The sequence below is a fragment of the Falco peregrinus genome, chromosome 4, assembly GCF_023634155.1.
Source record: "Falco peregrinus isolate bFalPer1 chromosome 4, bFalPer1.pri, whole genome shotgun sequence".
In the NCBI taxonomy this organism is placed as follows: Eukaryota; Metazoa; Chordata; class Aves; order Falconiformes; family Falconidae; genus Falco; species Falco peregrinus.
The window spans coordinates 55799205-55871293 of NC_073724.1; the positions used below are offsets into that span (position 1 = coordinate 55799205).

Sequence of the window (72089 nt, forward strand, 5' to 3'; positions counted from 1 at the left end):
CCCGTCAGTCACGTTTCAACAGTCCTACACAGAAGGCATTTGGTTTTATCTTTACATCCTACAGAAGCACAGTATTTTTCTAAGGCAATACATTTGAAATCAAGAGGGAACACTTAACCAGTTTCACAAGGTAGTATCTCCCTCCCTGATCAAATGTGTGATTAATATACAGCAGGTGAGAAAGTGAGTCCCAAGAGGGTGATGGTGGAAGACTAATGCTACCTTTACATTGTGGTTAACCTGTAGCAAAAATCCATTTAAGCCTGGAGATTTGATGAGCCTTTTCAATTGTACATTTGTTCAGCTACAGATTGATTTTAAAATATGGTAGCTGGCTCTTTGGAGAATGAGTGGTGTTTCTAATCAGCTCCACCACAAAACTAGGTACTGTTTACATACTATAACTGCAGGCATCCTTGACTTCGTCAGATTTGCATTCCACAGATCTCAGTTGCTTTTTTCTTCTGGTACTCTTATGACATTATAGAAGCAGAAAACTTGTCTGCCATCATTACTGATCTTTTTTTCTTTTATTTTACTGTTGCTCTCTGCTTTGTGTATTCCTGACATGCACAAGTTTTGTTAGAAACATGCTCACTAATTGGTGTCACTGGTTTGCTCTGCTGCAGGGTGTACTGTAAGAATATACATTTTAGAGAGAAAAGCGGAATCAATCACTTTCTAGCTGTCTGTATAGTGTTTCCAAGTATCCTCTACCTTACATCCAATTCAATAGCCCAGAGCAGGCAAGAAACTGGGTGAAAAATCATTGGAAATACTGTTACTAACTGCAATACTACATGTTCATATATTATGTGCACATAATATGTATCTAGACAGAGTTTTATATGTGTATATACTTGGCTCCTCTTTCTTCCACGAAAATCCTAGCATGGTGGCTAACTCCTGCAGCTGGTTTTGCCACTGTTGTAGTGGGGCTTAGAGGAGCTCAAATCCCTAGTATGAGACAGCACATGCCCCAGGATGTCTAAAGGCAAAGGGCACAACTTGAGATAAAAAATCACAGAGGCAAAATGGTGTTCCATAGATTTTCAGACTGTGTCAACAGGCAAGGTCATGAGTCAGATCAGGTGGCATCTGCAAGTTCAAGGGGCCGTAGTGGTATTTTAGACAGTGTTTGAAAGGAGACAGAAAAGCAGCAACTTATTATCCATGTTTCAAATTTCAGATTCTAAGGGACAAGTTTCTGTTTTCAGTGACACTTTGGGTAATAAATACTGTGTCTCGTTTTTCCACGTCGCAGCATTGGGTAGCTCTGACTCACAAGAAAAAAAAATCCTCTTATTATGTAATGAACATCATGACCTGCAGCTCTCAGCACTTGCTAGTCACAAGGGAGGCACTTTCTAGTCACAAGGGAGAGGAGTCCTTAAAAGTTATGCTACTTATTTTAGCAACCAACTATTCTGCTGAATAGACAGGACAGGGTTTTTTTGGATGTTAATAGGTCTGAGCTGATTGCTTTTAGGTTGCTAACTAGGAAATCCGGAAACCTCTGATGCTAATCTACTAACCTCAAGAGAAAGCCATTGCAAGATAAGAAATTAGAGTATTCTAAGCCCCTTTGCAAGCAACTATGCCTGTTGTTGGGCATGCGTAAGCAAAGCAGTTAGGCCTGTGCTGCTGGTCTCTCTCTGCCGCACACAGGTACAAACACAGAAGCGCAGACAGAACCCTCCCCATCCCTTTTTCAGGAGCGCTTGCCTTAATTGTTTGTCCGGCAGGTGGAACCCTCCTACTTCTTGTTCTCCTGCAGTCACTGGAAAGCAGAAGGCAGCGGCCGCCGTCCCCGTGCCGGCTTGGCTCCGTCCTCGGGCAGCCCAGGCTCCCCCGGTGCCCGGCGCTCTCATCTCCGCCTCTACTGTCACTATCCCCAGGAGGTACAAAGGACCCTTCAAACAAAGGGAGATGAAGTTTCCTGTGGGCTGCGTTTCATTGCCCAACCACAAACGAAATTCTGAAACGAGCCGTTAAATTCGTGACCCGTGTGTGTGTTTTCCCTCTTGTCTGCCGGTAAGGAGATCATTACGAAGCTATATGTTATTAGTCAGAAAGGATTCATACTGAACACATCAGTGTTTTCCCGTCTTAGCTACATGTCTCTCAAGTATCTTCTTTTCCAACAAGCAAGACAGAACCTCCATAGAATGACAAAATAGTTGAATCATTTAGGTTGGAAAAGACCTCTGAGGTCATCAAGTCCAGCTGTTAACCCACCACTGCCAAGTGCATCACTAAACCATGCCTCTAAGCACCACATCTACACCTTTTTTTAAACACTTCCAGGGATGGTGATTCCACCACCTCCCTGGGCAGCCTCTTCCAATGCTTGTTAACATTTTTGCTGAAGAAATTTTTCCTAATATCCAATCTAAACCTCCCCTGGTGAAACTTGAGGCTGTTTCCTTTTATCCTGTTGCTGTTACCTGGGAGAAGAGACTGACCCCCACCTGCCCACAGTCTCCTCTTAGGCAGTTGTGGAGGGCAATCATGTTCCTGCTGAGTCTCTTCCTCTGCAGACTAAACCACCCCAGTTCCCTCAGCCACTTCTCATAAGATGACTTGTGCTCCAGACCCCTCACCAGCTTCATGGCCCTTCTCTGGACATGCTCCAGCTCTTCCACGTCCCCCTTGCAGTGAGGGGCCCAAACCTGAACACAGGATTCGAGGTGCGGCCTCACCAGTGCCCAGTACAGGGGGACAATCACTCCCCTAGTCCTGCTGGCCACACCGTTTGGGATACAAGCCAGGATGCTGTTGTTGGCCTTGGCCACCTGGGCACACTGGCGGCTCATGTTCAGCTGGCTGTCAACCAGCACCCCCAGGCCCTTTCCAGCCAGGCTCCTTAGGCCCCATGAGAGGGAATGCTTTGGCCTGTCAGATCGGGACATGCTGCAGGGGCCATAAATATAGGTGGAAAGTGGGAAGTGCCCTCCGAGCACACGCCCTCCCCCAGCATCACAGCCCCATCTTCAAGTGCAGAGCCTCCTGCCCTGCAAGACAAGACACTGCTTACAGCCAGAGGGTGAGACTGAGGGGGCATTTTTGAAACATAGGATTGCACATCAGGAGAGGGGTGACAGCTCTGTGCTCAAATGCTTACCTGTACATCCTCTTCGCTTTTAGCGTTCCTGCTCCAGAGGCTTTTCCTTCCCATTGCATGCATGTGTGTCAGCTTAATTTTTCTCCAGACAGATTAGCTTCATGTTTCCAAGTTCAGCATTACTCCTTCCCCAAGAGTGCTTGCAACTGCTCCCCAGACTCCTTTCTGTGAAGCTCTGTCACTCCTAAAGCCTTCACTCTTTCATGTTCCTACTCCTCTTTTTTCTGTTTAACCTTTCTTCTCTGAGACAGATCTGTCATTTCCTGGTTTGCCTTAAAAGAATAGATAATTTAAAGAAAGAGAAACACAAGTTTTAAGCTCTTTTGGAATTTTTGCTTCATTATTCATTGGTTTTCATGAGCTAACACTTTATTTTTAGGTATTAAAGTTCAGATTGCCTCCACAACTACACTTAACCACATGCCATATATTAGTATGCTTTATATATTCATATCAAAATTCTTGTTTTCTTTTTAAATGTTTAAATGTTAATGTTACTATGATTTTTTTTCTACTTCATTACTGCAAATCATTTTATGTTTCATTACAGGAGGTTATTATTTATACCTTTCTATACAGTATATATATTTTCTCATACAATAAGCAGGATATGCAGCACACTGAACTTCATATTTTCTGGTGTTCTTCATAGAAACACAGATTGGATTGGGCTGGAAGGGACCTTTAAAGGTCATCTAGTCCAACCCCCCTGCCATGGGCAGGGACACCTTCCACTCAGCCAGGTTGCTCAAAGCCCCATCCAGCCTGGCCTTGGACACTGCCAGGGATGGGGCATCCACAGCTTCTCCGGGCAGCCTGTGCCAGTGTCTCACTACCCTCGCAGTAAAGAATCTTCCCTTTTACATTTGCCAAGCTTCTTTTTTTAAAAACTTTAATATCTGAAGTAATAGTGCTATGAGTTCATCACTTGATGGGGAGGGGCTTACAGCTAAGATTTTTCACTTCCAGTCTCTGATGTTTTCTGACTGACCAATGGCTGGACCTAAATTCCCAATATATTCCAAGAGAGTGTCTTAAGAAACTCATGTTGCCAATCTCACTGAAGTGCAAAGGCATTTTTTGTGGAAAAATGCATGTTCACATTAGTATATTCTATGAAAAATTATGTGTATTCCAGGAAAAAAAAAGTGTATTCAAGACATACAAAAGTTGTATCATCATTCATCTGAAATTATTAGATTCTGGGGAGCTATAAAACACCCTCTGTCCTCTGTTCCAAATGACTACAGAAGTCTCTGAGCATGACTATAGCCAGGTCTCCTGCCTGCTTGGCTTCCAGCTGTCTGTTGAGGCAGCCAGCTCTGACTCTTTATTTTGTTTCTTTTGGAATTTCTGTGAGTTTTGAACTTTCAAACTCAGGTGTCTAACTGGCAGCATCAGAAATGGGACACCTGTATTTATCCACTTAGAAGTCTAGCACAAGTAACAGCACCAGCGCTGCTCTGATGCTGGCTTTGCCACAGAAAGAAGAGGTCCAGTGCCCCCCTTCTATGCCAACATACAAATCACCTCAACTCCAGACAGAGGTGCACCATGTAAACAAACAAAAAGCAGAGCCCACCGGCACGAAAGCTAAATGTATCTTTAAAATATGTTATTAAAGTAATGGTGTCTCTGCTGAAGCTGAAGTCACTTGCCAAGGAAAGTGTCAGGTGTGACAGATGGCAGGCACATAATTTTGGTTATGAATAAAATACTGCTGCATAAAGTAACATACTGATTTGTAACATGTCACGTCCATTGTGGTAACTGTTTACCTCAAGATAATTGAGAGGCAGCTTATCCCTAAACAAAACTGAGATAAAGCTGCCCCATGTTTACCAATGAGGTAAGATATGCCAATAAGCAATAGCAATGGAATAGCTAATAGTAAATCCACTCCGCCCTGAACGTGGTGTCCATGCCTGTCAAGACCTTCTGAGGTCTGTACAGAGTTCTTGATGATTAGGACATGTGAGAGTCTAACCTGAACTGGAAACAAATGCCTATCTTCAGTAACCAGTTCTGGACATAGTTTTATTCTGAGGTCAGTGAAGATTTGCCCTGAGAGCATCAGCTCAATCATAGCAGCCACACGATGTTTGCAGTGTGTTAATGCCTTCTGCCTACATTAGGTCTGAATTGTGAATTGGAAGCAAAACAATTTTCCCAGATTGTCCCTTGCTCCTTACTAGCTTATTTTGCTGTAAATAGATGTTTTCTGTGATGAGGATAAAGTAAAAGTAATGTTCTGCCCTTTTTGTCTTTCCACCTGTGGATATAGAATATATTTGGTGAGATCCAAACCCGTTATTCATGGAGTCAGTGAAAAGCTGGGTTTATGGTGAGTAAAGCTAGAGATCTCACTCAAGGCACTCGTGCACAGTAACCAAGAGGTCTGGGCACCTTTGTAATGCCCAGAGAAATACTAGCAGTATTGATGGCTTCTGCTCAGCCCTGGGAGGAAGCTGATCTACTTTCTGTGCTGTTTGCACACATATTAATGACTTCACCGCCAAAGACTTTGCTTCATGTGCTGCAGAGAAAGGTGCCTCAGAAACAGTGTTCATTCATATTGCGGTCATCCCAGTGAACACCCTCTCCCAGAAGGGGAGACCTAAGCAGGTCCGGACCTGCCAGCTGCTGGACCTAGCCACAGCGGATGCAAGACTGTTGGGAATAGCTGGGCTGCAGCTTCCTAAGACGTCAGTGTTTTCTGACCTGGAAGCACATTTAACACAATGAGGACTAGTGAGGGAAATACAGGTCTGAGGGAGACAGCAGCCTCCCTGGATTGTAAACTTCCAGGTGTTGTGCTTTTACAGTGCCGTTGCTGCCATGACCCTTGCCCAGTGACCAACACTGAATAAATAAAAGGGCTGGGCTTGTGACTTTGTGGGGTAACCTGTTGAAGTCACCAGACTGGTTGCACCTCTGTTATTTCTGTCCAGCCAGGTATATGTTTCTATCCTGTCCAATGCAGATTAATAGAGGGATGCTTGTAATCTAGTATAGATGGTTTTCCCTTCACTAGCTGGGTTGTGTGAACTACCCATAAAGCTAACCATGTTCTAAGCTTCATAACATTTTACAAAAAGGGGCCACCAATTTATTGCATGCTTTCCACTTAAAAATGACCATAACAAAAGTGCAACAAGAGCCGCCTATGAGAAAAACCCTACAATCTTTATATATCACAATTTTAATTCTTCCAATAGTCTCCTCTCTTTTTCCCACAAGAAAGATACGATAATGCACGTTTGTATGACTTTGTTATCCCGGTATCAGATGGGATAAAGGGTTTAAAAACCTGGTCCTATTTTTCATAGTGCTGCTTCTAAATAAAACACCTGAGGGAGGAGTGAAAACTATACCCCTCTACTCTTTGCTTTCCTTGACTAAGCCAAGGAATAAAAGCCATGCCAGGGTATCTCTGATCTCTGGTAAAAGAATTAAAGGGTGAACTTTCCAGCTGTGCCCCCTTGCACCCACTCAGGGAAAGGAAGCTGTTTCCACCAAATGCTGAGGAGAGGTGACAAGTGGTTTTTTTCCCCACCGGCTCTGTTCGAAGTGATCACTGTGTGACACTGCAGGAGCAGCTCCCCTTCCCTGAGCTGCGGGTGCTGCTTGGTGAGTAATTGCCTTCACTAATTCTGGGCTTTTCACACTCCAGTGGATATCATACGCTTGGCTGTAATCTTTACTAGTCTCAAGTGGCCCTTCTCACACAAAAGGTCTGGAATGGCAATACCTTCAAACTGCTTCTTTCTTGTCTACTCCTGGAGGAGTCCGAGTTGCAGGTGGATGCAGCAGTGCCTTGTGCTCCTCGGTAAGGGACCTACCGTCACCCCAGGCTCAACACTGTAGGTACGTAGCTGACCTCTGGCAGACATCATCCTGCAACAGCACTTCCAAATAATGTAGCATACAAAAGCTCCTCCAGTCTGTCAGACTTACAGAAATCTTTGGAGTCCAAAATGCAAACCAGTAGCAGGGTTAAAGGATCTGTGATAGCATCCTCAGTTTCATCTGCTTGCTTCCAGTGCCTCTAGGACCGCATTGCTGCATCGTGCAGGCCCTTCTTGCAAGTTTTTTGTGGCAAATCTAATGGAATTATCTCAGAAAATGTATGAAAATATAGTATTTCATAACCACAGTATAAGTCCCCAAAAGTATGCCTCAAACACAGAAATATTCTTAAATAAAATGGTCAGACATGAAAGTAATCACATCAGTACAACCCTTTTACCCCTCCTCTGTTTTAATTAAATTTTAGTACCTCAAAGCAAACATCAAATGATTCTTACTACTCAGCACTGTTACTGCAAGGAGACTGGCATTTCTAACAACATCTAATACTCAGTGATATCTCTTAGAAAACACTGCATCAGGATTCTTGGGCCAAAATTTGGCTCTGACATGAATAGAAGATAAAACAGACTGGACAACAGAGTATTTGTCCAGAACAGAACTTTTGTAAGAAACATGAACAAGTGAAACATTTTGCAAGGCTAAATACCATTGACTGATTAGATAGGCAAGATTTCATATTCTAAACCAGCTTTACCTTTCTGTGCCAAATAAAAGCTGAAGAAATCACCAGGTGGCTACAAAACACCTTAATTTTCCAGAAATTCTTGGAATTGTCAAAGCAGCTGAATTATCCCGGTGGTGTTTGGAAGGCACCTCCATTTACCCAGCTGGGAGCTAATCACAGCTCTCTTAGCAGCTTCCCACCTCCATCAATATAAAGCAGATATACAATCAGATACAGTGTCATGCACTCACCACTTAGGCTGCTCACCACCTCCAAGGTCTGAAACTCCATTAGGCAATCATTTTATGATACCAAGGCACTCGTTCTCACCTATGTTGAGCATTGCATGTCCCTGACAGAAAAGCAGCAAGGATTTTCAGGGGTACCTCGCTGATGAGATCACGCCTATTAACAGGCAGGCAGCTCTCTAATGGAGTATCAGTCAATTAAGTAACTCTGCAGCCTACTCAGGGAAGCAAGTGGTAGGAAAGGGATAGGGAGCTCTCCTGCTTGAGGCAAAGGTAGGTGAAATGAGGTAAAGGCATCTCTGCCTGGGGAGGTGGGAGCTGTGCCTAGGGCAGGGGGAAGATGTCCTGCCTGTGGCAGGAAATGAAAATAGGAAGCGTATGGCTGTGGGGGCACAGGGAAGGAGTGACAACACTAGAGCCACGGCAGAGGTAGAGATGGGCAGGGAAGCTGCCCTCCCACCGAGCTCTCATCTGCGTCTCCATCCCTCTGCTGCTGAGCAGAGCTTTCCCAGACAATTCCTATTACCACCTGGTGATTTATAGTCATCTCTCTCTGAGATGAACCAAAACACATGTCTCTTCTGATGGACTGTGTTCTGCAAAGCATGAGGTTTTATAATACAGCTGCTATGTGTTATCCCACACAGCAAAAGTGGAAATATTTCTGTTTTTTTTAATACAACAAATATATTTCCCCAGATGCTCTTGACTGAACATGTTGCTAATGGGAGTGTGTTCAGCCTTCCAGAATAAAATGCCTTTAGAAAAGAGAGAAAATATTAAAAAGCTCAAGAACCAAAGGTGATTTTTAAAAAGTAAAACAAGCTTTCAACTGCATCTGTGATGTTTTTTTTCTCACAACTGCTCTAAAATCTACATTACAATATCGCTCATGAGCTCCTTCTTCTTAAACATGGCATTACCCAGAGGAGATGGATCATATTAGCTGGGTAGGTTCAGCACAGCAGTGGAAAGCAAGCAATGCCATACCTCGTGAGCAGGCACCTGTACGCTAACAGTTAAATGTAAGACTTGCTAATGGGCTGGGTGCTGAGTCGAATATTAAACAATACAAGTTCTAATACTCAGGTGTTGGATGAAAACTTTGCTTTATTTATTTCAAAGGTTGTATGAGCATCCTCCTTAAATGTCCGTAAGGCCATTTCCATTTGCACAACTTGTTTACTGAGAAGTATTAATAGATGCCAGGAAATCAGACCATTTGTTGTGAAACGCATCTCCTTATAATGCTTTCTTAAATTGGAATTAAACAGATTACCACAATCAATTCCTAGATATATATCTTGATGCATGTTCCTATTGATTCTCAGTCTCACTGAAATGAAGGAAGCGTATTTCATTCTGAAGAACAAGATATCTCAAAGAATTTGAGAATCACTAAATATACCTGAACCACTTTAGAGCAAATGCTTTCTTGACAGTCCATTTTAGAAATGGGCTGCTTTCAGCTTTCTATGTGATGAAACGGTTATAACTCATCAATTTTTTTGTGATCCACAGCCACTTAAGCCTTCCTGTCACAACTTCCAGGTTAGTTTTCTTGACTGAGAAATGCTTATGATATTATGTGTTAAAGAGCTCTTTTCAACACAATTGGCAATTGCTATTATTATCACACCTTTACTGACCATCTTTAACAAGCTTACTTTTGCTGGTTGCCTTTTTTGTATTTTCTCATGTGTGTTATCAACATGCAGACAACTTCTCCTGCGATTCACAACTCTGATTTTATCACGGAATTGAACCTAAAGGACACACATTCCTCCTTTTGTGCTCAGCCCACTAAATCTCCCTCCATGATTATTTTTTCTAGTGAAATGAGACTACTCCCACTTCTTTTGAGATTCATAGTACTTTCAAATATACAGAAATCTAGAATAGCAATATCTAGCTAATAAATATAAATTAATAGCTTGCTTTGAAATGCATATATGTGCTCCTAAAAAAACATCACTCAACCATTCGGTAGAAAGTGCAGTAAATACATGTGCATGGTATTTTATATCTGCTCATGAATTTTAATTAGAAAGTTTGAAATTTCTCAAGTTTCAAGGTAATGTTTTTACAATTAACTCAGATATTAAGCTATATTGCAATAAATTCTAGGCTTCACTGAAAACAATAGCAAAATTGACACTGAATTCACTATGAAAAATGTATCAATCTTCAATTTTTATCTGTATATAATGAGATACAAAAAAATGTAAAAAAGGGGGGGGAAGTAATTATAATTATAAGCCAACTGCAAGTCATATACATATTCAATACAGCCGCAAAAGGAAAAGCACCATTCTGACAAATATTAAAACAAGATTGCAGACTCTGAGATAGTGAAGTAATCCTCCTGATAAGACTTATCCCTGTAATAGTAACTTTACTGGAGTACTGCCTTTGCTTTAGGCACAAAATTTTGAGGAAGGTAAGCAGAGAATGACCAAAGACTTTTTATCTATGTGGAAAACAAGCATAAATTAAAATAATTACAAAAGAAGAATGAGACGACCACATTACAGTACGTAAAAAGTTGTCTTAGGAAGGAAGAACCTCCTCCTCATTGGTGGGCAACAATGTGATTAAACAACAAAAATTAAGATTATGGTTAGACATTAGAAAACAGTTTCTAATAGTAGGGGCAAGCCCTGGAATAGATTGCCTGGAGACATCGTCAAATCACCAGCAGATCTTTGAGCAGACATTGCCCAAATATTTTTCATGGAAGATCTAGGTATAATTAGCCCTACCTTAGAGAAAGGCATGGAATTTTTTTTTAATTTTGACTACTTTTTTTCCTATGATTCTATGTTCTTAATTTTAAACACAATCTTAATACTTGCTAGCTTCAGTGGGTCTTTGGTTTCTACTAAAATGATTCCCTGAATTGAGACAAACCTTGAAAGAGTAAATTAATTTTGAAACCTATGGATGCCAGGTATTCAAAATCAAAGAGCATTTTTTAAGATTTCCTAATTAATACAATTTTCAGCTGGCACTAAAGGAATTAGGTGATCAGCTGCTACTAAATTTGACCAGATCTGTGTATTGAATATTCTCTGAACAAACCAGATCTGAGCAGTACTCAAACACTTTTGAAGATTTTTTTGTTAAGAGAAATTCCTGCCAATTCAGAAGCTAAAGGTTAAACCAGAATGGAAAACAGACTAAATGGCCTCTTTGAGTGCCTTCTTGTAAACATAACTTTACAAATAAGAATACATTATAATTTTTATATGCTTACTTCTTCTGCTGGCTGCTTGCCTCTGATATCTTCATGTGCTACAGGGAAGTTTGCATTTCCCAGGCTGTGTTCATATCTTGAACAGAAGTAGGGCTTCATCTCCAAACATTTTTTTGCTATCTTCACCATCACTAAACTGAGTACAAAGAACCCAGACTTCAGGTGATGTACATCAACAAAGTACCGTGAATGCCATGGAAGCCTGGTAATTCAGAGCAGTTGAAGATCTAGTCTAAAAACATAACTGAACAGGGAAAAAGGACTCTGCTCAGACTTACAAATCTTGCATAGAGGAATAAGGTTACCATTTTTGTTTAGTATTTTAGTGTTTTATAGGCATGGATAAAAGTCATTCTATAAGCAAACCTATTTGATAAGAATACTCTCTTCATTAATATCTCCCCTACAAATTTATTTGCATCTCAGATTTTAAGAATGGTGTGTACATAGTCATTTGTGTTACTGCCACAGCCTCTGTTTGCTCAATTGATTGCCTTGCTATTGTTTTTCTGTCTGCTCATCTATACAAGTGAAATTATCTTGCCCTTTTCTCTTTTCTGCCTGTTTTCTCAGATCATTTAACAATGAGCTACACTTTCTATGTATCCCTTTCAAAAGAGATGCAAAAGGGGAAAAGGGGGGGGGAGGGGGATGGGGGACACGGGGACAGAAAACTGAAAAGTCCGTGTCAGATCTGTATGAAATAAATTCCTTGCTGACAGTAATTTCATTCAGTCTTTCCAAAAATTGTTGTGTTCATGGTTACATGCATCTCATTGTTTCTATGGGGTCATACTTCAGTGATTCATTACTTCATTTGAGCTTTATTTCAGTATGGAAATGATGAAATTGTATTTTTTTTTTTTCAGAAAAAGATATAAATAAATAGAAAACAAAACAGTATTTATTGCAGTTACCATTAAAATGCATTTAAAATTACGAAAAGAAATTAAATTGTTCAACTCCCACTTCTTTTTAACAAATATTATTTACAATAAAATTGCCAACTTCTTCCTGAATAACCAAAAATGTGTGCAATAGACTGCAGTGAGGGCCTCCTTGATGTCTGCTGCTGGGTTTGTACTGGACTGTATCCCAGACCACATGCCGGCTCAGGGAGCACTCATGGTCTGGTACCACCTCCATTATACCACAGGTTGGGCTGCTGGGGCCAGTGGATGCTGATTATCCCTCCTAGTGACCAAGAAAATGGGTAAGGGATTGGCATGTACCTGATACCAACTATCTAGGCATTATTTCTGCTTTTAGTCTAGCCTGACAGCATATGGGGGCAAAGCCAGAGCCAAAGTGGAAGCATGCCTGTCTGAGGAAGGATTCCTTCCCTTCGCTGTATCCCACGATGGCACCCATGCACTGGCCCTGCCCCAGGTAGCCTGGATGCTCACAGTCTGACCCAAGTGAGGCATGAGTTCCACAGGCTTAAAAAAACAGTAAGTATTCAGTTCCCTGAGTGGTAACATAATAATCTGTAAATTATCTGTAATGCTAAATTGTAAATGATATCTGAACAGTATATTGTATTGTGGATAGTATTTAGGAAAAACATGAATGAACAGCTGACATTTTTTAATACATCTGTCACCTACATCATGCACTGGTATAGGGCAGTATAATACCATTTTTCTTCATCAAATCAGCTTCCAGTGTTGCAAGCCCTGACACATAAAATAAAAATATTTCTGCAGTCTGTGACTCTTCCTTCTGTGCAATGAACTAGGAAAAGAGTGAGGAACAAAGCAGGAAGGGGAATGGCCCTCAGCATAGGCTGGCTATTGAAGAGTAGGATGCACTCCAGACATAAGAAAAGATTGTCACAAACAATTTCCCCTGAAGCAGTATAGGAGCAGGGAACCAAAATGTGGTCATTGCTTTTTCTTGATCTGCTGTTAATACAGCCCAACTATGCCCTACTCTGAAATGGGAGGAAATACTGTCACTGGGAGGGGAATCGTATAAAGAGGAAAAGAGGAGAGGAGGGGAGAGAAAAGGAGAAGAGGAGAGGAGACAGGAGGAGATGAAACCTGCTCCATGATCCCTGATGTCCCCAGGTGTGTCTAAATTCTGTAGCAAGGATTGTGGAAGTGCTCTGGGTAACAGAATGGAAATGCCTTAGCAACTTTCTTATGGTAAAGAAATAATATTTTTCCAGTATTAAATGTAGATTTATTAATAAATCAAGTGAAGCAGTGGGCTTTTTCCATTTAAAATCCCTAAAATCAGTATTTCTTTTATTTACGTCATTATCAGACTTCCAGTTTTAAGCATACCATAGACATTGGTAAAATGACTGACACTCCAGCGTTATAAATGACTGTTCCTGACCATGGCAAACATGGCAAAAGTTTCTCATGGAAACACATGATTTCTACACCAATAAATTTGTTTGTATTGTGTTTACATGACATGGTTTTGTAGCGAGCGGGAAATCAAAATCTCATGGCATCAGAAAAACTGATGACTGCACCAGAGAAACTGCCCTCTTGCCAGAGGAAAAGCTGAAATTTACGACAATTGCATGGCCTTTCTCCTGGCATATAAGGCATTAGTCAACAGCTTTGAACAGTGGGATAAGCATCTCATCTTGATCTACTGAGATAAGCTTTCATTCACTAATTTGGATGGAGAGGGACAGAGACAAGGATGAAAACCAGTGCATACCATACAACTTCTGGCAGTGAATGGAAGTGTCTACAGAAAGAGCTTAATCATGTAAATTTCCCAAAAGAGTAAGGGAGACGGAGAGATCTCAGTAGATGCTTCAGTCCATCTATAGAGGAAGACATCTCTCTTCCTTGGTTGTATACATAGCCCAGAGAACACTCAGCTTTTGGCTCGAGTAGCTCTATCTGACGCCTCAAATCAGGTAGCATATTTTTGGCCTTCACCTCTAGTTGTTATCATTGATCCACTTCATTGGATGAGTTTAGAGCACCCTTCCTATTTCCTGAAGCAGAACTCTTGCTTCAGGATGTCTGCAAACTCAAGAGGACAATACTGCCTTGATTTATTCTGCATTTGATTTTCATTGAACTACAGGCTTCATTCAAAAAAGACCCTGAATCCAAAAGAGAGAGTTTTAAATAGTTTTCCTTTAATCACCCCTATCCTATAATGAAAATTTTATCATTTTTTCCACTCTCTTTTTCTGTATCAGTAGTAGATACCTAAAAACCCCCCAATAAACCAGAAGTAGTTGTATTGAGACAGATTTTTCAGCTTTCAATGTCTCTTGTTCAGGTTGAAATTTTCAGCAGAAGGAATGTTGAAAAATCAAATAAACTAGTGAAGCATAACCAGTGTCCAAGATAGTGACGATAATATGAAGCTAAATTACTTATGGTCTCATATATAATACTCTTGTCAGAGGCATTTATTTGATGTATAAAATGCATACAGAGGAAGTTTCATGTGTGGACTTTTGCCATTAGGTTGTATTTTAGTGTGAGTGGAAGTATTTGAACAAGTCAGGTATATCATCTGATGGCCCATCCTCCAGGCAACTGTGGGGTTTTGTGAGGATTCCCAGCAGCTTCCCCACCCCTAGATACTTAATCCTCCCAAAGACATCAGCACTTCTGGATGCTTGTGCAGTTGCTTGCATACTGTTTATTGTTCAAGGGGTCTGCCTGGAAAAACCCAGGCACCTACATTGGATGTGCCTACTTCTGAAGTAGTTACACCAGTGTCCCTTTTTAACCACTTGTCCTTAGCAGTTGTCTTCAAAGATTCAGATGACCTGCACCCTTCACTTCAGGTGAACACATACTTCAAGGACAGTAAAGGGAGTCTGGAGTGACTAGCTCACATGATGTTGGTGTCTGAAGTTGGGTAAAAGGGCTCTTTTTTTTGTTAAGATTGTCACAGATGAAGCACAGACACTATCCACTGCCACCACAGACCTGGTTTTGATACATCCTTTCAACTCACCTAATGGAAAGTCTAATTATTTCCCAAGTCATTCTTGGATTGGAATCATGAGATATTAATGCTATTGACAGGATTTTGGTTTTGCTTTTGGCTTTTGTTTTTGTTTTGTTGTGTGTTTGTGGGGGTTTTTTGTTGTTTTTTTTTTTTTTTTTTTAAATAAATACAGTGTCATATACCACGTATGCTTTCACATTTCTGTTGTATGGGAGTCTAGCCCACCTCGCAGTGAGACCGTCCACTGTTGTTCTTCATGGGAAGGGAGGAAGAGGACAAAACAGTCTGCTCATTTGACTGATGTTGTTGTCTGACGTTTCTCAGGAAACTTTGCAGTTCAGTTGACTAGTAGTTATCTAGTCCATAATAATTCAATGATTGTTACCTAACAAATAAAGGATGGTCATAACTAATATTACTTGCTCAGACTGTTATCTTCAAAGATGCCTCCCTATAATATTCCAAGAATATCTGATATACCAGAAATTGTCTAAAAAACAAATGAAAATGCAGTCCTTACTTCAAAGAGTTAACACCGTTAAAATAGTTTATTTAGCTAGTAAAGCATGGTCTATTTCATTTTCTGTTGCAGAATATACTCTGAGGTCTCGGAACTCATGAGACTGCACTGGCAGTAATCTTTCTCTCCTAGCTCCCAGCACATGGGTTATTTGGGTGACTGAAGCGGGTCTGTGATGGCAGTGAGAGGCTCTGGTGCAGGCTGGGGGGGTGTTTGGGGCCATCAGCCCCTTGGGAGGCTTTTTGCACTGGGGCGGTGGGTCGGTGTCTCGGGAGCCGCCCGGCGCCGCGGCCTCTGTCCGTGGTGCTGATCACCCCGGGCGCCTGGTTGCTGCTTCTGCGAGCCACGACAGGGAGAGGGGGAAATCATACCAGATTTATTGGAAAGTCAGTGCAATTATGGGGTTAAAAGTTGATAAATTAATTTAAATAATCTTGTTAATTGTTCTGTTCTAAATATAAGAATTAATAATTGCCATGATGCTTAATTATTAATATGGTAGCATAAATATTAGCATAATTCCTTCTGCCAGTTTATCATTCCTGAAATTACAGCACAAAATCCGTCTATAAATCACAAAAAGAAGTTAACAAAATCAGGAAAATTCACAGACAAAGATGAATATGTGCCTTTCCATACACTGATATTTTTGATTGCTCTAAGCCGAGAGGGAGAGATTGCATTTTAAATACATATATGCAAATACATTTAAAACCAGTATATAACCATAAACCACATATCTTGAAGCACTAAGTCAGATTCAGGAGGCAAGTGAGAAGGGCTAATGAGTTTCAGAAGAGCCTCTCATTTGTTGAGATAAGTTTCATGAGTTTTGTATGTAAAAGCCCTCTTTTTATATTGTTTGAAAGTTACTTCAGATTTACTATCTTCTGCTAAAGTACACAAGGTCTTTTTCTTGTTCTCATTACTTCTAACAGCTGCAGGATGGATAGCGTGTTTACCAGAGAGCATGTAATAAATAATGAATCACTTTGAAGCATTGCTTTCATGAAAAGTCACATACAAATATGATGTTTACTTGTAATTTGTTTAAGTTATAAAAACACTAGTTGAAAGGGTGACTTCCCAATAAATCTGCTAAAGTACTGGGTAATGGAGTATAGCTTCTTTTCTTTTCTTATATTTAAATTTTTCACCTCAGCTAATTTATGAGCCCTTCCCAAAATTACGCTCCAAAACACGTTTTTAGCAAATTCCCCAAGTGAAATGTCTATGGAATTGTCACCAGGTTCACTTTAATTTTTAATATCAGTTTTTCTCAGCTTTGAGTTCAATGAACAACAAATCATAGAAAAGTACCAGCTTTCATGCTATTTGCATTTGCTTCCCAAATGTATCAAAGCACTAATACCTTAAGGATTGGTTCACAGATGTGAGCTCAGTTATTTATATTTTTTCATAACTAAAGCAATAGAAGTAATTATTAGAATTTAAAATGGAATTAATCAAAACTGCCGAAGAAAGTTGTTCTGATAGTGTCAGTTGCACCACTGCTTTAGTAACAATCACATATTTTTAACTAGATACTTCAGCTTCTTACAGATCCACAAACAAGTTTAGAAAGGCTATGCAAGCTTCCTTCTTTCTTGATCTGCAATGACACAGGTCCACAGAACAATAGATCTTAAAAGGTCACCTGCTCTTTCCTTAAGTACATCAGGTTTAGCAACCAACAGCAATTATGACTATGAAGTGTGGGGTTTTGACACACAGAGAACCCAGGATGCAAACAGTACCAAGAGCCCAAGAAGACAAGAAATTGTAGGTACAAGGTTTTCTGGCCAACATTGGCAATTCCAATCCCAAAGTCTTCTTTCAAAATCCTTCTTGCTGTGATCAGATGGTCTTTTATCAAAAATCTCTGTCTTATAAACTGGAATATTTTTTGTCATTTCCCCTCTGCTTTGCAGACCAAGACTCCTGTAATAAATATATGTCATTTGGGGACTCCATTTTATTTCTCTAATTCACCATTTTTTTACATCCTGATCCAAATTTCACTGAATTCAGTTACAGTAATTCTACCAGGTACTTTAGCAGTCCCTTTGAAATGATATTACGCACTTACTGATACACAGACACATTATTCAGAATTTTATCAAAGTGAATTTGTGCGCCAAATGCTTTCTCACCACATTTAAAGTACAAACACCTAGATCACAGAAATACAGAAACAAAAAAGTGCTTTTTGGATGAAAGCATTCTTGCACAAAAGAGGAGCTAAGAAACTTTTGTTCACAGTCAAGAACTTTTCACTGAAACAATTTTTTATCTTTGACTTATGGGCTTCAAGATACCTGTACTGAGGTTCTGATTTAAAGCAGTTTGTAAAACTGTTAGTGGAACCACTGATATCCACAGGATTAGCCTGATTAGCAATTAGTTATCCATTGAAGGACCTGAACTACTGAAAGCAGAGCCCAGTCACTAAATAGTGGAAATGGACATCAAAACACAGAAATATTATCTGTTTTAAATAGATTTCATAATGTATGTGGTAAACAAGTTGTTTGCATGTAAGCAGTAGTGACTGGAACAAATGACAAAGTGATAAACACAAAATAAATAATTGTTCTGTGCCAAATACATCTGTGTACAAGGGCCTATGCAATGCTCAGGCAGCGTTTCCAGTTTTACTGAAGCCCTTGAACCAAGACAAATATTTTTATATTGTATCTTTAAAAATGCAGAGGCTATCATGTTAATGCAGTTGTCATCCCACCCTGTTATAAATCTTTTGAAATTACTGTATAATTTCAAAAGGAAGACCTTTTTCTTGAAGTTAGAGGTACTTTTTAAATCCCGTCAATTCCAACTAACTTGTTCTAAAACAAGCAGAAATACTCCAGTCATCTTTGACCAAGTGTTATGGTACTGTGTTAGACATTTATGAATGTGCATTAGTAAACAAAAAAAATACAAACCAATATAATTCTCCTATGATGTTCTAGGTCACTCAGCAGTCATAAAATAATAACTTGTGGCTAAAAAGGACTGTCCTAGTGAAACTGAAAAGCATTTCAGGCCAGAAGTATTGGCTTTGTGAACCTTGTCATGAAATGTGCAAGTTTTCAAATTTGACAATTTTGCATAAATTCAGGACATCTTTAATGGAATCTAACTACTGTAGCACTTGCAGTTAAACAGCGTATTTATAAATTCTTATGCACTCTGTCCAAGATTGTTACTAACCCCCCTAAAAAAGACCTCATTTCCTTCACATTCCTCCAAGGATATATCTATTATGATATAATTTTCTCACACTAATTGCAGCCTCCATTTACAAATTCCTAGTAGAAGTAGATGTGCTTATAAAATCATCTCCTATCAGTTGAAGTTGATGAGAAGAGTTGCTTCAAAGGGGATAAAATCAGAACCCTTTTACTGTTTGTTTTCATTTTGATTGCAAATACTATTTAAGTTCCCTGACTTAACAGTAGTGAAATTATATATTTTCTATTTTTATTTAGGCAGATAATGCAATTTGAAAAGACTAAATTTCATTTATCATAAATCACTTATAAATTAGATCACAGAATTCAGAAAACAGCTCTGAATTGTGCCTTGAGGACTGTACACAGCTCATTGGCTGCTGAGAAGCTGACATGTTTTGGGGATTTTTTAGTAAAAGTGGCTTTTACTCTAAGGATTACTACTTTGGTTCTCTGTTGGCCCATGCACCTTGTCTTGTGTGTGCTTTTTAAGACATCAGTAAGTAAGTAAGTACATACTTTAATTTTCCTGAAGGAATGGGGGACCAGTGGAGCAAGTGAACTGATATGGATGTTTGAAAAGATACTCGGTAACTTTAAAGGTGGAATAACTTTCAAACGTCTGCAGAAGACAGGTCTCATGTTTACTCAGCTTTAAAAGTGTGAACAAGCATGGAGATATCATGGGTTAAGGGGTTACTGCCTGCCAATGACATGCCACACTTCCATTGCCTCACTTTCATTATTCACTTCATGAATAATGAAATTCATCATCATTCACTTTCATGAAACAAAACATGCTAGCTTAAATCACATTTTACGTGGCAAACAGGTATACACTTTAATTAGATTTCTCAACTACTATACAGAAGGTCCATAAAATGTACTGGCAAGGGTTTTATGATACATGTTTTTTCTCCTTTAAAATTTTGACTTGGCTGACACTAGTTTCAACTCTTTTTCTATTACAGACCATGCACATAGATGAAATCATTGCCCAGACAGAGTCATCTAACTGTGTGTGCTCTGTGGGTATTTCAGCTATACTACTCAAAAGCTACTGCTGTTAAGAAAAACCAAACAACAAAACAACAAAAAAAAAGTTTGATTTATCTAATCCTAAAATCCTCACAGAATCCAATCAATATTTTCAGGTTTTTCTTCAGGAAATGTATTCTTCAGCCAAAATGTATGGACGTGAGTGAAAAGAAACTGTATCCAAACAGCACCAGTTTTTCATATATCAGTCCACCCAGTGCCACAGAGAAAATTATTTTATTATTTTATTATTATTAGGATCAGTTACTGGTAGTGATGCCTGGAAGACCGATTTTTGCCATTGCCTTCACTAGATATTTCCAATGAAATTGCCATAGTTAAATCTTAACGGGATTTTCTTCCAATTTTTTCAGTTCCTACTTGGTCAAAATTATGCATTGATATGCATTGAAAATCATCTGAGGGTTTATTTAAACATGTCTATAGTAAGAACATAAGCACCATAGTTATTAATAATAATAGCATTTAAAAGCAAAGTTTATAGAGTATCTTTGGATGTAGTTAACAAAATACAATTTCTGTATGGTTTCAGTTACTGCTTAACATTTTTATTATATTTTTTGCTCAGATCTATAAAAGGTATATTGCTCATGAAAAGTTTATAATGAGAAAGAACTGGTCATCTGAGGCTTTACCAAAACTTTTCACAGATTTCCTTTAAAAACTGAAGTCCTATTACAGCAAAGATTGAAACAGCATGAAGGTGGGTGGTTGGGGTTTCTTGGTGAATGTACAGAAGAACCTTTTTCTTGATTCCTCTAAAACTGCCTTCGTAAAGATTTCCTCCATGCTATCACCAAAAGAAAATCCTTCCTGAACTAAATTTGAAAACTTAATGTTCCTCAAATACTTTCTCAAGTCCTACTTTTTTTTTTTTACTTTTTTTCCAAGACAACAACAGGAAATTGGTTAGTAAATCATGGATTATTTGAATTCAGACAGACTAATGTAAAGCCCTCACAACTGGCACTGCAGGGCAAAGTAGCAGAGTGTAAACAACAGCTGAGAGTGGCTTAAACTCACCTGTTAGTATTTGCTTTTTCTTGCATCCCTTTCAGTTCAAAGCAAGATTAGGACTGCTTGCCATCTTCAGCATGGGTTAAGAATATTCATATAGTCAGTAACAGCTCCAAAAGCATCTCAGAAACTGCTCTCCCTCCTTTGCTTTCTCTCTTTGCACCAGGCTCTCTTTTTGCTGTGATATGGCACTTAACTGTCTTCAACGTTTGGAAACAGATCTGTGGCCCACTTCTGTATCAGTTTGTTCATGACTTTGTGACTTTATTTGCTGTGGTGAAGCTCTGGCACCCTCCATTCACCACACTCCTCTTTTCAGCTTTTGGTTATGTTTGGATTTCTGTTTCCCATGTGGATGTGAAGTACTAAAGTGCTTTCGAGATCATAATGCCCATGTAAGCATGCTTCTTGCCTTAGCAGGTATGTATTTGGTCACTGACACACTGTAAGTCGTCATACAACACAAATAATAAATGACAGAAATGCTAGCCTAGCTGAGGGTGTTCCTATGCCAACTGTCCACCAGTTCAAAGGCCTTCACTGTAAGCTTGATAAATGGTGAGTCTCCATTCAGACAGATTTATTGCTCGGGGATAGGTTTCCCCAGAAATCCAATAAGCATTGCAATCAGCTTGATCTTGTTTAGTCCAAGGCATGCCAAAAGAAGGTGGATCTTTGGCCTGCCTATTCCCCTTCATTGGTCCTAACTCACTATCTTTTTCAAAAAACAAAAGAATTACAAGCATTACTTCCTAATAGCTTCCCAAATAGCTCTTTTGCATTATGTCCCATTTTAAAAATCACTCATTAGCATTGTAATTTTCTTCTGTTACCGTTACTTTATTTTCTTACTCCTCAAGCTGTTCAGTGATGCTGATCAACGAAGCAGAAAAGCCTAAAAACAAGTATGTGGTTTCTGCATCAGGGTCTTCACTTTACAATACTTTTGTGTAGCACTTAACTGCAACAGAGCTTTGACGTGACTGACTTCTGACAACAACTGGCAATATCGATATTAAATAATGATAATAATACACAACTTCCTTGCTTGCTTCATTTTAATCATATGCTCCGTATAGTTCAAATATATGTAGTTCACCGTAAAGCAGTGTACATCTCCAATCTGATTCACTCTTATTTATACTAAAGTAAAACAGGAATAGTGCAATAAATCTGTGTCAGGGAATGAAAGAATTGAACGCATTGTATATTCTCTTTCAATCCCTTAATTTTAAATTTTTTATGGCAGCTTTCTTACAACAGGTGTTGAAAAGCTAGTTCAGTTCAGGTTGCCTGAAATTTCTTACAATAAAAGCCTTACTTTTACTTGCATACAACTTTACCAGGCATCAGGCTTCCAGCTGAAATTTTTCACAGCAGTTGTCTGACTTAGATTGAATATTGATTTTATTTTCTTCAGCATTTCAGCAAAAATATTATTAGTTGCTTCTAAGATTTGCGTAGACATTGAATAAAGCAGCAACAGAAATTGACTGGAGCTATATTTTAAATATATAAATCTGTTTTATAGCACAGAAGTGCCACCTACTCCCTTAGTGTGCTCCATAGAAAAAATTACCTGTATTTGTGAAGCACTAATACTCTGCACTGCAGAAACACCTGGAGAAAGCCACCAGCATTGTTTTTATTGTAAAGTTTGAACGAGGTGTAATGTGTAAGGCCACAGGATTAATGAGGAAGATAAATAGAAATACTGAAGATTTATTGAAAGAAAAAGGCACCTCAGGGAAAAAGTAGTGTGTGATCATGCGGTTGAACACTATCACAAGAAGTATGTGGACAAGAGGACTACATCAAGATTTCATACACAGTCTTAACTCTGCTTTTCTTATATGTTTAAGTACTACACTTTACAGTCTTCTCCTTTTACTGATTTTTTTAATGCTATAGACTCACAGAAACTATGGTGCACAGTATTAAACAACATGTCATGTGCAGCATTTGCCACAGTAGGAAAAAAAAGAGCTATGTCTTTGACATTTAATCCGGTTTACTATCAAAAGGGTCACATCAGTGCTCTACACTATCTGGAACCCCTGAAAGCTCAGAACTGTAGCTGTATCTGTATCTTCCCGTGAGGTAGCCAGGGACTCTTGGTACCTATCAAATATATCTTCCAAAAGAGGTCTTATCCAGGTGTTCTTTCTGAGCTGTTGAGCAAATGGATGGATAATTTCTTTGGGGACTCCATGGTTAATAAAGAAACTGCAGAAGGAGTCTAAGATGGATACTATCCCCAAAACCACAAACTGATCGAGACGCCCTGTTTTAGAATAATTCTGCCATAAACCTTTCTGCAGCATCTGTCTCAGGAAAGCTTTTATTACAGGGCTTAAACTAAGTGGTAGTAAAAGCTCTCTTATTAAGGGAATACTCATCAAAAACCCCCTTTTTTTTAAAGGAAGCTATAGTTTATTTAAGTAACTGTGTAATCCAACCTGATAAAATACATAATTGCACCATGCAAATTTTAAACATGGAAATCTATCAGAAAATAGAATTTTATCTTAAAGGTTTATTTAGCCAGATAGATATTTATTCCTTAGATGGTTTACATCATGGCTTACAACCTCTGGCTTCTTGAATACTGTGAATTACAGTTCTTAACATAGATGGTGACGGGGTTAGAATTCAGTCTCTGTCCCTCACATTTCCTATTGTTCAGACTCCTCTGAAATATCAAATAGCAGGAAGCACTGAGAAAAGAAAGTGGGTAGCAGTTTAGCCTAAGTGGCCCTAAACAAGTATTTATATTTTGATCAGCTCCATGAGTTGTGTCCAGGGTGACCTTTTTCTAAACAAAGTCTCCGTGATGGACATAGGTTTGGAATGCAAAACTGCTACCAAGAGGGAGTTCAAATAGCTATACATAGGCTCAAGAAATCTTTGGAAATATTGTAAGATCTTTGCCTAAAAAAATGACAGACATGCTACATGAAAGTTAACTTCTGTTGTTTCCACAAAACATTCCTCAACAGCTATGTAAAGAAATGGAAGAAAAAAGAGTACCAGATATAGCTCCATAGCAAGGACTGGTCATAAAATTAAAAGCTCAAGTTAAGCCATCTAATTTGGGGTGAATATCTGTGTTCTGAAACAAACTGAGTAGGGACCTGTACCTTTAGCCTTCTGCTGCTTGATAGGCATCCTGCCTCTGCAAAACTTCTCCACAAAAGTATTCAAAGGATGACTATCACTGAAATAAACATTCATTTTAGTATTTGAAAAATTGCCACGAAAGATGAAAGAGGACTTGATGCCCATTTCTGTTAGTGGAGTAAATCCCAAGAGCATTCAGTAATTTAGTGTGAATTTTTAAAGTAAAACCTGGTCCTTCGTCAGTGTTTCATAAAACCTTCAAGGTAAAATTGAGAACTGGATAGCCCAGTGTGGGGTGAGCCCTTGGAAGCCTGCAGCAGGCAGGAGTAAGGATGCAGGGTTATTTGCAAAACTTTATTTACCAGGGTACCAGTATTCATCAGATTACTCTAAGTACTGCTTCATGCTGATTGATCTAAAAACCTAAAAAAACAAAAGAGCCATAAGGGATCTTCTGTTGACCCACCCAACCTGTCAACTTTAGACTGTCCCACTATGAAGTTATCAATTCTACTACTGTCACTGTCCAGAGCAAGACTTCTACAAGGGGCAGAGGCATCCGATGGTGATGGGCAGCCACAAACCACCACCAAGGACAGAAACACTTGGAAATGATTCGAGGTGAGTAAATGCAGGCTTCTGCGACAATTTCTTAAACATGAAAACTAAGTTTAAAGATTTCTGGTTTGAATAGTGTGTTTTGAAACTGCTCTTTAAAAAAAGAAAATTATATTCAAATGAAGAATAATTGTTTTAGAAGTCAGAAACCGCCAATAGACTGCCTCTTTCCTGGAAAAGATGACCTCAGTTCTAAGTGTTTCGACAGCAGAAGTAATTCTCTTTGGAAATGAGGTCAGGTCTGGTATGGAATCTGCCTTGCAGTTGCAGTTAGTATCTCTGGCACCATCGTGCATCTTTTCCCAAGAGCCATAAAATTTACTGGTATTCATTTGTGCACACCCTCAGATAACATGATAAATGAGTTTTGTGTATGACTGCATTTGATAGATGCTGTTCGGGTGCAGCTGGCAGAATGCACACAGGGATCCAGTGTGGCAGGATCCTTTCCCAAAAGAAAACACCAGAAAATTATCTGAAATAGTAATAATGGATGAGCAAAGAAAGGATAGTAAATGATTAAATCAACTAACATTCACACCTTACTAAAATTATTTTTTCAGTCTTTCCCAGCTACATGCAGGAGAAGACAGTTTCAAAACCCAAAGCCAAACTCGTTCAAGGAACCTATAGCTTAAACTAATATCTCATCAGAGAATGTATGACTTGACTTATTTGTGGTTAAGTAACTACATGATAGATACACTCGTAAGGTAAAACATGGCTGGCACAGTTGGTTCATTGGATGGAAGGCTGCAAACTATTCCTGAGCATCAAGGAGACAAAAATTCTCAAATATAATTTTTAAAAAATTCATTTTAATGGATTTCAGTAAAATATAGTAAATTTAGAGTTAATTAATTTCTAGAAATGAAAAAATAGTTTCCCCGTTCCAGTGCCATGAACAGGTCTGTATCAGGCCCAGTAAGGACAACAGGAATTTGTTACAGTCTTCAGTGAAGACTGAAGTTGGGATTTAATCTAAGAAAAGACTATGGGATTTTTTATTGGTTAGCATTTTTTGAATTTGCCTAAGACAGACTTTGGCTAACACTTTTCCCCAGAATTTTCCATATTTTGTGTTGTCATGTCTTCTTCCACTGTATTAAGCTGGAGGAAAACTTCTAATTAAAACTTTCTGTGAATTTAATTTAGCATCCATTTTTACATTCAAGCATTTCCTATCACATTTTAATTCTCGAACCTGTTCATTTATTTCTAATTGAGACACCCCCAACATTGTTTCCAAGGTCTCTGACTTCTACTTATGATTTTTATTGTGTGTACTTACGACAGTATTTGACAGTATTTCTGTTTAGAAGGCAACTTGGTGCTCAACTGTGTCTAAAATGCATCTCTGTTGCCTTTTCCTGGGAGGAGGTTTTTATTGCAGACTCCCAAAGCAAACATCGCATCACTAGCGTCACTCGACAATCCATGAGATTGGCTGACAAAAATAGTAACATTCCTAACCTTTAATTCTTTGGCCACCCTTGTCGAGTCTTCTTCAGCTGAGCCCAGGGACTTGGAAGCAGTGTTATGCACACAATTTATGAGTATGCAATCATAATTTTTTGCACATAATATACGTCATAAATGGCTGGGGCTAACATGCTACTTGGTGTGACATGTTCAGCAGCCAGTGAGCAGCCAGCCAAAGCGGCTATGCCAGCCAGGCAGTTGGCAAATAGGCAGGGAAGTGCCAGCCCTTGGGTTGTTCCATGCAGCGGGCTGAGCTTTGCTGATCTGCCACCTTCCTCCTGTCTTTACATCTTCCCAGCGGGTAGTTTTCCTCTGAGTCTAGGATGATTTTATATTTTCTGCCTTAAATTAGTTCTTCTACTTGTCACTTCCATACTTCTGTGGGCTTTGTATTTCTACTTTTCTATCCTGCATGAGCCAGTGGCCCATGTTACCTGCCTCTTGAGAGCGGACAGTGACCGCTACAGCTCAGTATAACCTTTCCTTTATAAAAACTGGGGCAAGGGCACGCATGGGTCCTTTTTGCATCCTGAGCACTCATTGTCCAGCATAATCTGGAGACAGAAAGCAAGAGTGCTGTCGCAGGAAAGCTGGTATTACTGTAGCTCTGGAGGTGAGGTTTGTAAAAGGCATGGCAAAATAACGGAGACTCCCCAAGAACTAGCTGCTCAGCAGCTGGGAAGCGCAGCTGCACGTTCAGCCAGGTTGGGAAGGGGGCTGTGGGGAAAGGTGGCCCCGACCAGCCCCACACCGCTGTGCCTTGGCCCGATGCTGGCCCAAGAGTTAGGCCAGTGGCTTCCAGTTAGGAAGGGTGCCAGGGAGGGACCGGGAGCACAGAGCTCACCTTCCCTCTCCCTACCCCCGCCGCCTCCCCTTGCTCCGGCTCGCTTTCCAGCACCTCTTTTGATCAGCTTTCTTTTCTCCCTCTTGTCCGTGGGTCCGGCACGATCGCGTTCCTTCCTTTCTCCCCCTCATTCCCTTTTGTTTCCTCACCCCATTTCACTTTCTAACCCTGTTTCCCTGCCATGGCACGACAATCACTCTCCCTTGAGTCATCCTTACTTCCCCCCAACGTCCCCTAGCACTCTGACGTCTTTCCCCCTTCCTCCCCCCAGCTCTGACGGACACGGCCCTCTCACCCCACTCAACCCTCCCCCTTTATAAAGGGATTTTCTCTTTTTAATCCACGAGCCCCCCGCCGCAGCCTCAGCGCTCGCTGCGCCGCCGGCACCGCGGCGGGCAGAGCCGATCCTGCCTTTGCGCCTTCCCCCCCCGCCAGCGGGAGGACCCGGGCGGGGGCAAAGCCCCCCGGCGGCTCAGCCCCGACACCGCCCCGCGGCATGGGCGGCCGTGCCCCGCGGGCTGCGGGGCAGCGCGGCGGCGGAGCGCAGGTGGGCGGCGGGCGGGGGGCGCCGCTCCCCGACGGCGCGGGGCGGGGGGCGGGCGGGGGCCCCTCCGGCGGCGCGGCGCGGGGGTGCGCGGCCGCGCAGGGCGGCGCGGCGGTGGCGGAGCGCGGGTGCGGAGCGCCGCGGGAGGTAGGGCGGGCCCCGCGCAGGGCTCCGCGCAGGGCTCCCGCCGAGCCGTCGGGAGCGCGGCCGGGGCTTGCGGGGCGGCGGCGGCGGCGGAGCGGCGGGGCGAGGGCGGGGAGGGGGCTCCGGGAGAGGCTGGGTACGGGGCAGCCGCTGCGTGCGCTGCCAGGGAGTTTTGCCCCGCTGTAGCTCGTGTACCTCAAAATTCCTGCCGCTCGACAGCTTTTAAGCTCGCCGTTTCCTTCTCGAATTGCGAGCCAGGATGGATTGGCACTTCTAATGCGGGGCAATTAAATGTCGCAAAAAAAGAAAGCGCGGATTTTTAAACACAGGAGGTGATAGAAGGGGGGGAAGAGTCGGCGTTGAGACACAGACTCAAAAGACACGTTTTGCTGTTGTAGCTGGTACTTATCCATAGTTCTTAATGTAACTTAAAACACTTCCGTGGTTCGCGTCCTAACTGAGCAGAGACTTGTAACAGCCCACATGGCCGAGACCTGTCCTCTTCCAGGTACCAAACTATTTCGTGACTGAGGAGTTCCCATACACTGAGGACTTGCTGACACGAAAAGAATTCAGTGCTCAGCAACTGATTTCTACAAATGGTGTAGCTTTCAGCCAGAGCATTGATTTCCTTTTGTAAGCGCCAGTTACAAATGTTGGTTGTTGCTCCACAGGCATTTTAATTGGCATGTAAACTTAATTTCAATTACATCTGAAATACTCATTTCATACATTTAGCAGAATAGTCTTTTTTAAGAACCATCTCAGTTTTCTTTGTAGACCAATTCTAAAAAGCATCTTTCCAGGTTTGTTAAAAGCAGATCTGTTATTGCATTCTCTCCAGAGGTCTTAATGAAATAACAATCAAAGAAACAGTCGGGACTTCAACATGGCTTTCCATGCGGAGGGGCTGGTGGCCATAATTGTATTCTACCTGGCTATCCTGGCAGTTGGGATATGGGCTGCTTGGAAAACCAAGAACACCGGCAGCGAAGGAGATCGCAGCGAAGCTATTATAGTCGGTGGAAGAGACATCGGCTTGCTAGTTGGTGGATTTACAATGACTGGTATGTAAAAGCACCTTTTTTTTTTTTTTTTCCCCTACCAGCATATAACTTGTCAGTTTTCCATCTGAATGAGGAAGTGCAATGTGCATGTTGAATAATGCAAAATGGAGAATATATATATACTATTTTTCCAATTGCTGCTAACATTGTTTAGTGAATAGCCAAATGTAGCATCTATATAAAAACATGAAATATTTTAAAATCATACAGGAAGAATATATTATAATTCTTACTCATTGCTTTCATATTCATCTGTAGATCAGATATTTTTGGGACAGAAGTATGGAATGTATACAGATTAATAAGAAATCCAGTTTAAAAATAATTGTTATTGTTGTTAAAGCCATCCAAATTAGCAAGTCATTTTTGTTTCATCTGAGAAAAAGTTTATGTGCAAAAAGATGGGGGGGGGAGGGGGGGGCAGCATCAATTAAGAATAAGTTTCTAAAAGAAAATTGGCATAAATCCAAGCTTGTCATTCCACTGATTTCTGCAAACTTACTTTGTGGATTCTTTTAGCTTCTTCTGCAGCAATTTGACAAAGCAGTACATTACTGTCAATAGTAGTATCGGTGAAAAAAGCCTGGGTGAAGGAAGAGCTGATTTTGTAAGCAGTGCTATCTGACTCCCAGAGCCAGTAGAACCAGGTGTCTTAGCTGGATAAACAAGATATTCACGATATGGTCCAAAATCTCAGGTCCTACAGCTAACATATGGTATCGGAACAAAAATGCATTATAATAAGAGTGAATTGGCCCACCATTATTATTTAAGCTGTTTAATTTTTAAGCTTGCTTCTTTCTGTTTATTTATTTGATTTGTTCTAAATCCTGTTCAGGCGAAGCTCTTTCAATTGCCAAATTGAATTTATCAAGTCATATTTATGTTTTGCTTTTTTTCCCTGTTCGGGTTTCGCAGTTATCTCAGGCCAAAATTTTTGTGTTCTTTAATCAAGAGATATTCCCTTCTTATGCAGGGTCATCCTGCTCATTCAGAAAAATGAATATTTGCATATTGAGTAAAAAATATTTGTAAAAGTCAATAAAGTTTGAATACAGGCAGATGTTCTGCTTTTCGCACTTTGCTGTAATTTACTGTATCACATATCCATTGGCTACTGAAGCATCAGTCATGACAAGGTTCTGCTCATAGCACAAGCTGGTTTGACTGCTTTCTGCTGAATGAAATGTTTTCAAGGGCACTGAAACCAGAATATTTTGCAGAGATATTGCTTGCCACAAAACTGTAATCATTAGAGGAGGGGAGTGGAGACAAAACAAGACATTCTCTGCACAAGTGGTTATGAGTAACAGCTTTGCCTGTGGAAGAAGACACAAATTCTGGCCTCCTTAATCCTATTTTACAGGAATATTTTCCATAACAGCCAAAGCAGAGATGAGACTTGAACTGGGGCTTCCTATATTGAAGGCAATTTCTATAGCCACCACAATTCACACCCACACATGCTCATCCCGTTTCATGCAGGCTCTAGAGATGGCGTAGTATATCATCTCTGTGGTTGAATATCAAGACTGATCCTAAAGCCTTTGGGCAGCTAAAACATTCATGGATTTTATACTCTCAGGGTTTGCAGTTTCCTACCTATACCTTCTTTAACTATGGTAATTAAAGCTTGAGATGTCAAGGAAATTACACTTTCAGTTTCAGGGAACACCACCTGGCATACAAAGTTAAATGCGGGCACAAGACTAATGAATCAAGGATTAAAATGAATTTTGTTTTGGTGATGGTGTTTGGGACAATCCGTTTGTAAAGCCATAACAAAACAATTATGAAAGTATGCTGATCAAATTTTGCATTTTTTACTAAGTGGTCACATTATTCAAGTGCATATTTGTTTCTTTAAAAATGATAGATGCAGATTTTGCACCTCATAACCATGCCTCCGGAGATATATAGCTATTCCAACTTCATCTTTATATTTTACAGTTTTTGTTATCTAAATATGAATTAAAAAGCAAAGCCTACCCTGTAAAAGGAAAACAAGAAATTTTTAAACATCTCCAGAGAGGATATTGTTCATATGGACATGAAGTCCTTTGGGTTATGAGATAAGGCCTAATTCTGTCTTTCTTGCCTGAAGAAAACCCTACCGTGTTCTACAGATATTAGCTAGAAAATAGTAGAAGTTTCTAGGGCTACTTGGTGGGGAGGATGACAGAACTCAATTGATAAATTTAAAATAAAATTCAGAGCACAAGCGTCGTGACTTAATAAGGCCGGCCTCAAGATTCCTGAGTAATTATAGTTGATTTTCCAAACAGTATTGAAAAACCTTAAAACAAATGCACTACTTATGAATAATGGCTATGGACATATTTGGATATATGCTATGACCCTGAAGAAGCAGCTGTATCAACTAGTTACTGAAACACCTGAACACAAAGCCTGTTGAAGACTGCGTGTATTCATAATTTTTCAAAAACAAAGAATGAGAAGCTTGAATTTGGGTTGGTTCACAGTAGCTCATATTAAAATGAGCTAACATAGTACCAGAGTAGACATCCCTTTAATCTCTATTATATTTACATAATGTAACATTTTAACTATAATTAAGTGCTAGCATTCCTTAATTTGTGGGTGAAATTCCTAAGGGGCATTTGCGACAAACTTGAGTCTATTCTGATTTTGGTGATTGAGTATAAACCTCAAAGGAAATATTTGAGATGACATAATCAGATGCTTGCAAACATGACCAAAAAGGTAATATTCTAATGATTCAGTTTTTTTATTTTAGTTGGATGGAACTATGTATCCTTTCACAGGAAAAAAAAAAAAAATAAATACTACAAAATTCTCTTTTTTTGAAATCCTTAGGTCAGGATTTGCATTTTACAGAGCTTGATGGGTTGATTCAATAATTTGAGAGGTCAGACAATCTGACAAAGAAGTGTGAAAAAGTCTGATTTTCATATAAATATATATATTTAAAGAACTCTGAGACTGATTTCTATGTTATTTGTATGAACTAGAGGCAGAATTGCACTCCATATCCTCAGTGTTTGTCTGATCATTTTTTAGGGTGCATGTTTTAGATGGATGTTGCTATTTGCTTCATTTTTCGGCCCTTCAGATGGCAGGCAAAGAGAAGATTAAAATAGATTACCATGAGTGTTTCCATAGATTATTAAATTTTAAGTTCCTTTTGTCTGATTTAGAAAAAAAATAGGAAGATTTTAACCAAAAAAGGTATTAAGCTAACTTTAAATTGTGGCTTAGCAAACTGAGGATCAGAAAATTAATATCTAAGGTTGAAATCCCATCTTATCATATCCCGTTATTTCTCTTATAATGCATTTACTGATGTCAATGTATGCACTGACTACCCATTCACCCCCTCAGAAACACCCGTATAGCACCTTCTTAGAGCTCTGGGGTCTTTGGCCAGTGTTCCGGAACAGCCATGTGTATAGAAAAATTGATCAGCAGCTACCTTTCAAACCCTAATCCAGAAATCAAGAAATAAAATTGAAAATAAACGGTAAATCCTCCATGCCACCTTACCCAGCAATAGCTGTCCACAAGACATTGTTCCTGTCCCCAGCCACGGGGGCAATGGCCCCTGCAACATCAAACAGAAGGGAAGTGACATGATGGCCTCCAGAAGAAAATAAGGGAGCTAGGCATAGCGTCCAGGTACCCCTCGGAGAACGCCTGCCACCTCAGTAGCAACCCCAGGCAAATAGATGCCAAACCTTGAAGCCTCCTTGCAGCAATGCTGGACATCTGTATGGGATATTATTGCCCATCTGGAAATGCATATCATTCATGCAAAATTCATGCTTATGTTTTTTCCAGAGAAGGAGACAAATACAATTCCCTTTCTAAATATTTATTTTTGTTGCTGTATACAGGTGCTTACAACCTATTCCATTAAGTCTGTGCTGCTTGAGACACAATAGGCAACACGTATCCCAGCTGGTCGTGGACTCGGCAGTCAACGGCTCAATGTCCAGGTGGAGAACAGTGACAAGTGATGTCCCTTAGGGTTCCATACTGGGGACAGTATTATTTAACATCTTTTTTGGGGACACAGACAGTGGGATTGAGTGCACCCTCAGCAAGTTTGCCAGTGACACCAAGATTAGTGGTGAGGCTGATACTCTAGAGCGAAGGGATGCCATCCAGAGGAACCTTGACAGGGTAGAGAGGTGGACCCATGTGAACCTCATATAGTTCAACAAGGCCAAGTACAAGGTCCTGCACCTGGGTCAGGGCAATCCCAAACATGGATACAGGCTGTCCGATGAGTGGATTGAGAGCACCCCTGTGGAAAAGGACTTGAGGGTACTGGTGGAGGAAAAACTGAATATGAGCTGGCAATGTGTGCTTGCAGCCAGTTTGTAATGTGCCAATGTGCGAATGAAAGCCAAGTGCATCCTGGGCTGCATCAAAAAAAGCATAACCAGCAGGTTGAGGGAGGTGATTTTCCCCTTGTGTTTGGCTCTCATGAGATGCCACCTGGAGTATTGCATTCAGCTCTAGGGTTCCCTACATAAGAAGGACACAAGCCTGTCGGAGTGAGTCCAGAGGAGGGGCACAAAGATGGTCAGAGGGATGGAACACCTTTCCTATGGAGAGAGCCTGAGAGAGTTGGGGTTGTTCAGACTGGAGAAGAGAAAGCTCTGGGGAAACCTTATAACAGCCTGCCAGTACTTGAAGGAAGCCTACAGGAAAGATGGGGAGGGACTATTTATCAGGTTGTGTAGTTATAGGACAGTTTTAAACTGAAGGATAGTAGATTGAGATTAGATATAAGGAAGAAATTCATTACTGTGAGGGTGGTGGGACACTGGAACGGGTTCCCCAGAGAAGCTGTGGATGCCCCATCTCTGAAAGCGTTCAAGGCCAGGCTGGATGTGACTTTGAGCAACCTGGCTGAGTGGAAGGTGTCCCTGCCCATGGCAGGGGGGTTGGAACTAGATGATCTTTAATGTCCCTTCCAACACAAACCATTCTATGATTCTAGGACTCTGGTACACAAAGTATCACATTTCTGGCTACCTTAATTCACACTGTCAAGAGGCAAAAATCCCAAATGCCTGACAATTTTTTACATAGATTCTGTATCCTTGCTCTTCCCATCAAGGATCAATGTTCATACATCTTCTCTATGTGGTCCCACATGGGCATCGCTTACCTTTAGTCTTGTCTCTGTAGTGCACAATAGATCTCGATACCAAAAGTCTACCAATAACAGGGCTGCTTTGATCACTTCTTTTGTTACAGACTCTCTCTGCATGCATATCCTTCATACAAGCCCATTATACTATTTCCCACAACAGAATGGTACATTCCTGTACTTAAAAATGCTGAAATGGGGGCGATTGTACTGCTCTGGTTGCTGGAGATCTTTGTTTCTAAAGCCATGGTGTAATTTAGCATCATGTTAAAAAAAGTACCCTCTGGTAGTATTTGAGAGATATCACAACTGAGCAGAAAAGAGTGGGCATTTAGATTTTCACAAAAATTCATTACTAATTTTAATTAAAATTTAATTTGTAATTAATTAAGCAATTAAAAACTATTTTTTTTCATTTGTGTTTATCTCCAATTGTTTGTCTTAAATACAAAATCAAGTTTGCTTGTATGATGGTGGATGCTGGGAAAATCCTGAAGAATTCTTAAGAAAAATAAATTTCTTAGAACTGTGAATTTTTACACAGAAGGTCTGAGCTACTCTTATATGAGAAGGCAAAGGCTTCTGAGGCAAATCAAAATAGCATTACAAAAATCTAGTACTTGAATAATCTGCCTGCCCTCATCCAAACTACAGACACAGATTCATAAAGCTTACTCATTACACATTCGAGAAAATCAAGAACTTTTTGCATGGAATCTGCAAACAGGAAGAGATAAACTTTATTATGTAATTTCTTATGAATTATTTTTGCAGATGTAATCACGATACATTTCTGTGTTGGGGATTTTCTTTCATATATACTGTAGATCCCAAATTCTCAAATGTAGAAACTTCCTTTCAAGACAGAGAATCAATTCATTAAAGATCTGAGGATGGTATAATAAAGATACTGCTTTTTAGAGTGATAAAATCAGAAATATTATTGGTAGTACAATTCTCTTCTGAAATATGTCTTCAGGAAGCACAAAAATAAATGTCAGTTTAGAACTTAAATATCTACATAAAACCACCACAGCCCTATATGGAAATGTATCATTTATGGAAGTCAGTTTACCAAATGTGCTTCATGTAGACAATTTAAAATTTAGTGAGGTTTTAAGGCCAATTTTTTTCATGAGGGCCCTAGTAAACAATGCATTCATTAAACTCTTGTCTGATTGGAATGCTTTGAGTTTTCTCAGCTGGGATGACTTTATCACCATATGTTTATTGTTTTTCTTCAGATCCCCCCTTACATCTCTCCTTCACTTTGACTAACACAAAGCAAATAGTAATGGTTAATGAACTGATGTGCATCGTTTGTTGTAAACAAGTAGTGGGGGACTCAGCCTTCACATCTTCACTGACTATACAGAGGCTTAAACACCTTGATGATTGTCTCAGTTCAACTGACTTCTTTTTTTGTATGTCTAGGTTGTACATTTTTAGAATTAGAACGACCTTTTCTAGAAGGATGCCATGTCTGGCACTTGTATAGTACATGTAATAAAAAATAGCAATATCATACATGATGACAAATTCATTTCTTTGTGTGCATTAAAGGCTTTTCCACTTCTTCTTTTTCAGCCACATGGGTTGGAGGAGGTTACATCAATGGGACAGCAGAAGCTGTGTATGTCCCAGGCTATGGTCTAGCTTGGGCTCAGGCACCTATTGGATATTCCCTTAGTCTGGTTTTAGGTAAGCAAAGAACTAAAGCTAATAGTCTCATTTTAAACAGTTCTGATGACAAGTCCATCATTTGAAATGAAACAACTAGGGCCTGATAAAAGAACACTAAGATAAACTAGATCCATTCTGCTCATAGTTTTGCCTATTAAAAAGAAAATCAGAAAATCACTATGTTTCCTGAATACCTTGGCAAGATCTATTTGATCATTACAACCATACTGATCTTTGGACGTCACAATAACTTAGACTTTTTAGGTTGTGGGATTTTTTTGTTGTAGTTATATATACTAAGTTTTACATATTGAGGTTTTCTTTCAGTGCCTGTATGATCTGGAACATGATAGTATCAGGGCATCTATAAATCTTGGAATTCAAGAGCAGCAAATACCCTTTCAGGTTAGGGAAGTGCTTATACCTTACAAATCTTCACCAAGAGTCTAACTTGTCTAATTTTGTGTAGGAAGTCTGCAGTAGAACCAGACTATTTCCTCAAAATTTGACCAAGCCTCCTCTTAAATGCAATGCAGAACTCCAAATCATATGTCAAAATGCAAACGCACAATCTTGCTATATGCAGGGTCAGTTTTTAAAATACAGACAGCATTATAATTTTTAGTGCTGTGGCCTCTAATTCCTGAAATGTAGTCTCAGAAATAATAGCAATAAAAACTTTCTCACTGTGTCTCAACCACATGGAACAGCTTGCAATGAAAGTATTGCCTTGTGAACCATGATAAATATGTCACAAAGTTATCAACTACATCCTGTCAGTTTGTGAACAGATCATGTCCCTAAGGCAATAGCTAATGCAACAGTTTAAAATGAATGTTGCTACAAAAAAGATCCTGTGTTTTTCATGTTTCATTAATATGATTGGTGTATTAGCCTTTCTAATAATACTTGACCTCTCGGTCTATTTTGAGTCTTTTCTCATGGTCCTCCCACCTAGTCTGTCCCTTTGTTTCCTTCGGTTGTTTATCCAGGTCTTCTTGCCCCTTTTATTTCTTCCTATACAACTTGGTTTCCCTCCTGACTCTTTTTTTCCCTTGGAAATGCTTTTCTATGGCCTGTCCTGGTTGTCCTTTCTTGCCAGGCTGAATCATTCCCCATCATAGATGTTCTTCTCTGGCATGTGCAGGCCAGCTCCAGTTCCAGTGGTTGTTCCCATCCCTTAGAGCAGCTCTATTTCCTGCAATGAAAACAGTAATGGTAGATATCTGCCTGGAGATCAGTTGATGTCATTATGAGGTCATGGGGGTTATGATCCATCGATGTCGTTAAGCAGTTGTTAGGATCGTAGTCACATTCTTCCTGACTCTTAGCCTCTGTAGAATTGACACAAATTAATTATAGCCCAGAAGGGGTTGAGTTAGCCTCTCCCCTCATTTTCAGCTGGTTTTAGATATCCAGACATTTTTTCCTGGAAATTAAAATGGCCACTGCAGAGAAAAGAAGTCTGATCATGCGAACATATATCTCTCTGCAGAGCACAGAGAGGAAAGCATTTCTGTAGGTGTGATCTGTAAGTGCAGGTTTGAGGAGAGGAGGTGTTTATCCTTCTTTAAAAAAATAAATCACAATTATAAATACAATGCTAGAAGAAATATTACTGCTTCAGACTGGAAAGATTTAAGATTGAAATAACCTCCCTGTTAGTTCAATGCTGCTTTTCCTAATTTTTCAAGCAATTTAGTTTTAAAGGTTAGAATATCTCCTATTTTCTTTGACAGATGCTTGAACGTCCTAATAGATTATAATACCAGTGACTCTTTCCTACTATAATGATGACATAACAAGTAGAATAGAAACAGGACCCATGACCAATCCAAAAACAATAAACAGTAAAAAATTGTTGGAGGGTTTCCGCATCCAAACAACCTGCCTAAAGACAGCATTAACATAAACAGTATAAATACAGTGTGATTGGTAAACCAGTACCTTCTGTTCAGGGAACTTAATGCAGTTAAGAAGTATTAGTGATATAAGGCAATACATAGAAATATGGAAAATCTTCCCTACAATATGATGAATACATTACATATCTTGCAATGAAAAACTTAGTTAAGGGTCACCAAATACTGTACAGTCGATTTTATTGGGAACTAACTGGTTTTCCAGGGTTTTTTTAATTGTACCTTATACATTGCATTTCAGCAGTTTCACTGTGGTAGAAGTCTACTTAGTGTGTGCAGATCTCGACTACACAGGTTTCCATGCAAGGGCTGTTTCAGCTTTCCTTAGATACTGTCTAAATTTCTACTGTCCTTTTTTTTCCCCAGTCAGAAATAATTTGATGACTGTACATTAGAAAGGTGAAGTCTTTGCACATTTATGTACATATCAAGCCCATATACCAGCCAGGCAGAGCAGAATTGTGATACATCAAAATTCCTGAACACACATGAGTGAAATAAGTGTATGACAAACGTTTAGGGAGCCAGGCACCTGCAGAGCCCAGAAGGCATCTGACCTACTCTGCAGGTGTAGTAAGGTTGATTTAAGCCTGCATAATAAATCTGAATTGTCCTGAAAGAATCATATTTTCTGTGTGTGCACTAAACCATGTGTGAGCTCATATTTCTGATCCAGGAATCCCAGACAGTTTTTATTTTTTTAGTAGGGCTATGTGATAATTCATGTTGGCTTCTTCTCTAAGAATGAACAGGATTAGGTAGAAGATCCATTCCCTTAGGCTGATCCAAAATTAGTCAAAACTCTGACAGCATCCATAATGGCAGATTAAGTAAACTGAACCAGACAAAATAAGACAAACTTATTTTTCACTTTCAGACCATAGATATTAATGGTGTGGATGTGTTTATGTAACTCTGTAGACAGGTGTAAGGTAAGAGTTCTTAGAGGATATTTTAACTGTACTCATTTCTTTAAAAAAAAATCCAAAACACAAACAAACAGTAATACTGATATTTTTGTGTCCTTAACTAGCAATCAATGTTTTTAACCCCTTAATGGCAATGCATTTCTCCACTGCAGCTGGTGTCTTATGCAACTTTTCTTTGTAGGTGGCCTTTTCTTTGCAAAACCCATGCGATCCAAAGGCTATGTGACAATGCTAGACCCTTTTCAGCAGCTTTATGGAAAAAGGATGGGAGGGCTACTGTTTATTCCAGCTTTAATGGGAGAAATGTTTTGGGCTGCTGCCATCTTCTCTGCCTTAGGTAAGGAACACGCAGTATAGATATTAATTTATTACAGGTGGAAAGGATTAAGAAAATCAGAAATGCATTAAAATTCTCTTTTCAAATGCTAAATATTCGAGTCAAATGATTAAGAGTATGACTGTTCTCAGACCCATGCTAGCTAGTAGTTAAACCCAGTAATGGTACCCCATTAATTATTTTGGTAATGAAAAGAAATTCATTTTCAAGTACCTTTAAGTTGTCTTTTTTCAAAGAGCATGAAAAGATTTAGCAACAAATTTCCTTCAATTATGAGGGTAACATGAGTGACTGTAAGTGTCCCTTTCATGTCAAGACTGACCCAGCTTCTCTTCTACACCACTGAGATCACAGGAGCCAGTCAAAATTTCCCTTAGAGATATGAAACATTATTGCCAGTGCATCTAAACAAAATAATCCTTTGCATATAGGAAACCTGTATGTACAGAACTTTTCATAGCACAAACAATAAAAGTAAAACAGATGCTGATCAATAAATTGAAGTATTATTCAATTCTAAATGGCTTTCTACTTGACAATATGAAGGAGATACTTAGGATTCAAGAAAGGACTCTGAGAACTGGTGGAACTATGACTCAATAGAAATTCACCTGACTACTCATCCAGACCTGAAAAAAAAAAGCAGCTGCCAGGGTTTTTAATTATATTTCATGCCTGAATTTAGCAATCCCTTCAAGAACTGAGAAAGCCCTTGAGTTGAAGCACCAGTAGTTGACTTTTACCAGCTAATCATACTCATAGTGCACATGCATGTGGTAATGCTTTCTAGCACAAGCTATTTTAAACAGAAAATAAACTTTGAAGGTACTCTCCAACTGTGCTCTGATGAACTGCAAAGCAGTGGGGAGCTTGTTTACCACAATTTCATCACAAAACCCTTAAAGGACTAAGAACAAACTACATGCTGAGGTGATTGGAGTTGAATAACTTGAAGAACACTCTATTTGGAATGTACTTTCTTTTTGATTGAGACAAGCTAATCTATGATATTTCAAAGCAAATGTCGTGAATACCCTTCTCGTAGGTTTATATTAACAGCTGACAGTTAAAGACTGTCAGTGCCTATAAAGGTCATTGAAGGTTTTGATTTTAACTATTTCATGAATAATCTAGTTATACCTGCTAATCTGCATACCTATCCTCACTGATGAATATTTAATCCCAGTACTCTTCATTACTTGATCTTCTTCATAACTCCTTGCTTGACAGGGTTGTAACAGGGAAAGACAGGGCTTCCACATTGTGAAAAGGTCTGAGCTTGCAATGCTTAAGCAAATGCACTTTGAATGCTCACTGTACAGCAAAAAAAACCCCCACCTGGCAGCTCCCAGCAGCTCTTATATATCACACATCATGTTGTGTTCTGCTGCCAGAACTCTTCCATCTATGCAATCAAGAATATCCATCTACAATACCTGAAAGGACTAAAAGTTATTGCAAAATGTTTCATTTAAATCAGCCTAATTGGAAGATAGGATTTTTAAAAACATGGTTTTGACACACTGCGATCACTTGAAATAGCTAATACACCTAGTGGAAATGTATAACCATCCTGATAGCTGCTGGAGGGGCAGGGCAGTAGGGCACAAGCATTTCAGGAGGTTTCTTGAGTACACTGGCAGCTTCCTGACACAGATGGTCAGGAAGATGATGAAGGGAGGTGGTCTGTTGAGCCTGTTACTTGCAAACAAGGAAGAATTAGTTAGGGATGTGGAGGTCAGAGGCAGACTTGGCTGCAGTGCTTATGAGACGGTGGAGTTCAGGGTCCTGAGAGGAGGGAACAAGGCAAAAATCAGGACTGCAACAATGACCCTCAGGAGAGTAGAGCTTGGCCTCACCAGGGGTCTGCTTGGAGGAATTTGATAGGAGACACCATGGAGAAACATGGAGTCCGGGAGAGCTGATTGATACTCAGGGATCACCTCATCCAAGTTCAAGAACTGTCCATCCAGACAACCAGGAAAATAAGCAAAGCTGGCAGAGGACCTGTATGGATTTAAAAGGAGCTCCTGACTAGACTTAGGCATAAAAAGGAAGCATTCAAGAGGTGGAAAAAGGGACGGGTGACTTGCAAGGAATACAGAGACACTATCCAAGCATGCAGAGATAGGTTTAGAAAAGTCAAAGTCCACTGGGACTTGAATCTGGCCTGGAAGGGCAGCAAGAAAGGCTTCTACAAGTACATAACCTAGGGAAAATGTAAACAGCTGTTGAATGGGATGGGGGACCTGGTGGCAAAGGAGGTGGAAAAGGCTGAGGTACTCAGTGCCTTCTCTGCTTCATTCTTTGCTGGTAAGACCAGCCTTCAGGAATCCCAGGACCCTGAGAACCCTAGGGAAGTCCAGGGCACGGAAGGCTTGTTGGAGGAGGATCAAGTTAGGAGACATTTAAACAGACTGGACAGACACAATTTCATGGAACCTCATCGGATGCATTCCACGAGTGTTGTGGGAGCTGGCTGATAGCATTGCAAGGACACTTTCACTAATATTCTAAAGACTGGTGATCAGGGATGTTCCTGAAGCCTGAAAGAAAACAAATGTCACTCCCATCTTCAAGAAGGGCAAGGAGGAGGATACCAGGAACTAAAGTCTGGTCAACCTCACCTCAAACCCTGGGAAGGTGATGGAGCAAATACTCCTGAAAACTACTTCCAAACAAATGAAGGTCAAGAAGGGGATTGGGAGGAGTCAGAATGGATTTATGGAGAGGAAATAATTCCTGACCAGCCTGACATCTTCCATGGTGAGCTGGCTGCGTTGGTTCTTGAAGGGAGAGCGGGGCATGTTGTGGATTTTAAAAATGGATTTTTATACCATCTCCTGTAATATCCTCATAGACAAATGGCTGAAGTACAGACTAGGTAGAGTGGACAGTGAGGAGGATTGAAAACTGGTTGAACTTCTGGCCCCAGAGGGCTGTGACCAGCACCGTGGACACCAGTGGGTGGCCAGTCACCAGCTATGCACCCCAGAGCTCAATACTGAGTCCTCCATTGTGTAATGTCTTCATTAATGACCTGGATGATGGGACCAAGTGCACTTTCAGCTAGTTTGCAGAAAATAAAAACTGTGAGGAGTTGCTGATAGATCGGATGGTTGTACTGCCATTCGGAAGGATCTCAACAAGCTGCAGAAATGGGCCAACAGGAACCTCATGAAGATACAACCTCATGTCCTAGTACAGGCTGGGGGCTGGCCAGCTGGAAAGCAGATTTGCAGAAAAGGACCTGGGAGCCTTAGAAGGCAGTGTAGTTGACATGATCCAGCAACGTGCCTCTGTGGCAAAGAAAGCCAATGGCATTCTGGGCTGCATTAGGAGGACCATTGCCAGCAGGTTGAGGGAGGGGATCCTTCCCCTCTACTCAGCACTGGTGAGATACATTTGAAGTGTTGAATCCAGTGCTCCGCAATAAAAGAGACATGGACATACTGGAGAGAACCCAGTGAAGAGCCACAGAGGTTATTAAGGGACTGGGGTATCTGATACATAAGAAGCTGAAAGAACTAGGACTGTTTAGCCTGGAGAAGAGAAGGTTCAGAAGGACATCCATCTGCATAAACACCTGATTTAGTAGTGAGGGGAGAAGAATAAAGAAGACGGAGACAGGCTTATATCTGCTGCCCAGTCACAGGACAAGAGGCAATAGGCACAGACAGAATTACAGGAAATTGCATTTAAACTTATTAAAAAATTTTTATTTACAGTGGGAGATGTCAAACACTGGCACACATTGTCCAGAGAAATTGTGGAGTCTCCATCCTTGTGGATAGTCAAGACCCAACTGAATATGATCTTTAGCAACCTGCTCCATCTGGCACTGCTTGAGTGGGGACCTGGACTAGACAATCTCTGGAAGCGCCTTTCGGTGTCAACAACTCTTTGATTCTATGAGCTGTTTTGTGGAGACTGACTGATCAGCTCAACATTGTGGCTTGTTTTCTACAAACGAAATCTGTTTGATCGTGCTTGGAAAAGTTCTTGGGTTTTAGATCAACAATGGAGGATGGATTCTGTAGTTCGCTGAGAAACCCACCTTTGTTCCATGTCAACAATTCAAGGGCACTTTAGAAGGGTCAGTGGACAATTGTCTATATAGCCGATGCCTCCTCTACCTTCCTTGGTCAAAAGAGGCTAGCTCAGAGCATAAGTGAGATACAAAAGGCTGTGATATGTCGCAACAGACCTCCCCCCTGCCACCCCCAAGCACAGCCCTCACTGCAATGATACACCTGTTTCCATGCAGCTGCAACTCTCCCAGGGAAGCTTAAGCTGTCTGTGCATGGTTGCTTTCCCCAGGCAGAGCAAGAGAGTGTAGTCCTTGGACAGCCTGAGCAAGGAAAGGGTCTTGGGACCCTTCCCTTCTTCATTTCATGAAAAGCTGCAAAATTACAGATGCACAACTTAGACCAACAGGAATCTCCCTTTTCCCACTCCCTTCAAAGGCACAGAAGGGGGGAATATCTTCATGCTGTTGCTAAGTGTCAGACCAGCACGTATATGCAACTTAACAAAGGTGAGCCTTCTCATCAGACATACCGTGGCATACACTAACGTACAGTGCTTTGTTTTTCCCCATAGGTGCCACTATAAGTGTGATCATTGACATTAATGTCAATATTTCGGTCATTATTTCTGCCCTGATTGCAACTATGTACACGCTTGTGGGTGGGCTTTATTCTGTGGCCTACACTGATGTAGTTCAGCTCTTCTGCATCTTCCTAGGACTGGTAAGTTTGTCTTTTTTTTTCTTTTTTTTTTGTTGAGGATTTTGCCCTGAGCATTATGATGCTTGCTGAGACCTATTGCCCAGCTTCAGTTTTGGAACTCTGTCTTCACTGAGAGGGTGGAGGAGGAATATCTCCATTCACAGAGCACTGACTTTAAAGAGCCTGCATTTACATCAGTATACAGCCCATGCTTTGACAATAATGCTGACCAAAAGGCCCAATTCTTTGTTTTTTTTTCCAACCTGTCTGACAGTGCAAACACTCTTGCAATTTTCCTGCCGAGTATACACCTAACTCAGGATAGGACTGGAGCTGTCTCCTTCCTTATCTGTCCATAGGACTGTGGCACAGACATTGGAAAAGGACATCAGATGTATGAAGCACTCAGTAAAGCAGTTCAGAAACGCTGGCATTGGACCTGCAGAGCTGATACTCTTCTGTTTCTCTTTCCTGTGGCTGTTAACCTACTCCTGCAGCTTAGTTAACCTCCTGCTTTAAATCACCTTCTTGTTTTTTCCCTCATTTCCCTCCACTGTCCTTGGAGACCATAATATAGGAAGTCTCACCAGATGACCTTGCTGTTTGGATATGGTGGTATCAGCTATCAATGATATGCTAGTGGGTAGCCTTTTCTTTTATTTACTGCTGTTCTCTAAGCCTTACTCTGACAAATATCAGTGCAACAGGGTTTAGATCACAGGCATGCAATCAAAGAAGCTGCTGCCTTTGTTTGCCAGTGGCAGCAATAGATGGTCACAGGTGTGCAGAGGACTGAGGCTGAAATAAATGGAGTGGCTGAAGGTGAAGGAACTGAATGGCACCTTGGGGACCCAGAGTTGTTTCTTTGCTTTCACTGGAGTTCTTGCACAGCTCTAGGGAAATTGCTTCAGCCACTGCTCACACAGGTGGTCACTAACCAACCCTATGTGTGTCCTCGCTCTGTGGTATCCTACTGTGAGGCCTGTGGCCTTATTTGCAGAAATTCTAAGCATTCCCTGTTGTAACTGACTTCATGGGAATGGTGCTAAATACCCTGAAAAAGCAAACCCAAGTTCCAGCTGGCTAGCTCAAATAAGAAGTTATTCCAGATTTTATCTCATACTTCTGTTCTTCACCAGCACAGTGGGGAAAATAGTCTCCTTCCCTAACATGCATGTTAATATTGGTGAACCATTCAGTTTCTACAGGTGGTGTGCATTACAGAAATTCCCAAAATTGCAGATAAATCAAAATACAGAAATGCTTTTCCAATGAGAACAACTTATGCACTGCTAAAGACCCTGATCCTGTGGGAGTAACAACAAGTGGTGTTGTATTAAAGGCAGGGAGGGGAAAAGAAATGAAGTTTGTAGAACAGTCTTCTAAATGGTTGGATCCATAGCTTGAATTGTGGCCTTTTAATTCAGGTTGGGCTTTTTGCATAATTTCCCATCTGAAATAAACAGCAATAATGTCACATATAAGAAAGCATCCTCATAAACTTGAGAGTCGTCAGTGAGGCTAGAAGCCTCAGGTAGCATCTAAATAGTCATGCTCTAGCTAAGACAGTTTTAGATGAGATGGGACACTTTCACCGTAGGTGTCACAGCAGATCTCACAGGCTCATGATCCCAGCTTCTCCTCCAGGCTCTAGAGCAGTTTGTATTTCCACTGGCACAGAGCTTTACTGCTCATTCCTCTAATGTCTGTCCTCTCCTACTCCGCACCCAAGAGGATGCTTGTAATCCCTTTAATCACCTCCATTCCCTACCCTGGTTCCTCATTTTAGCCACAGCTTCTTCCTTAGGCTTCCATAACCTCCACCGCAGCCACCCCACATACTTGCCTGTTTTTCTTCTTACAGTCCCATGTAGTCTCTGTCCTTCCCTCCTCACTCTCCTGTACCCACACCTGCAATTCTAAGGTCTTTGTCTTTATTTTGCCTGGTGAGTGTTTCCTGGAGCCTGCCCTGTACCCACTATTCACTGGCTGTTCATCTCAGATGTATTATTAATTCTCCATTCTAAACTCTTTGCCACTGGTTTCCAACCCCATGAGGCCCAGGTCCTCCTAGGTACCTGCTGCTTCTGCCCCTAAGCTTCAAGTCCCAACATAAAGTCCCAGTTTCTGCTTCAGTTCCATGAGCCTTTGTTTTATTTGCCTTCCATTCAAAATGCCATTTTTTTACTCCTGTTAGAGAAGGCTCGATGAAGAAATTAGGTCTATGAACATTTTAAGCAAGTTAAATAGTGTCAAGGTGAAAATACAGTATCACTTGTGCTTAAATGTTAACGCTGTTTTGGCCCACTCAGGAACAGTTCAGGTCTGGTTTTTTGGGCAGGGAAAGGAGTCTAGATGTATGAATGTAAACCATGACATGTCAGCGAACTGCAGGGCCAGAGAAAGTATATACTTGTTATATTTACTGATGTAGAGGTAGTCCCTGAGGCCACAAAGAGCTAGGTTACTGTCAGGAACTGGACTGGATTACAAAGGCTCATAAAGCACTTGGAATACAGTACCTATTAAATCCTGGGCTGTGGCATGCAGGCTGCAGATGGACAATTAGAAATATATCCTATTGAAAATCTCAGCTGAGTATGGGCAAACACAGCTCTTCAGAAGCTCATCACTTGGACATGTTTGAGATTCACAAACAATAAAAAATCCCATTTCACATCCTTGTTCCCCATGAATTTCTCAACGAGAAGAGTATTAACATCCATTAATTTTGAAAACATGCTTATTTTCCCCTCAAAATATCTTGGAGACAATTGAAATGTTTTGGTGATCTCTCCCAGAAAAGCCCAAGCAGACACTGAGAAGGGAATCTTTTTACCCAAGTGTTTAAATTGGCAAAGTTTAACATGTACCTGAGAACAGAATATGTGCTAAACAGCTTGAATAACAGGCAATGGTGCAAAATGTTCTTCACACATTATTGCAATAATTGTACAGCAAAGTAGAGGAAGATGTTTGATTCCCCCCTCCTTGCTCCTATTACCCCATACATTTAAATGCAGTTATCTGGATTGTGGTGATCTGTGTGGTGTTGGCTATCATCGGATCCTTAAGGATGCCATGCTTGTGATGGTCTATTTCATATAGCATAAAGCCTAGTTGTCATCCCAGTAGGAGCTGCTGAGTGAGGTTCTCCTACGGAAGGTAACTGAGTTAGACCATTGCAAAATAAGTTGGCAAGAAAATGCACAAAAAGTTAAAGGAAATTAACCTTCTGCTAGGAACTGTCTCTGGGAGGAGATTGTCAATTGATTTTTGGGCCTAGATGAAAAACAGAGAGACTGAAAATAGCCAAAAGCCCAGACTGAAATCACCTCCAAAGCAGAAAAGTGCTGTAACACTGGGCTACTTGGTGTTTTGTAGCAAGAGGAAACAGGGGTTCACCAACAGCACCCCTCTCTCGTCGAGGTATAGTTTTGAGTACAATTAAAAACATTCCCAAGCCTTCAGGTGTATTTATGATGTCTCATGCCTGTATACTGGCAAATCCTGGTGCTATTGCATGTAAATATGTAGATGTTTCTCTACAGTGAGGTCTAGGAAAGAGTGTAAAGAATATATGTGGAGTTTAGGGGAAAATAAAAAATAAAATTAAGAGGTATAAATATGTCTTTCCTTCTGATTTTGTGATTTATATGCATCAATTCTCTGTTCATGCTCACTCTCCAGGACAGAGGTAAGCTATCCATTACCAAGGTCTCTGGATTTCAGAGATATTAGCACATTCCTCGGGCATATAACTTGACTTTCCTGCAAGTCATCTCAGTAATTTGACATTTATTTGTAGCATGCAAGAAGAAGAAGAATAGATCACTGTTAATATTAAAATGTCACAGGTTCAGAATGCTTTCTTTAGACCTGAATAAAGTGTTTATCTTTGGTTACAGTGGATCAGCGTACCTTTTGCAATGTCCCATCCTGCAGTGACAGACATCGGGCTCACGGCTGTGCACCAGGTGCACCAAGCACCTTGGCTTGGATCTATCAACTCACTTGACATTTACACATGGCTGGACAATTTCCTTTTACTGGTAAGTGATGGCTTATATGAAGGAATGAAGCATTTAAGCACTCACGCTGTGGTACTATGACAGCTGAAAATAATAGACAGTCTAGTTAGGAGCTTCCAGCAAACTGAAAACTTTTACCCTCTTGACTCCTGCTCAATATTTCTGCACATTTGAATGATTTCAATGAAATATCAGTAGAATTCTGTAGCACAGCTGTCAAAGTCAGCATTGCCAGGAATGCAATTTAAATATCATCAGGCTGAAAGAGTTGAGTTATGCTAAAATTAATTAAAAGTGTGCAGCTAATACTTAACCGATGTCATTGTTGGCAGAGGAATTTATACATTGCAGAAGGCAATAAATATGTTATACAAATGATTAAATATGCCTTAGGTATAGGTGATGTAGAAAAAGCTTTGCAGAGATGAATGGATGAATTCATATATGCACACATGCCAGAATGAACTGAAGGCTTTCATTATTTAATACCTATGTATTACACATGGGATTGGTGGTTATTAAGTATTTTCCATTAGAAGCTCTAGCAACACATGCTAACATTTTCCATTCTCAGTGTTCCCTGAGCAGCTCTACACTGTTTTTATTATCACATTGTACTTTGGGATTCTTTTCTCTGTTTTGAGTTTGGTTTTTTAAATAGTCTTAACCAAAAAAACTTCAGGGTTTTCTGATAATTGTGCTATTAAAATATATTGGTTTACCCAGCTTGAAATTTTTAGAGATTCTCAGAGAGCCAAAGTATGATACTGGTTCAAGTGGCTGTATTCTGTCTGGTGAACCGGAAGGTTTTGTCTCTGTTGATGACCAAAGGAAAGCTCTGATGTTGCCAAATTGTGACACACTTTCTCTTCATCTTGCTTGTTTCATTGTAGCTCAAGAAATTTACACATGCTTGGAAAGCTTTGTTAAAGAAATGATAGTACCGCTGCAAAGGAAAACAGTCATAAATAGCAAGTCAAAATCATAGTTGTCTGTAAAATATTCATTTGGTCCCTGTGTGTGCATGAAACATATATGAAACACCTATATACACACTATTTGGTCCAACTGCCTTCTGCCTCATTTAGTGTGTAGAACTGGGCTGTGCACATTTAGCGAGCAATTTGCTTTGCTTTCTTTCCATGCTGTTTAGTAACAGTCAGTGATTTAGTTAGTGCAAACTACTCAAATCCTGCTCTCAAGACAGAATTGTTAGTACTTGTTTTTTCAACCTTTGATAATATTCTTTTGTGTCATATTTTGCAGACATCATTTTGAGTCCAATCAGGATCTTCACTGTTAAATACCCCCAAAAAATAGAAAACGGTTGCCACTGTAAAAGAAACCTTCATTTTACTGCTTTGTCTTTAATTTCTATTGCCTTCTTTAGATGGCCACAAGCATTCATAAACAAAGATAAAATCTTGCTTTCAATTCCTATCAGAATCTAATCTATGTTGGGGGGGGGTTGGTTGTTTGGGGGGGTACTGGAGGCCAAATTCATCAAATATAAAATATGACAATAGTATATTATAACCTTTCATAAGGCTTTATTAAGTAGTTGCATGGCTTACAATACTTGGGGATTACATAGACTATGTAAGTGCAAAGTGTTGCTAATTGTACAAAGTAATAACTTGTCTGAAAGAATGAGATTTAAGTGGACTTAGAAAGGTTTGACATTACTTGTGGGAATGAAAATTACAGCTATTACTGGCTGACTGATACTCAATAAATAAATGAAAGACATGCAACACAGCATTCAGCATTCAAGTGATGCTTCTACGTGCTCTCTGTATGGTGATAGCAAAAAAATCCAGTTAGCCCCCAATGACGGGATGCTGCCCATTGTGTTTGCAGACATTAGGAGGAATCCCATGGCAAGCATACTTCCAGAGAGTTCTCTCATCATCTTCTGCCACATATGCTCAAGTTCTGTCATTTCTGGCTGCTTTTGGCTGTCTTGTGATGGCACTTCCTGCAGTACTCATTGGTGCAATTGGAGCATCTACAGGTAAATAATTAAAAATGAATACTACAATAAATGTGTGAAAACACTACAATGCTTATTTTAAATATAATCTAGCCAGATGACACCATTAATAAACCTATGATTTCTTCAACAGGAGAGTACATTCAAAAATAATATTATAGAATATTCCTCCCAGGGAAAATTGCTTCTATCCCAGTGGTTGAGATTAACAAATTTTGCACATTCTAGATATCTACCAATATAATGTTTCTATTGAATGTTTGAGTTAGATTCTGGTACTTTTATTGGTCCTAACAATAATAATGAGGAGCAGCTGAAGGAACTGGGGTTGTTTAGCCTGGAGAGGAGGAGATTCAGGAGGGACCTTACTGCTCTCTACAACTACCTGAAAGGAGGCTGTAGTGAGGTGGGGGTCAGTCTTTTCTCCCAAGTAACAAGCAATAAGACAAGAGGAAATGGCCTCAAGTTGCACCAGGGGATGTTTAGACTGGATATTAGGAAAAATTTCTTCACCAAAAGGGCTTTCAAGCATTGGAACAGGCTGCCCAGGGAAATGGTGGAGTCACCATCCCTGGAGGTATTTAAAAGCCCTGTACACATGGCACTTAGGGACATGGTTTACAGGTGGACTTGGCAGTGCTGGGTTTACGGCTAGACTCGATGATCTTAAAGGTCTTTTCCAACCAAAATTATTCTAAATGATTCTATAATTTATTAGGAATTTCTTATCCTGACCAAAGCATCCTTGTCAAGGTCTTTGTCACAGTGAGAGTGAACCCCATCACAGTGACCATGTAGCTAAAATAGAAATGCTCTGTTAGAACTGTTTAACATGTAGGTTCGAGCTCGGAGTCTGTAATCCAAGAGAATAAACACATCACAAACAAACATAGATCCCAGACTTGTTTTATTGAGGAAAATTATATTATGAGCAATGAAGAGTATTTATATTAAACTTACTTCTGGATAACCACAGGCTGTGGTCAGACTTAGCTTAGAGAGAAAGAAAAATGCCAAGCAGAATTAAATCTACCTAACAGAAACCTGTGGGTCACTGCCTCTCTGAAATCCTGTCGGTCTGGCCCTAGTAACAGTTTGGTCATTGAATGTGAATGAAAATGTGGCAATATAAATAGCTCACTACAGTCAAGAGATGCTGTAGCTGATGACTATTAATGTTACTAACAACACAACTGTGTCCGTATTGCAGCCTGGAATGAGACAGAGTACGGTGTCCCTGACCCCATGACTAAAAAAGAAGCAGATATGATTTTACCCATCGTGTTACAATACCTTTGCCCAGTCTATATCTCGTTCTTTGGCCTTGGTGCTGTATCTGCTGCCGTGATGTCATCCGCTGACTCTTCAATTTTATCAGCAAGTTCTATGTTTGCTCGAAACATTTACCAGCTTTCCTTTCGGCAAAATGTGAGTTTGCATGTTCATTTTTACTTTTAGAGAAAATTTTATGTGAGATCTTAACTAGGTGATGCATAGACTGCAATTTTGTAATGAAACACCTCTTTCATGTTTCTGCCTATGACTAGAAAAAGTATAGCGTTTCATTCCTAACAGTATATAGAAAAAATTGAAAGTTGTAAAAATATTTATGGTTGTGACTGAAGACAGAGGTGAAAAAGTTAGCTCAGGGGAAGCAGCTTTCAAGAGTTCTCATGGCACTGCAGCTTCTCCAAACAGCTCCTAATTATTGCTGCAACCATAAATTTTACTTAAATCCTTACAAACATCTTTCTGAATTATTGATTTATCAGGAAACCTTACGACAACAGAAAGGGCTAGTGAGTTGGAGTTTTTCTTAGGAAATGGAGAAGAAATTCTGATGCCGACAGTTTGTAACCATTAGGTCATACTGTGCTTAACACTCTGGAGTTGATTTTTTCTTTGACACATTATCATACTTTCCCTTACGCTTCACAGATTAATGACTTTGAGAACGGCAACCGTAACCCTTGGGGTTTTTTCTCTGCACTTGAGATAGAGATAGAAACAGAGATAGAGATATTCATTTGTAAATATTATTGAATAGTCATGCAAAATTGCCTTTTACAACGCAGTACTTTATATCAACTAGGTGCATAAATGTAAGCATACATACATTGCTGTGAAAAAACATCTAACACTGCCCTTTTTTTGCAGGCTTCAGACAGGGAAATTGTGTGGGTCATGAGAATCACTGTTTTTCTGTTTGGAGCATCAGCAACAGCAATGGCACTGCTAGCTTCGTCAGTGTACGGCCTGTGGTACCTCAGCTCTGACCTTGTTTATATCATCATATTCCCTCAGCTCCTGTGTGTTTTATTTATTAAAGGAACCAACACCTATGGTGCCATTGCAGGATATTTATTTGGCCTTGTTCTCAGAATAACCGGAGGGGAACCATATCTCTACCTTCAGCCCTTGATCTACTATCCTGGCTGCTATCCAGATGAGAATAATATCTATATCCAACGATTCCCATTTAAAACACTTGCTATGCTTACCTCCTTCTTTACTAACATTATAGTCTCCTACTTAGCCAAATACTTATTTGAGAGTGGGACTTTGCCACCAAAGCTGGACTTCCTTGATGCTGTTGTTGCCAGGTACAGTAGAGAACACATGGACAAAGCAACTCTTGTAAAAAGTGACAACATTGTGTTAAACGAACTTGCACCTGTGAATCCACGGCACAGCCTAACTTTGAGCTCAACTTTCACAAACAAGGAAGCCTTCAATTATGTTGATTCGAGTCCAGAGCTGTCCAACACTGAAGATAATTAAAAAATCTGGCAGCCACAGGCAAAACAACGTGAACTAAGATATTCTACAAAGAATAGTAAGAGACATTTTATCAGAAGAAAAGCAAGAAGTGGGCATAAAATGCCACTGCACAATTCTTTAAGTTGTTTCTAGGAGCAGGAGCATCCCATGGGAGGAACTCTTTCCTGTTATTATCTAACATGTTGGATTAGATCATAGAGTGTTTACCAAAAGATACACTCAGATCCCATTCTTTCCACCAGAACCATATACTGTGTAACTAAAAAAATATTTACTATTGAAAATATATGTAGCAGGAAAAGTGCAACAATTATTTAGCTAGGACATCATATGAAGAAATTATAATACAGCCACTCTGAAATACTATCAGTCAACATTTTATTGGCATTAAGTGAAAATATATTGTCACAGCTATAAGTGATTTATTACTAAAGACCTAGTTGCTTGAGCGAAGACAGATAAATAACTTCCTTGGGGTTTTGGTCTGTTGTTTTTTTCCTCATAAGAAAATTCAAATAATACAAATCTAGTGTTCCATTATTTGTATAAGACAGCAAAATGTGCAAATAGTAATAAATTCCTTATTGAAGTGCTAAACATCGTATGTTAATTTAGACAGTTAAAATGAAGTCACCAGTTTAAAATGATGTTATACCTAATGCAAGATGACCTGAAGCAAAGTATGTTACTATAGGTGTCCTTTTTTTCCCGTGGTTAGTGGCTGCCACCAATGGAGGATAAAAAAATATTTGAAGCAATAATTGGAGTTGAAACTCAGCTTGTGAAAAATGACAGAACTCTTATGAACTAAATAGAACTTGTCAGTGTTGAGAAAAGAAGCCTTATCTTGACTTTTCATCAGAATGAACACTGAGCAAAGCAGTCTGACACCATGGAACTGCAGCAATGGAGCAATATTAAAAAGTAAGGGGAGTCAAGAAAGCCTGAAAAAAAAAGATGAGAGGGTTTTCCATGGGGAAATTTTCCATTTTTCACTTAATAGAAAAATGTAATCTCAAAGATATCATAAAGTCTTTTGGGTTGGTCTTGCTGGAATTACTCTGGAAAGTGTAGATTTTCCATGAAAAATCACATTTTCTCAAAAATTTGATTTCCCATGGGAAAACCAGGCTTGTGGACAGCTTTCCACATCTGTGTCTACCTCCAAAATCAATAGCAGCTTGGAGGGGAACTGAAAGGAAAGTCAAACCCACAAGTGTAGTGAAAGGCACAGCAGTGTCTTCCGCTACCTTCTGGCCTCCTTCACTAACAGCTGTGCTCCTGGGCCAGCACGGTGACTCTGCGGAGCACCAGCAGTGGCCAGGCATGGATGAGACTTCACACATGAACGGAAACACTGGCCAGAAGTGGCAAAGCAGGGAGATGAGGCCTCTTCTGACTTTGCCCTGGCCAGCAGGGAACACGCAATGTTGTTTCCATTTGCCCATGGCTGAGACAATTGTGTCTGTCCCCATTGGTATGTGCCTTTCACAGTGGGAGATCTAATAGCCAGATTTCTGTACAATTAAGAGTTATGCTCCAATAATTCTTTTTACTATCTACACATGACACAAAATGTTCAACTGAAATCCAGATATCCTCCTGTCGCTGGTCACTGGTGAAATTTCTTCATTAACATTCACAGCGCAAGGAGCTATCCTGGAAGATAGATTTAAGAATAGGTTTTGCTGCTAAAGGAAGAAGCCATCAACCTGTGTATTCAATGTTGACATAAACTTCCACAAGGTTGAATCTTTAGATATGTTTTTGCTCCTTTTGTGGAGTTTTAACAGCATATATATATTTTATACATAGAGAAAATTAATTTTAGATATGTTGATTTTTTTCTTCATATACTGCATTTAAAAATAACACTGCATCTCAGTTCTGAATATGCATTGTGAACTGCAGTGCTACTGTGCTGACAAATATTGAGTGTGCTCTGGGTGGAGGAGATCAAAATCAGGTTCTGCACTAAAACCCAGAAGAGCCAATATAGCAAAGCAATGAAAAATTCCTGTGGGGTAAGTGAACAAGCCGCTGATGAAATTCAGGGTGCTGAGGATCTCACAAACTGGACAAGAGCCCAGTTATATTAATTCCCCCATGAACCATGGAAAAAAGAAGGGGAAAGACATTGTATGCAAGAAAGAGAAGGGAGAACAAAGACACTGCTGAATTATTATCCATTTCTGGCCCAAATCCACTAGCCTGAATCCCTTCTTATGAGAAAATACCAAGCCACAATTTTGCCTGCCTACATAGCCAATGCCTTATGCTGCAGTTCCAAATTAAGTTAGAGGATCCTATTCTACAGACATCTGTAGGTCTTCCTAAAAAATTTTCTCTTACCTCAATTTTGTCTAGGAATTGCTAGAATTTTGCTATGAGAAGCTGAATAGTGGCCAGATGCTTTGAATACAGCAGCATTTCTGTATTTCAAAATACCCAATAGTGGAAGGAGAAGGAAAGGAGAAGGGAATTCAGCTGGAATCGTTTAAGAAATTTTGACTGAAAAATAAAAATCTTTCTTTTTCCCTTGTATTCCCTTGTTGCCATAAATCTTTTAAAATGTTCAAAATAAAAAGTTAAGTGAGAAAATAAAATGTATTAGTCCAAAAATTTCAAGCCAGATGCTTTCAATATTGTCATAATATTTTATACAGTTTATCCTATCAAATCTTTTTGGGAAATTGCTGTAATTTTACAAATTATTCCTGTTTAGATGGAACTATGCATTCTCTGGCAGAAAATGGTTCCACCAGTTTTCCAGTCCTCTCTGTGGGAACTGAAATGTTATAGCACTTTTCCATGTAGCACACCATGGAAGCTTTATCATGCAAAGGAGAGAAGTGACACCGAAGACTGTTCATCATGTGACCATAACTCTGCTTTCCGCATACGAAACCTGTGTGTGTGTCTTTGCATGAGTCCAACGATGCCTGCTGTGGTTGCAGCGGTGGGCTGCATAGTGGAGAGGACAACTCCAAAAGCCAAACTAAACAGCCCTGTACAAAGTCTGTTTACAAGTTCTGTTGCCTTAGTTCAGCTGTCCTATGATTAAATTTTTACAAAGCTGTTCATATAGCCAAAGGCCATAGCTATGATTGATAGCTGGATATGGGGCGGGGGGGGGGGGGGGGGGGGGGGGGGGGGCAGGGAGAATTTCAACAAAATACAACCAAATTAATTCCACAAGCAAAATGCCAACAGGACATGATTCTTCAAGTTGACTTTATTTTCATGGGAATCATCACATGCTCCTTCTCCACTTTTGCAATTTGTAGACAGTAGTACTGTGCAGTAAATTGGATCTATAACCGGTGAAGCAAACAGCTCATTTTCAGACACTGAGGTTATTGTTTCTGAGCCTACAATTTCTAGGCAAAGTATTCATATCATGAGCATACATTTTACTTTCATATTCTCAACACTTGTGAATAACACCCGACAGGGTTTTTTACCTCCTTTGCATGAGATGTGTTCATAAAATCAAGGTTAATAACATAGCTGACATGTCAAAAAAAGTTACAATTTAATCTATATTTGTCCATATGGGATGGTATATGTATTATAAATAAAACGTACTTTTGTGAACCTGAATTGAATGTAAACATTAAGTGGATCAAATTAAGTAAATGTCAGATTTAGTCTTTTATTTTCATATAGTACAACAATTTAGCATTTCAAATATAAGTAACATAGGAAAAAACCTGTGATTAATTTTTCCGTCTGCCCTTCAAGCATATTTGATCGAGTCCCATGTGCAGTTAGACAGTAATTTGTTGTAAGTCTGCTATTAATCAGGGCAGTATTTGTGGCTGTTGTAAAAAAAAAAAGTATATTTTTGTCTGTGTCAGAAATGTTATATTAAGATTATACTTAACAAAGCAGATAGGAAGCATAATATAGATATATATGTTTTAACTTCATTTGTATTGTATTCAATAGTGCCCATGCAATTCAGGAAAATACTGTCTAGTTTTGGGTCTGTTTTGTCCATCTATTAAAAATAAAGACATTTATTTTATTATCACTCAGCATCACCTGAAGTTTTGTGTCATGGGCACAGCCCCGCAGAGGTGGAGTGGCCCCAGCAGAGAGAGAGCTGGCCCTCACCAGGAGAATCAGCAGGTCCACCGTGGCTACAGCCCTGCCCCAAAACCTGGCTCCCATGTTGGAGACAGACTTCTCATTTCAGTCATCTCTTCCTTGTCCTCACAGCCACAAAGAAGAGCAGAGGCCCCTGAGCTCCAGGGGAATGTACATCCAGTGGGAACCTTCCTGCAGACCCCTTGCCAGGGACCTTTCTCTTGGGGTTTCATCCTGGAACAGGGGCTGTAGTTTGAGCTGCAGAGTTGGCAAGGAGCACAAAATATGCTAACAGAGCAGGAATGCACATGCCTAGAGACTGCAGCTGGGTTCCACCTTTAGTGTGAGCAGAATGTTGCAAGGGTTTGTTAGCTTTTCCCTTTGTAGTGGGACATAAAGTCACCCTGGGCATTGCATGTGTTATAAATACAATTATTTAGAAATCAAAATTTTAGCTGACGGAAAACTAAATCTGTGCTTTTATCCTCCTATTAAGAGTTTGATATAATATCTATTGAAGTCAAAGGAAAGACACAAATGGGTGGCTATCCAAATGCTATAATAATGATGCATGCCAAATATAGAATGTATTTATCTGCCAGATGATTTGCAAAAATATGTAGGCAATACTGTCTACTCATGGACAGGGGAAATAAGGCACACTGGCTTGTGTTCCAGAACACCAAGGTGCTCACTCATGGAGCACAGGCTGGGATTTTCAAAAAATGTCAAATTGCACAGACATTTCCTTAAGGCCACAACACTCTGGTCTCTTTTGCAATTTAGGAGTTTGATCCCAACCCACACATTTAAAAAACTGAAGAATGTTTTAAGGTAAAAGCTCTTGGAATTATTTAGGTTGGAAAAGACCTTTAAGATCATCAAGTATAACTGTAAACCCAGCACTGCCATATCCACCATTAAACCATGCTTCTAAGCATCACATCTATGCATTTTTTTAAACACTTCCAGGGACAGTGATTCCACCACCTCCCTGAGCAGCCTGTTCCAATGCTTGACTACCCTTTCAGTGAAGAAGATTCTCCTAATATCTAATCTAACCACCCCTGACACCACTGGAGGACACTCCATATTGTCTTGTTTCCTGTTAATTGGGAGAAGAGACCAACCCCCACCTTGCTACAACCTCCTTTCAGGTAGTTGTAGAGAGCAATAAGATCCCCCCGAGTCTCCTCTTCTCCAGTCTAAATAACCCCAGTTCCCCCAGCCGCTCCTCATAAGCCTTTTGCTCCAGGACCTTCACCAGCTTTGTTGCCCTTCTCTGGGCACGCTCCAGTACCTCAATGTCTTTCTTGCACTGAGGGGCCCAAACCTGAACACAGGATTCAAGGTGCAGCCTCACCAGTGCTGAGTATGGGAGGATGATCACTGCCCTGGTCCTGCTGGCCACACTGTTTGGGATACAAGCCAGGATGCTGTTGGCCTTCTTGGCCACCTCAACACACTGCTGGCTCATGTTCAGCCAGCTGTCAACCAGCACCCCCAGGTCCTTTGCCACCAGGCAGCTTTCCACCCTCCTGCTTCCCCAAGCCTGTAGCAGTGCATGGGGCTGCTGTGACCCAAGGGCAGGACCAAGCAAATGGCCTTGTTCAGCCTCATACAATTGGCCTTAACTCATTGATCCAGCCTGTCCATATCGCTCTGCAGAGCCTGCTTGCCCTCCGGCAGATCAGCATTCCCACACAGCTTGGTGTCATCTGCCAACTTACTGAGGGTACACTTGATCCCCTCATCCAGATCATTGATAAAGATAAACAGAACACCACCAGTGACAGGCTGCCAGCTGGATTTAACTGCATTCACTGCCACTCTTTGGGCTTACCCCTCCATTCAGCCTTTCATCTGGCATGGAGTACCCCCACCCAAGCCACGAGCAGCCAGTTTCTCCAGGACAATGCAGGGGGGACGACAGCGTCAAAGTCTCCACTAAAGCCTACATAGACACCTTCCGTAGCCTTTCCCTCAGCCATTAAGCTGGTCACCTTGTCATAGAAGGAGATCAGGTTAGTCAAGCAGGACCTGTGTTTCATAAACCCATGATGGCTGGGCCCGACCCCCAGCTGTCCTGTACGTGCCATGTGATGGCACTCAGGATGATCTGCTCCATAACCTTCCCCAGCACCAAGATCAGGCTGACAGGTCTGTAGATCCCCAGATCCTCCTTCCTGCCCTTCTTGCAGATGGGCATCACACTGGCTAACCCGCAGTCAGCTGGGACCTCCCCAGTTAGCCAGGGCTGCCGATAAATGATGGCAAGAATCTTGTAATTTGTATCTTAGAATGAAAGCAAGTCTGTAATCCTGCAGATTCAAAATAGCAAGAAGCATTAACTAAGGGTGTGCTGATGATTCCTGAGGAAGCATTATCAATTGTTTTACCACATGACATCGTAAGTAAAATGACACATGCAGGCCAGTTGTGGTCAAAACAGCAGAAAAACCCTACTTAGGAGATTCTATTTAGGAATCACTTGAAATTTTTTTGTTTTTTTTTAACAACAATCATGTCTTTTTTTGTGAAGAAGCATTTAGGGATTTTTTTGCCATATTTTTCTGTCAAATTCACAAGCAGGATAGTGGGTGTGAAAACAAATATTGGAGGAATAAATGGGTGGAGAAAGAAGCTAAGATCTTTCATGTAAGAATTTTTAGTCAATATTGAATACTGAATAGCAAACCAATCACCACTGCAGCCACGCAAGGACTGATCTAGGTGAGTGCCATGCAATTACATGACATAGATGAAGCCTCCTTCTCTTTAAACTGCATTTAGTTGCCAAGAGAAGTTTAAAATCCACAAAAAGGACTGAAAAAGCCACAAATACTGAGTAGTTTTCCACTTGAAAAAAGTTAACCTGGGTAGACCTACATGCCATGAAAACTTGCCATCTGGCTTGCCAGACTGCAACTGGAAAGTTTGGAGAACAATTACACCAAGCTTGGGAGACACTTCAAAGAGGTTTAAAGAAGGCCATGTTAATACTTGAAAAATGCCCAGAATTGTTCTCAGACCATTAAGGTGGTCTCCAGCCCACTTTTGGTTCAAGCCAAGCATCACTCTCCCAAACGGTCACCCAGGCACAGTTTGGGGGCTGGACTGCTCCAAGGGCTGCAGAGCACCTTTCCCAACAGGAGCTTTGCAAGCAGCCTTCCCTTTGAAAACTGGCAGAGGTTGCAATCGTAGCCTCATGCCAAATAGGTTCAGTGCCCATCGACATACCTGAGCACCTTCAATTTAGTGGTGAGGATACAGCCTCAGAGATAAACAAAACTATTCTCTACTCCTGACCTGGCCTTTTGGGCTTCCTTTGGGGCCAAAGGAGAGAAGCTGACATGTATAAAACATGACTAATCTCACCCTAATGCATATGTTACTGTGAAATGGGTCACACTATAGATAAACCCATAAAGATGTTTAAACACTGGTGAGATGGGACCCCACCTTTCTCCTGCTCCTTAACAAAGAGGTTGAAGCCATGAATATGATCACACCAAACAAACAGATGAGGAATTAGTTGTAGGAGGGGACTTCGGGGCATTTAACCTTTACAAAGTGTTCACAGAAAGAGTGTGGTCCTCAGGGGAGGGTTTGCACCTGATTGTCTGGAGCACTAACCTTCTGCAACCAAGACTACAAAAACATAAAGGAAAACATCAACCTAGGCTGCAAGGATGTGTTGTGACTGGGAGAGACACATGCTATCTCTGCAACTGGTGTTAATAAATAATAGGTGAAAAACAATGTAAATGAGACTGTAGCCCAGAATAAGGCTATGCTAGAGAATAAGGTAATGGACAGCAGGAGAAAAAAAGAAAGTACTTCTGTAAGTGAAAGAATTGATCAGGCTGGCTATATTTGATTTAGGAAACATTGTGAAATCAGAGGAATTGATGAAGTTGTTTGTGGACTAATGCAGGAAACCTGGGTAATGAGGTGGAAGAACTAGAACTACCGAAGCAGGATGGGAAAACCTCTCATACAGAGTAGAGGAAAGATGATAGAATAGCTCACAAGATGGAAAAGAATTTTAAAAGAGCATTTTCTGAGGTTATACAATGGGTTATATAGGCATAAAGAATTTAATTTGAATGTAGACAGACGCACTTTTAATATTATTAGTGAAAGAAATACTACTTCAAGCTGCAGGGTCATGTAAACACTTGAAATTTGGCAAAGACTGGAGAAAAAGAGTTGTATTGGCAGAAAATTAGAGATTTTATTCCTGTGGGTAAGAGATTTCTTCCTCAAATGGTCAACACACAGAAAAGAAGGGGTGCTATTTCAACTTTGTGCTTAGTGTATAAATACAGCATTACAAAATATCTGGTGATAGAAAATACCTTTGTATTGAAAACAGAGTGATTAGATTATCTTCATATACAAACAGCAATGAGAGGAGATATTTAAGCTGAAAACACATTAATTAAAAGACAAATGGGTATACAATACCATAGAATAGATTTGGAATGGGAATTAGAGGCAAATTCCTCACCACATGATTAAATTTCTGAAGTAGTTGGAATATTGTAGACAAAAAGCAGAAGTAGTGTTAAAATAGATCCTGTGAATGAAATAGCAATGATGGTCAGGTCCTGGGGGTGTTGTAGTCCTACAACCCATGTTGCTTCTGATCCTAATATACATCATCCTAGGAGTCTAAGCATACTTGAAGTTTAAGTGGCATCCATCAATGTAAAATGGCAGTAGTAGATCAGTTCTTAGCCACTTGTTAATTCTTCCAAGTAAGAGTTTTCTGTGGTTATGACTGAAGCACTAAAATCCATTTACTTATTTGGAAATGATCAAGGCCATTTTTTTTTGCCAAACTACTAATGAATTTCACTGCAAGCAAAAGGAATTGAACAAATCCTGCCAATTTACTAATGGAATATAATTACTATCTATGTAGTAATAACAGAGATTAGACTGCTGCACTGCTCTTTGTGTTACTCAGCAGTTCACATCCATCAAGGCATTGCACACAATTTTCAGAAGGACTTAAAGGGAAAGATGCTCACAAAACTGATGGGTCACTGAGGGCATGCCATTCAAGGAATGGGGCAGCTCCAGTTTTCTGGCTTCTTGTGGTTTCAACATGATTAGGTAAGACACGAATTATCTTTGTCTGGTGGTATTCTGATGGCAGACATGTCCACTTTATGTTAGCTATGCCTATAACTGCTGCAGAGCCATGACTGTGAAAGGCTTGTCGTCCTCTGAAGTTGGGAAGGGGCGTGGTCATGGTGAAAGGAATGAAAAGGTGCCTGCTGCCCAGCAGCCTCTAGGTCTTGCCTCTGTCTCTCCCTCATTTGGTACTTGCATTGTTCTGGTCTATGGTCAAGCATAGTGATTGAGTCTGTCCTCAGCACCATGCTGGGCTGTCTCTGCATATAACTTGCATACAGCCTAGATACTAACAGTCAGTCAGTAATAGGAGAGAGCCGTCTTTAAAAGATCATACCATCCCACAGAATTACAAAAAAACAGTGAAGTTCTGCTGGGTTCAATTGCACACTATAGCAAGCAGTTTCACAAGCCATCCTTTTAACAAATTTTAAGGTTTCCTTTTTTTCTGTCTTATATACCAGCACCTTTGAAATCCAGAGTATCTTAATTTGCCTTCCTCCACAGTGAGGCTTTCCCACTCCAGTAATGATCAACAGCTACTGTTGTCACTGCATGAAGTGCAAACCCAGTTGCTCAACATGTAAGAAGAATATCAGCAGCAATAAAGAAGATTTCTAGCCTCTACAGTTAGTTTCTTACACACAAAGATGAATTGACAGAAATATGACAGAGAAGTAAACTGAATACCAGAGGTAATATAGTTTTTCAGGGCTAGTATACCAGAGAGCTATGTAAACCTTATTATTCTGTATGACTGTGAAAAAATATTATGCTCCAGCAAAGCAATGAACTAATAACTTTTGCTTCATTCTTGTTTCCTGCCCATCAGGAAAGTAATATTTGAAGAGATTGTATTATTTTATATCAGTTATTAGTTCTGTGGTATATTGTTAAATGTACACTTTAATGATACTCTCAAAACCATATACTAATTGCAGATTAGTGAAAAACTTCAGTAGCTAGATGTAAGACAGCCAACCTAGAAAGGACAACTGCTATCCCTGAAGTTTTAAGGTAGGCTATTAAAATTAATTATTCCATCTGTATAAAGCTATACAGAACACCAGGTATTGGCTTATGGCAACAAGAAAGAAAAATAACTATGGAACGTAGATCAGATGGGGGATTATTTCACTTCAAATATTGTCAAGACAACTGCCAATAAAAATGCAAATATCTGGAAAGTTGTCTTATACAGTCTCTAAATTGTAGCCATGAGACCATAACGATGCTTTCCTGGTATCACAATGTGAAACACGCTGTCATCAGCTATCCATGTGGAGGCAGAAATTGTAGAAACACTTATCTCAGTAGACAAGAAAGAAATTGTTGGATCCAACAAGTTAAAACTCTAGTCATCCAGAGATGTTGCAGTGGTTACTGCCAAAGGCTGAGCAGTATTCCTCTAGTGCATAAATTAGTATATTTGCACAATGCCTGATATTTGTTTATGTGCTCACTACAGCAGCTATTCTGATGTTTGTTTATGTGCTCACTACAGCAGCTGTATAATGAGACCATGTTGAGAAGCAAGCACAGTTACCCAATTTTAGGTTTGAAAAACAACTTTTTTCAACAACATCAGTCTAAAAATCCATGGTTATTTTTACTTCTGATGAAGTGCCCTTGAGGATTTCATTTGATAAAATTGCTTATAGCATAATGGGAATGTCTTTTTAGAAGCATAATGTAATATTTGAATAAGAAAATAAATAATATAGATTTTCGTAAGAAGCTTATTTCCCTGCTAAAAAGGAAAGATGGAGCCTTCATTCCTGAACAGGACCTCTCACAGGATTTCAATACTAACATTTTAAGGGGACCTCATTCTTTAAGAGTGCTACATGTTAGCTCCTTGAATACTAAATCTGCTTAAGCTACTTCAAAGCAGAAATACAAACTTAAGAAAATCTGGGCTGTACAAAGAGTTCAGTCCTATGCCCAGTGAACTGACTACAATGTATGCTTAACTCATCTTGCATGAATGCTTGCATCAAAACTCGGGATACTTTGCACTGCCTTTTTGTAAATAGTTTTCATTCATAAGCAGTTTCTATTCAGATATACCACGAGAAAAATACATGCACCATTGGTAAGGCAAAACCAAAAATGAGATAAATCTTGTAGCCCATATGTTCAGAAAGAAAGGTTTTGTCTGGGGGATTTCTTATGTCATTCCCTTTTACTTAACCTAGTAAAGCATTACAGTTGCATCACTCAGTTATTTTCCTCTCCATATCTCCTGTAGATTTATGTTGCTTTCCAACAACCTAAGGAATACTGAAAAGGTTTTTAATGAGACTAGAGAAATTGTCAGTAAACAGATTTATTTCACAACACTGCCATTTAAAAAATAAGCACAAAAAAAATGCAAACGTCTGATAGCAATTACAGTATCTGCAGTTATGAGCAGAAATATCAGAGAAAATAGGCATTTGGCAATATGACACTGAATGGCATTATCAGGGCAATGCTGAGTGTTTCCATTACTCAGGCTAGTAATGAAGGCTAATGGTCCTGTCTCTGCTGTCACTGTATGCCAGAGCAGTCTTGGAAACAAATAGTAGGCAGGCAATTAAAGAGGTACAAAATGTAATCTAATATTAAAAAATAAAAGTCACATTAGTAATAGATTCTAACACTGAGCCACTGTGACAGATGTTATCATCACATAACATCTGATTTACCAACCTATTTGAAATGCATGTTCTGGGATGGTTTTCAGTCACACAGAACACTGTGAGGTTAACAAAGGCTTGCACCAAGAGCAAACAAAAAAAAATATTGTGCCTTATTAAATAATATATATATATGGAGACCTTGAGCAATGTGGGAATAATGATAGCCACTAATAACAAGCTAACCTTTATTTCTAAATCAAGGCATTTCCAACAATTGACCATGGGAACAGATACATTAGATGTGTTTGTCCTGCACCCCACCTCACCCATGCAGTCGCCAGTAGTGGCCTGTTTTGTATGAATAGGTACCAAACTTCTAGATAGGTAGGAGAGTCCTCATAATTAACATTCATTAAGGCATCAAGAAATTACAGGTCCACCAGGTCATATACATGCAGATGGAACTGAGTGTCTGTGACAAGAGGATAGGACTCATGTAGGTGGTATCATTTGGATTGCATAGGAGGATGCATTAGAGCAGGCTGCAGCAGGGCCTGGAAGCATATGAATTCTTGCAAGTCTTCACATTGCTTCTATCCCACCATTGTCCTCCCAGGCTGTCACTAAGGAGAGGAGACAATAAAAGGGTTTGGATCACGAATATTTATTTCTTCTAAAATAACAAAGATTTACACCAGATGAATGTTCTGATTTTTCTCTCACAGAATCACAGGAAGGTCAGGGTTGGAAGGCATCTCTGCAGATCACCCAGTCCAAGCCCCCGCTACAGCAGGGTCACCCACAGCAGGTTGCACAGAGTCGTGTCCAGGTGGGTTTTGAATGTCCCCAGAGAAGGAGACTGCACAGCCCCTCTGGGCAGCCTGTCCCAGGGCTCCGTCACCCTCAAGGTAAAGGAGTTCTTCCTCACGTTCAGGTGGAACTCCCTGTGTTGCAGTTTGTGCCTGTTGCCCCTTGTCCTTTCACTGGACACCACTGAAAAAAGCCTGTCCCCATCCTCCTGACACTCGCCCTTAAGATATTTGTATGCATTGGTAAGATTCCCTCTCAGTCTTCTCTCCTCCATGCTAAGCAGGCCCATCTCCCTCAGCCTTTCCTCACAAGGGAGATGCTCCAGTCCCCTCATCATTCCTGTAGCCCTCTGCTGGACCCTCCCCAGTAGTTCCCTGTCCCTCTGGAACTGGGGAGCCCAGCACCGGGCACAGCACTCCAGGTGTGGCCTCACCAGGGCAGAGCAGAGGGGGAGGATCACCTCCCTCAACCTGCTGGCCACGCTGCTCCTCATGCACCCCAGGGTGCCATTGGCCTTGGCCATGGGGACACACTGCTGGCTCGTGGGCAGCTTGGGGTCCACCAGAACTCCCAGATACTCTGCAGAGCTGCCTTCCAGCAGGTTAGCCCCCAGCCTGTACTGGTGCATGGGGTTGTTCCTCCCCAGCTGCATGTCGACTACTCCTGATGACCTCCTTTTCTACCACATGCTTCAAGATGACCTCCAGGATGAGCTGTTCCATCACCTTTCCAGGGGTGGAGGTGAGGCTGACCAGTCTGTAGTTGCCTGCATTCTCCTTCTTGCCCTTTTTGAAGACTAGAGTGGCATTGGCTTTTCTCCAGCCCTCAGGCACTGCTCCTATTCTCCAAGACCTTTGAAAGATGATAGAGAGTGGCTTAGCAATAACATATGCCAGCTCCCTCAGCACTTGGGGGCACATCCCATCAGGGACTATGGATTTCTGGGTGCCACGTTTGCTTAAGGGATCCCTAACGTGATCCTCCTCGACCAAGGCAAGATCTTCCTTTCTCCAGGCTTTCCCTCTCTTGCCCCTACAGTCTGGGAAACCTGAGGGCTGGCCTTAGCAGGGAAGACTGAAGCAAAGGTGGCATTCAGTAACTCCACCTTCTCTGTGTCCTTCCTCACCAGGGCACCCACCTCATTCAGCAGCAGGCCCACATTTTCCCTAGTCATCCTTCTCCTGCAGATGCACTTGAAGAAGACCTCCCTCACCAGATTTAATTCCAAACAGACCTTGGCCTTCCTTGTTGCCTCCCTGCATGTCTGACAACAGTCCTATGTTCCTCCCAAGCAGCCTGTCCCGTTTACCACATCCCGTAAACTTCCTTCTTCTATTTCAGGTTTGCCAGAAGCTCCCTGCTCATCCACACAGCCCTCCTGCCCCCTTTGCTCGATTTCTTACTCATGGGGATGCACCAATCTTGAGCTTGGAAGAAGTGAGGCTTGAATATTAGCCAGCTCTCTTGGTCCCCTCCACCTTCTAGAGCCCTAACCCATGGGATTCCTCCAAGCAGGTCCTTGAAGAGGCCAGCATTTTCTTTCCTGAAGTCCAAGGCTGCAATCCAGCTTGTTGCTCTGCTTCCTCCACGCAGAATCCTGAACTCCACCATCTTGTGGTCATTGCAGCCAAGGCTGCCCCCAGCCTTCACAGCCCCAACCAGCCCCTCTTTGTTTGTGAACACAAGCCCAAAAGCACACTTTACCTCGTTGGCTCCTCCACTACCTCTCTCTTCTTCTGCCTTCCTGTGGAAGATATTACAATGACCTCTGAAATGCAGAAATCCTCGGGATTATAGTGGGAGAGAAGTCTCAGCTTCTCAAAGCAGGTCCATGAAATGAACCTTAGGGTTGTCCTGCTTCCCTAATGTCCTGCATTCCTGGTACAGGGATAACGGTTCTGTCAGCTAGGCAAAGGTGCACATCCCTCTCCCAGTGTTGAGAAAAATGTGTCTGTTACCTTTGCAATCGCATCCGTCTTTTGCAGAATGAGTTATTGATATCTGCTGATCCAATATACTGTGCTGTAATACACCGGGGACCTTGGATTAATTCTGACTTCATCTCTGCTTTATGTTCTATAAAGATGCCTGTTCCCTCAACAACCAGTGCTAACAGAGTTTTGTGTCTGATCACAACCCTCTGAGCTCTGCCATTCAGCCAGTTCTCAATCCACCTGACTGTCCGCTCATCTAACCCACACTTTTTGAGCTCACTCATGAGAATTTTATGGGATTTGTTATATCTCATTTCTGCTGACATAATTTCTCCTTAAGCTTTTATGTTGGTTTTGTTTTGGTTTTTTTCCCCCAAATTATTGCAAAGGCCAAATGACTGCAGATTCACTTTTTTGAAGAACAATACAGTTATTCAGTGAGACATAGTCCCTCTTCTGGAGAGTCAGTCACACCTGAAGAAGGGAATATATGTAAAGCTGTAAGGGATAAAATGGCAGGACAAGGACAAACATTCATATGCACTAGCGAAGCACATGACTTCTGAAGTTCAACTTATATTTTTGCTTGTATCAATGAAATAATAAATGGCAACTTAGGATACAGGCCTCCTCAGTATCCTGCCTTATAGACCTAACAGGAGCAGTGGGACCAAGAAGGCAATGTCATTGTCTGCAGTACCAGGAAACAGGAAAGCTGACAGATCCATCCAAAATTGTCATCTTGGGAGTCATCTTGGGCACTTTTGAAAAATGGGTGCTTGATGCTGCTGTTCTAGTTCAGGCTGGCTGGGCAAGCAGCCAGAGCAGGAGCAGGTGAAGGTTGGGGAAGACAAGGAGAATGGGCATAACCTGTCCTCCTTTCACTCGTTGTCTGGCCAGAGTAAGTCACTGTATCTTTCCTTGCTTTTGCTGTTTCTCATCGTGTCTGTCTTGTTTTGATTTATGCTCTCCAAGAAAACACCTCTTCCTATGTGTCTGCAATGTGCCTAAGGAGGCCTACATTTTTCTATAAATATCTACATCCTTATCTAATATAAATAATAATAGAAATAAAAAATAAACCCTAGCCTTCTACTTCGACAGCCATTTCCCCAGTACAATGCTATTAGCAATATTAATTTTAAAGCTGGCTGGTTTTTTGGCTCTCATTCATTCTGAGTAATGTCTGGCAGGTTTTATAGCACCTTGTGAATGCAACACAGTGCTAACAATTCAACATGCAGAAGTATTTCCTGTAGTAGAGGATTTATAAAACTGTCGTGTTGCTGTCCAAAGACACTCTCTTCCAGTAAAACACTATTTGGCATGGTATTTACCACTAAATTAGCAATTGCTAATTGGGTATGATAATATTTTTGTTTAAAGAGGCATTTCATTTCACATGAGCTGCCTATCCTTTTCCAGCATTCCTGTATTTGATAAGGAAATTAGAAACATCTTAGAGGCTTATAAATTCAGTGCTCTGCCTCAGTGCTTGAAATGATCCCCTCTTTAATGAAATGTGAATCCTGCAGGATTAGCAGGTAATGAACTTTGTAGTTGTTAATTTCTCCAGCCTGTTTTTAAGGTCTGTGTGATTGCTTTTATAATTTATCTGTGCTTTCATTATCTAAGACTCAGGGGTTTACTGTGTACACCTGATCTGCTAGATATTTGAGTTCTGTTGCTGACACTTTCAGAATAAAGAACTGTTCTCTCTTTCAAATACTGAAATATCTCTTTGAAGGCAATTATTAAAGAAATCCTGGAGTAACACCACATGTCTTAGCCTGTCAAACCTATGCTGCCAATATCATACTTTAATACTAATCCTGTGTTAGAAAACAACCGTTCCCTGGATTTCATAGTGTGTAACTTTAATGCTAATTGGATTTTTCGTATGTCTGTGAGTAATTTTCTAAAGGATTTTAAACTGTAAGCTCTTTAAATCAGGACTTATGTTTATACTTGTTTTCTGTTCTTGGCCAAGTATTTTTATGAAAAAAACCCTAAATACAATAGCATTTTTCACATGGTTCCTGCATTAGTTACCCAACTGGATAAGATTTAATGTCTTCTCTTTGTAGACCTTGGGTTGAGTTTTGCAGATGGATGGCAACATAGTATCTAGAACACTGAAGCTATTCTAAAAGTGGTGCAGGGAGAGTGGTAAATTAATTGTAGGCATACATATAAGCTTGTAAGAACATATACAGAGGAAGAACTTAATTAGAACTTAAATATATTTTAAGTAATTTTAAAAAGACTTGAAACATGGACTCTTCGAAATACATTGACTTACAATAGTGGAACAGAAATATTTCATTCATACCTTTCTCATGCCATAGTTCCGTGTCAGAGAGACCTTCACAACAGGTATCAGGTTTTCTATAGTAAATATACCATGTGTAAATATACACACAATTACAACTTTTTATTTCATTATTACAATATCACTTTACTCCAAAGTTATATGGATGATATGCAGATATTATTCTGAGAGCAAAAGCTCCCAGAGGGTGTCTTCACTCTCTACGACCCAACTGAAGAAATACTTTGCAAGTCAGTCATTTTGTACAGACACCAAAGTGAAATGAAGAGGGAGAGTGAAGTGTAAATCACCACCATCAATGATGAACTTGTTGCAGTCAAAATCTCCACTGCAAGGTCAATGCAGGGGGAATGAAAAGCTTCCGATGCTGAAGGTCTTGCTTCCAATAAATAAAATTCCCAGGTGCATATTAGTGCCTCTCCACTATTACTTAGAAAGATTGGTATATTACATTGCTGCCATGAGCAGTCCATGAAGGGTTTTGAGGCGGATTAGTTTAGTTTCTGCAGTGCTATTTTCTGACCATACTAACATTAACCAGCTCTGCCAAACACCAACATCTCAGGCAGGTCTAACTCGAACTTCTTTCTGCAAAATAATTCCAAAATAATTCTGAGCAAATCAGTGGCAATTGAATTGCCACTGAAGTAAGGAGAAAGGACAGCAGAAATGCTGGCTTGGACTTCCAGAGGGCCGAGTTTGGCCTGTTTAGGAGACTGCTTGACAGAGTCCCTTGGGAGGCAGTGCTGAAGGGCCAAGGGGTCCAGGAAGGCTGGACATTCTTCAAGAAGGAAGTCTTAAATGCTCAGGAGCAGGCCACCCCCATGCGCCAAAAGATGAGCTAGCAGGAAAAAAGTCTGTCCTGGCTGAACAGATAGGCTGGAACTCAGGAAAAAAAGAAGAGGGCTTATGATCTTTGGAAGAAGGGGCAGGCCACTCAGGACTACAAGCCTCTCATGAGATTATGTAGGGAGAAAATTCAAAGGGCCAAAGCCCAACTAGAATCTGTCTACTGCCATAAAAAACAATAAAAAAAGTTTCTATAAATATGTTAGCCACAAAAGGAGGTCTGAGGAGAATTTCCATCCGTTATTGGATGCAGGAGAAAACAGTGATAAAGGATGAGTACCTAATACCTTCTTTGCCTCGGTGTTTCATAGAAAAACCAGTTGTTCTCCAGGTACACATCCCCCTGAGCTGGAAGGCAGGGAACAGAATGAAGCCCTCATCATCCAAGGGGAAATGGTCAGTTGTAGAGGAATGCAGGCAGTGGGTTAATTAACATTGGCAATATGCAGCTGTGGCCCTGCCCCAAGGCAGTGGGTTGATTGACATGGATGATGTGCAGCTGTAGCTCCTTCCTGCTAAGTAGTTAAATAGCACTGAGGACGGAAGGAAGAGAAGTACTGGATGAAAAGAGACCCAGAAACAAAGGGAGGAAAGAGAGCATCCTGGATGTAGGAGAGACAAGAGGAGCAATGAGAAGGAAGAATCTAGACACAGCAGAGGCAAGAAGCAGGGTGGAGGGGCCTGAAGAGGATGAAGAAAGAGCACTGACAGTGGATGAACTTGTGAAACCTTGTGGCGGATCAGTGGTCGTGCCAGGGCAAGGCACGGGATCTACTTACTGAAGTTAACCTGGTATTTGATGGTAAAAGCCTTGTTGTAGCCAGCTAGTTTGGATAGTGCTGCAACAGTCAGTGACCTCCTACGCCACTCAGACACACTTAAGTCTGTGGGGCCAGATGGGATCCACCCAGAGGTGCTGAGGGAGCTGGTGGGAGTGCTCACCAAGCCACTGTCAATCATTTATCAGCAGCCCTGGCTAACGGGGGAGGTCCCAGCTGACTGCGGGTTAGCCAGTGTGATGCCCATCTGCAAGAAGGGCAGGAAGGAGGATCTGGGGATCTACAGACCTGTCAGCCTGATCTTGGTGCTGGGGAAGGTTGTGGAGCAGATCATCCTGAGTGCCATCACATGGCACGTACAGGACAGCTGGGGGTCAGGCCCAGCCATCATGGGTTTATGAAACACAGGTCCTGCTTGACTAAGCTGATCTCCTTCTATGACAAGGTGACCAGCTTAATGGCTGAGGGAAAGGCTACGGAAGGTGTCTATGTAGGCTTTAGTGAAGACTTTGATGCTGTCGTTCCCCCCTGCATTGTCCTGGAGAAACTGGCTGCTCGTGGCTTGGGTGGGGGTACTCCATGCCAGATGAAAGGCTGAATGGAGGGGTAAGCCCAAAGAGTGGCAGTGAATGCAGTTAAATCCAGCTGGCAGCCTGTCACTGGTGGTGTTCTGTTTATCTTTATCAATGATCTGGATGAGGGGATCAAGTGTACCCTCAGTAAGTTGGCAGATGACACCAAGCTGTGTGGGAATGCTGATCTGCCGGAGGGCAAGCAGGCTCTGCAGAGCGATATGGACAGGCTGGATCAATGAGTTAAGGCCAATTGTATGAGGCTGAACAAGGCCATTTGCTTGGTCCTGCCCTTGGGTCACAGCAGCCCCATGCACTGCTACAGGCTTGGGGAAGCAGGAGGGTGGAAAGCTGCCTGGTGGCAAAGGACCTGGGGGTGCTGGTTGACAGCTGGCTGAACATGAGCCAGCAGTGTGTTGAGGTGGCCAAGAAGGCCAACAGCATCCTGGCTTGTATCCCAAACAGTGTGGCCAGCAGGACCAGGGCAGTGATCATCCTCCCATACTCAGCACTGGTGAGGCTGCACCTTGAATCCTGTGTTCAGGTTTGGGCCCCTCAGTGCAAGAAAGACATTGAGGTACTGGAGCGTGCCCAGAGAAGGGCAACAAAGCTGGTGAAGGTTCTTATGAACAAGAAGATGTTCTTATG

The 72089-nt window shown here is 40.7% G+C and overlaps 1 protein-coding gene across 1 annotated transcript; it reads left to right on the forward strand.

The window, feature by feature from the left end:
• Positions 1–27286: 27286 nt before the first annotated feature.
• SLC5A7 (solute carrier family 5 member 7) lies at positions 27287–55441 on the forward strand. The gene is made up of 9 exons (XM_055803108.1): positions 27287–27547; positions 28533–28755; positions 35486–35599; positions 38614–38769; positions 43372–43520; positions 47408–47551; positions 49391–49544; positions 50734–50951; positions 51681–55441. Exons 2-9 carry the CDS (start codon positions 28578–28580, stop codon positions 52302–52304), a joined length of 1737 nt encoding a protein of 578 aa, XP_055659083.1. The 5' UTR covers positions 27287–27547; positions 28533–28577; the 3' UTR covers positions 52305–55441.
• Positions 55442–72089: the final 16648 nt, after the last annotated feature.

Excerpts from the sequence above, each read along its gene's own strand:
- SLC5A7 (XM_055803108.1), top strand. The coding sequence starts at position 28,578 with ATGGCTTTCCATGCGGAGGGGCTGGTGGCCATAATTGTATTCTACCTG. Across the intron at positions 43,521-47,407 it reads TCTGCATCTTCCTAGGACTG|TGGATCAGCGTACCTTTTGC; the intron begins GTAAGTTTGTCT and ends CTTTGGTTACAG. Across the intron at positions 49,545-50,733 it reads TGCAATTGGAGCATCTACAG|CCTGGAATGAGACAGAGTAC; the intron begins GTAAATAATTAA and ends TCCGTATTGCAG.